Source organism: Triturus cristatus, chromosome 1_2 (genome assembly GCF_964204655.1).
Source record: "Triturus cristatus chromosome 1_2, aTriCri1.1, whole genome shotgun sequence".
Classification (NCBI taxonomy): domain Eukaryota; kingdom Metazoa; phylum Chordata; class Amphibia; order Caudata; family Salamandridae; genus Triturus; species Triturus cristatus.
Genome location: NC_140580.1, coordinates 1020437525 through 1020509613, shown reverse-complemented (window position 1 = coordinate 1020509613; position 72089 = coordinate 1020437525).

Genomic DNA, 72089 nt, shown 5'->3' with positions numbered 1-72089 from the left:
TGCCTTGTCAGTACTCACACAGGAACAAGCAGGATCACGCAAGCCATGTGCTTATTTTTCCAGTACATTAGATCCCGTAGCTCAGGCTTTGCCCGCATGCCTGAAATCAGTGGCAGCAACAGCTTTAGCAATCAGACAAAGCGATGCCATAGTGTTAGGACATCCATTGACAGTACAAGTACCACATGCAGTAGAAGTTCTTGTGAACCGAACACAAACACAACACTTGACCATAGCAAGACTTACCGGTTATGAACTGACATTGTTTCAGCCACACATAGAGATCCGACGGTGTAATACATTGAATCCTGCTACACTATTACCTGTAATTGGAACAGACCCACTAGCTCATGATTGTGTTGAAATTATTGAAATAAAGACGAAACCTAGACAAGACTTGACAGACGTTCCATTGTTAGATCCAGACCTGACGTTGTATGTAGATGGATCGTGCATGAGAGCAAGTACAGGAAACTTAGTGGCCGCATATGCAGTCACAACAGACACTGAAGTTATTGAGACAAATTGTATAGATACTTTGTCAGCCCAAGCAGCAGAACTTATTGCTCTAACACAAGCCTGTATTCAAGCCACAAATAAGAAAGTTAATGTATACACTGACTCACGTTATGCATTCGGAGTTGTACACGACTTCGGCGTGCTGTGGCGAGAGAGAGGTTATTTAACCTCCCATGGTGCCCACATTCAGCACGGAACCCTCATTCATGCCTTGTTAGACGCAATACATCTACCAACTGCCATATCGATTATGAAATGTAAAGCACACACGAAGGTTACTGATATCATTTCTCAAGGCAATGATTTAGCTGACAGAACAGCTAAACAGACTGCTCAGAATCGCACATTAGACATGACAAAGCCAATAGTTCAGACACCAACACAGTGTATGACAATTAAGGATCCCGCACTTGACGTAATTGACATACAGACACATGCTACTGCAGAGGAATTAAAGAAATGGACTGAACTAGGAGGGATCCAGACAGATCAGGGATGGATGACGAAGGAGAAATCTGTATGGTTTCTTCCTGACTCTATGGTCCAGGCCATTATAGCCACAATTCACAGCCCAGCGCATTTAGGAGAGAAAGCTATGCTAGATAGCATTCAACACATTTGGTTCAACAAACATTTACGAGCAGCAGCTAAACAAAAAGTCCGTACCTGTATGATATGTTGTCAGTTCAACCCAGGAAAAAGTGTTCCCGTAGAACAGGGTGGATTCCAGACTCCTGATCATCCTTTTGAAGTGCTCCAAATGGATTATATCCAGATGGAACGATGTCGAGGATTCAAATATGTTCTGGTAGTTGTCTGCGCTCTCTCCCGATGGACTGAGGCGTACCCAGTATCAGATTACACGGCCCCGACTACTGCCAAACAGTTAGTTCGAGAATTCTTCCCGCGGTACGGTTTACCACGTGTTGTATATTCAGATAACGGCCAGCCTTTCTCATCCGAATTAATGAAACATGTCTCACTTTTGTTGGGATATCAGTGGAAATTCCACTGTGTCCGACACCCCGAGGCAGCAGGTCTCGTGGAACGACATAATCAAATTTTGAAAATCAGATTGTCTAAAATATGTAAGGAGAAAGGTGTTGACTGGATAGTAGCATTACCAGTTGCACTATTTTACATAAGAATGGTAGCACACTCTCGAACAGGGCTATCCCCGTATGAGGTGATCTTCGGAAGACCACCAAATATGTGGGGGACGCCTATACCACGTAAAATAACTGATGTTAATTGTAATATGCTGACAGATTACTTGGCTTCCTTGATGTCTGCACTACAATCTTGTCGTTCACAGGTAACTGCAGCTTTTCCTGACAACACTGAGGTGAAACCCCATGACGTTGCTCCGGGGGATCTGGTGTTTGTGAGAAATTTTGATCGGAAGACCCAGTTGGAGCCCAGGTGGAAAGCACCGAAGCTAGTCCTGCTGACCACAAGAACAGCCGTGAAAGTTGAGGGCCGCAAGGGCTGGATACACTCCAGCCATATTAAGAAATTTCATGGACTATCCTCGGATATAGACACTGTGCCCTGCACTCCCTCACAGACTGATTCAAAACTTCCTTTTGTTGAACAGAATGACTCTCAGTGCTATAAATTAAAGCTTAGGCCCAAGCAGTCGAGCAATTTGATTGTTTAAGTCCTCTCCAAGGTGAAGCGGTTGAATTGTCTCCGACATGTATCCCTTGGACCTGAGTAGAGAAAATACCCGAGAAATGTTGAAACGACAGGCGTATTGTAAATCACTGCGTAGCTACTGTATAAGGACATTATTAATTTTGTTTTTATTGAGTGTTTTAATAATTATTACGAGTGTGATTTTGCACATATATCATCCTATTTCTAGACATGTTTATAATGTTGCTGCTGAACATTCTTTTAGCGACCTACCGCCACATGAATTATCTTATAGACTTGCGCTGCGCAATAACACTTTCATTAGTATGTTACATCATTCCCATCAGACTAGTAATGCCACCAATTGTTGGGTGTGTGGCCGACTCCCTCCCTATCAGAATAACAAAGAAGTTCTGCCTTTCTTTCCACATCCGTTCACACACAATGGCTCCTGTGGAGCATGGTTTAGTTTACTAAATTCCATAGACCCAGACACAGCAGTTTATCAACAACATTGGATATGGGGAAATCTGAATCTAGTTTTATTCAAAGTCTGTCATCCTAATAAGGAGGGTCGCCCCAGTAGAACAGGAACTGATCTAGAAAATGAAGTGTATAAATTAGGTAATTTTACACCTAATCTTATGATTCTGAATGTCAAATCCGAATTGAACTAATTCTGCCCACTATGTCAGTATTTTCAGTTAAGGGTGAATTATGTGTAAGAAAAGTTGGTTCCATACATATGGGCCATAGCCAATGCGTTACTACAGTAGAATATAGTGATCAAGGTAAATCTTCATTTAGAGCTTCTCGCCATTCTTACTTTATATGTGGTCAGACGGCATATATGCGTCTGCCTCTAGATTGGGATGGTACCTGTTACATAGCATTCCTTCTGCCACCTGTTTTCCTAGCTCCACCTGATTATTATCGGAATGTTCATTTAGTACACAATAGAGAGCGAAGAGATCTCCCAGTTGTCGATTATACTGAGACGGCATGGGACAAGTATGTAGATTTCAATAAAGGTATCTTTCCCTATATAGGTACAATATCAAATAGTAAGCTGATACGTAAACTAACCAAGACTCTCGAAGCTGTAGTAAACGAGACTATAGCCGCCCTAGGCAATTTGACAGAGGAACAATCAGTAATGAGAATTGTTGTTCTCCAGAATCGTCTTGTCCTTGACGTCATCCTGGCCGATAGGGGCGGAGCTTGCAGGGTCATCGGATCCAGCTGCTGCATATTCATACCAGAAAATTCGCCATCTGTATATAAAGCTATAACACGCCTTCATAAGATTGTGAGCCAGATACACGAAAATCCAGGCACTTGGACGTGGTCCGGGTGGTTTTGGAGTGTGATATCAGCCTGGGGATGGAGAGTTCTATCCTTCCTAGGTATTGGCCTTCTTATGCTCTTCAGTTGTTGTTTATGCCTGCAATGTGGACCAGCGATTTGTGGTCTGTGTGCCACCTCATGCATTCCATATCAAGGTTCTCGTTCAAAATGCCGAAAGAAGAAGGAAGAAGAAATGATGCTCCATGAGCAAATCGATGGAATGATGAAGATTGATATCTCTTGAAGGGCAAGTAGGGGACAAGGAGGGAATGTGGAAATGTGGATTTTCCTGATCAGTTATGTCCCCTATCTTGGACCCCAACGGTTCTATGTGCATGTCACAAGTACATGTATGTTCCCTCCAGTTCCAGTTTCCAAAACGCAAACATATGTGCGTCCACCGTCAACATGTTCTCTGTCAGATCCGCCATCAATGGGCTGGATATTCGATTCCGAAGTATGAAAGGCCACCGACTTTATATGGCTCAGTTACTCCATTTTTACAGTTCAGGCAAGTAGGCCCGATCCTGTCCTTAAAGCCTTCCCTGCTCTCTGTCTCTGACAGCTTCAGCTTGAGCTCGCATCTGTATCCATGAACTTTGTCCTACTCCCTGTGCAGCTAACGGTGCCTGCCTCGGCCAGTTTTGCCTGCCTGCCAAGAAGCTGTATTTCACCTTCGAATTATCTACTTTGCTCTTCAGCCGATGCATTCCTGTCCAGTGATTTAGGTAAACATTTCCTCTAAGCTCACAAGCAAAGGACTCGGCCTTTCCGTCCTCCTGCAAGTAATTCATTGCCCTGTTGCCATGGAAAGTTTTCTGCCCCTCGCATCTCATATAGACACTTAGACGCTTGTACACGCACACACAGTCAGTATAGAATAGATTCTGTCCGAGAGTCTTTTTTTGTGGATAACATAGTTCTCTAAACATAGGATGTTAGATATGATTTGGGATTAGGTTGACTTGACCCCCCAGACTTCTCGTCTCCACATGTAGAGCTAAATGTCAAGTCCCCTTCACCCCCTAGTTGCACGTCAATCACACGTCATGCTGCTGCGCGCGCATCTATGTTAAGTATTATCTTATAGATCCACCTATGCATGATAATCAGAGCCAATCATGTTTCTTTCTGCTCCTTATTACGCCTAGTTTCGATTACGTACCACTATGTCATCTTTCTTATCAATTGTTACGCCTCTTGCATTCATTTCATTGTAATGTATGAACTATAAAAGTTACTTCTTGTCAATAAAGTATTGTACTTCACTTCCTGAACCCTCGTGGTGACGGAACCTGAAGGCCGCCACTCGAGTCGGCCATTTTGGAATAAAGCCCATTCAGAAAATCTCTTATACCACGGATTCTGCCTCTTGTTATTCTGAGCTATTTTACTTTATTTTAGATTCCGCATGAAATTCAGTCAAGGTAAAAAAGAATATTTACCACACAAGTCAGCAGGACTTCAGGGATTCAGGCTCTCGGACAGGGACAAGTTGGGTATCTCTAAATTGGGAGACATCTGGCAGACAAATCATATGATGTCATATGAACAGCTATCCACTTGATATGACCTATAAAAGTTGCAGTTTTTCCTTTTCCCACAGCTCAGCCATGCACTGGAAAGGAATAAATCTTGCACCGTGGTACTCCTGGAGTTCAGTTCCTTAGAAGTCTATCTCACTGTGTATGACATTGGTTTCCAGCCTGTACAGAACTTTGGTGTTAAATGTCCAGAACCCAATGATTAAACTAAGGGAACATTGGCATTCTGATCTAGTACCTTTGGAGGAGGATGGGTGGACTATGGCTAAAAAGGTGGTCTGTGGATTGGTAATACCTGTCTGCCTCAGACTAATCCAGTTTCAATACTTTCATTGAGTATATCATACTACCAACAGGCTGTGGAGGATGGGACTGGGCAGTGGCCTCAAATGCCTCAGCTATGATCAGTCTCAAGGATCCTTCATGCACATGGTATGGGAGTTCCGAGTGATGCAAAGTTATTGAGACTCGAAATTACACAAACTAGATATGGTAATCGCTATTCCAAAAGCTTGCGATCCCAAACTGGCTATCATGGGTATCTTCCTGGGATGGGATGGGACCAGAGCACAACAGCTGTTGGTCGAGATAAGCTGCACACTGGCAAAACATGAAATGGCCGGCCATTGGAAATCTAGGGAGGCCCCCTCAATTTTGGCTAAGGGGTATAGATTATTGTTCAGTCGCTGAGGAGGCAGTATATAGGTCTAAAGCTTGCCCACAAAAATATCACAAAATCTGGGGACAGAGAAAAGAGTGACCTGGCCATCTATCAGAAACCGCAGGGGAGGATGTGCACAATTGTCTACCTGGGGCGCTGTGTCACTGGTGGAGCTTGGGTGGTTGGCACATTGGTAATGTATAATGATCTTAAAACTGTTGCAAAACCCATTAAAAAGTATTTAAAAGTAATATTCCTCAGTAAAAAACAGCGCTGATGCTGCAAAGCACTGCAAACAAACAATATATGATTGATATCCTGTATACCATTATTACAGTGATCACATACTCTTTCCCTAACCTATATCCCTGACCAGTTAGCAGTTAAGCATTTAAGGGGAGTAAATTTAGTCATCACAACATCAAACAAGCATTGGAATAGCCAATAGGTCTCGCCTTTGGGACCTTATAAGTGTTTTGCCAGACCTATTGGCTTTGCCAATGTGTTTAGGCTATGTCGTAGAGTAGTGTACCTGCCGTGCAGCATGTTGAAAAGTTATAATAAAGTAATAAGCATTTTTGTTACCTAATATGGCCATCCTGTGAATGATGTCACAATAGGTTTCAGACCCATGTCAGACATAATCAAGCATTGTTGGCGATTGCTGGCTATGTAGTGCCAGTACTAGGTAAAGAGAACTATGTTTCCCTTCCCTGGATGGCCCCTTTTAAGTGCTAATGAGGTTAATCTTTTCCCAGCCAGTAGTTATTGTCGCAGACATTGTTCTTAGTAAAGCACTGTCACCCACCCCCTGGGGCTTTTATGTGCATTTAAAAAAAACTCTTAAATATAAACATAGATGCACAGATAGACACACACAAACGTGCAAGCACAGAAATATAGAAACATGCATGCACAGACCGACATGCACACATTTGGAAACAGTCACCTGCAGCCGCATACACTGATAGATGCAAGCACACAAGGATACATATACACACTCATGCACAGATACGCATGCAAGCAGGATCACATACGAACACAGACACACACATGCACATAGAAATGCATATAGCAAGCATACACATACATATACAGCACTACCAAGAGCAGACACATTTACACACACACGCATGCAGATATATAAACACTCACAAACACAGGCACTCCTACATACTTATTGCAAATGTTCACACTCAGACTCACATGCATGAAGGCATGCACACGCACATATACACGCACACATTCTTGAGTCTCTTGTCTCACACGTGAGGTGGCTTCAATGAAATATTTATTTTACACCTTTGCAAAATGCAAGCATTTGAAGTGATCTGACTGGGCGGGTGGAAGTGGTGTGAGAGGCGGGTGCAAGTAAGGACAGGGAGGACGGAAGATGCCCTTCTAGAACATGCAATCTAATGGAGCATGGCAACAATAAAAATGTCAATTAGTTAATGAGAGTCTGCAGTGAAGCAAAATGTCCTTTTTTTTCCATTGCGTCACGTATTTTGTATGAGCACTAAACTAACATAACACAGCGGGCGCTACACAATTGTGTGATTGGTTAAAGTATGGTCGGGGTGAGGAGGGCGAAGATGGTGGCTGGGCTGACGGTAGAGCGCAGTGGCCAGGGTTTTTAGGAGAAGGCTGCGAGTGTTACAGGACCCTCTTCACGTAAGGTATGTGGAGGTGTTTCCTATTTCCTGAGGCACAGCTGCGAAGGTTCAGAAGACCCCTACCATTCACTGGTTTGTAATGGGAGGCATGAAGCGTCCAGATGTGTGAAACGAGAGATTTTAAGGACACAGAGCGAGATGGGGCACCATAGGTGGATGGGTAAGGAGAGAGAGCAAGAGAGAAAGGGGGGGGGAGAGATGAAGACTTAGAGGTAAGTAGGTAAGGTGAGAGAGAAAGAGAGAAGGAGGGAGAGAGATGGGGCGACGGGTGAAGGAGTAAGACAAAGGATAAAGAGAGAGGGGGGAGATATAAGACAACAGCGTGAATAAGATGAAAGATAAATAGAGAGGGAGGGAGATATTGTTTGAGAAGAATGGGTGGGTTAAATAAGAGAGATAGAGAGAGGGCGAGAGTGGGATGAAAAGACAAGGGGATGGGTAAGGTAAGAGAGACAGAAAGAGGAGAGAGATAATGAGAGAGATTTGAAGTGAGAGCGAAAGACACTTAGAAAGAGAGCACGAGAAAGTGAATGAGAGACAGGAACATGGGCTGTACTGAGAGATAGAGACACGGATCAACTAGAATAAAATATCTGCACATAGCATGGGAGGTAGAGTGGGGAGCTGGAAATGAGGTTTGACAAGTGAGAGTCAAAGGCGCAGAGCTACTGCACAATTCTCCCAAATACTGCACCGAGGCAGGATTTGAATCTACGGCAGAGTTTTTATTTCTCTTTTAGGTTTATAACTGGCACGTACAGCCAACGATATAGAAGTTTACCACCTTTGTTTTGATAGGGAATTTGTTTAAACTAATTGGTGCATTGGAATTTTATCGATGCAGTTCTCTGTTTGGTGTTCCTGCCCCTGTAGAAGCACTGTCACGCATTATTCCATGCACACAGAATATGATTAACAGCACATACAAACACACACCAACAAGATACACACTACTTCCAGCACAAATGCAAGCGCAGTCAGGCATCACATGCTCCACACAGACGGGCACACACACAAACACACAGAGGCGCACTCACATAACCCAAATATACACACTGACTGAAGGCAATAATACAGGCGCTCACATACAGAATTCAATAAATGCGTACATATGGACCCAGGCCGGAAAGGCGAAGCTGGACCAATGAGGGCCTGGGTAGCATGCCCTCTGGAGGCTGGAGCCCGCCCCCGGCCCACACTAACATGCCAGCTAGGACGGCGGGGGGCCAGGATTGGATTGGCCCCCTTTAAACAAAGCAAGCTCCCCTCCCAAATCAGGGGGCGAGGGAGGAAACGCGAGGGGGAGGATAAGAAGGGACAACGGCCCAAAGGAGACACATTTCCAGGGCAGGTCCAGATGGACACCCTCCAAATCGGTAGCAAGCTGAAGCCTAGACCCGCGAATCGGAAGCCCAGAAAAAAGGGTCCCCTCCCCTCCCAGGAAATAGAGGAGGCTGGGTCCATAATGCAAGAGAAAGAATTTCAAAGGACAATAGATGAAAAGATACAACATGGGCATTAAATGACGCGATGACCATGAACGTTTGAAATGGAGAAATTTTTTTATGTAAGAAATTAAATTTTGATGTGATAAATAAACTGCAACCTTTTCAGGCACCAAAGAAAGTTGTCAGTGGTGATTGTACGGTAAAAACACGCAGTGATGGTAACAAGGGAGCGGGACGACTTGACGCCGGGAGGGGTTCAAAGAGACGCACATGTGCAGATTGTTTTGCAAAGGTGAGAAAGGCATACACACGAAGGGGGTGAAGTGGAAGTGGCGAAAGACGCCCTAGAAAGCCAGCCCATTGTATACCTTGGAAGCTATTATCTTTTCGCAGGCATTGCAAGAGCAACTCTGGGAAGCACGTCACAATGTGAGGGAAGCAGAGGGGAGCAGAGGAAGAGGGGCCGGGCATTGAGCAGAGGCGAGCTATGGATAGCTGAGTAATGAATATCGAACGTTGCTGGGACCCATAACTAAACTAAGAAGTTCCTACTAGAATAGAAAGCCTACTAACAGCCTCTCTGCTCCCCGAGACTTATAAGCTTTTTCTGTTTACCCTTTGGCACCCTACAGATGGAGGAGCGCACACTGCAGCCACCGCCTCTGCAGTCCACAGCTTTGTTACATATACTCTGTGCCTCTGCTCTGTTAGCGGGTGATAAGTAATGCAATTTGTAGAGATCGAGACTCCAGGGCCCAGAGGATGAGTTTCATTGAACTTTGATGTGCCTTTGAACCCCATGAGGATTTCGGCAAACCCCACAGTCTCACAAGAATCCCGGCTACCACTGATTACCCCCACCTCATCCCCACAAGATTATTTGCTTTCTCCACCTGTCCATCCTCTCAAGAATTCTGATAACCCCGTCCCTCCTCGCCAAGTTCTTCAGTGCTCTGTTGAAATATTTGTAAATGTACAATGTGGGAGCAAAGGGAAGCCAGGAGCAGGAGCTGGGCAAGTGCGTGCTTGTAACTGGTGTAGTGCTTAGTGAGGTGTGTGTCAACAGCAGCACTGTATGTGTGGGGGAATGCAGCGTGTGCTCTAGTGAAGTGAATCCAAGCACAGGTTTTGCATGTAAACAGTGCCTGTGATTAACAAAAACAAGTGCGGCCGCGAAAATGAAAATGGCGCGCACTCTTGTGGAGGTGGGGTGGGGTGGAGGGGACGCACCTTCTTATGAAAGCGGCAAGGTCTGGAAATGAAACCTGACCCAAAACAGATGGCCCCTGCGTGCCGCTGCTGGCTACTGAGAGCAAACGCTCTGGGAGTAAACATTTACCGAAAAGCTGGGACATCCACATGCCTTTGGCCAATTGCATGCTAAAGCCAGACGCAAAGGCCATTATCGTGTGAGCACCACACTCACAAGCTGATAGGAGCTTGTAGAAAAGTTGAAGTGATTCCAAGTGGCTGATTTCCTAGACAGCGCATGCACACTGCGCTAGTCTCGACCTAAAAATGACGGGTTCCATGATCAAGGTTCCAGGTCAGATATTTTTGTTGTTTCTTCACAATACATGATGCTGTTATGTCGAAATTTCCCTTTTTTATACACAGTTTCGAATACAAACTTAAAGTTAAAATACAGTAAGACTGCATTAAAATGCTTCTTAACTGATAAACTGAGGAGCATCGCCCCACTGGCTCAGAGCCAGCAGCTGAAAAATAAAACAATGTTACTGTTGTTTTATTTCTCAGCTGCTGGCTCTGAGCCAGTGTATGCAGGGAGGGGCAGGCTAGGCCATGGGAGGGGGAAGGAGGAGTGGTAAATGTGCATTTATTTTTAAGTGAGTATATCAGTTTGGCTGGCAGTCTCAGGCCGGCCAAACTGACATGCGCACTTAAGTTTCTCCAACCCGGCTGCATTGTACAGCTGGGTTGAAGAAGCAGCACAGACTCCCTGTGCCTGAGTGAGCATTGATCCAGCCAGCTCAGGCCAATCCACATGCTGCTCTCATCTTTGAGAGCAGCGCAGGAATTGGATGGGTAGTTCGATTCTGTCCCAGGGACTGCTGGGATCAGAAACAGAGGAGCGAGAGAAGGCTGACAGCACCAGGTAAGTCTTGTTTTTTTATTTGTCATTAAGCCCAATCCCCCCACCGCACTCTCCCTCCCACGGTTTCCGACGCCCACCTCTACCTTCCTGCACCACCTCCAGCAGTCTTTGCCTCTGTCGGCTGCCACTGAACAAGAGTTTCCTGATTTCACTTACATTTAGAGCATAAATATATTCCTATTAAACACACACTGTTCTTTCTGCATTTCAAAACTTTCTGTGCGCATAAAACACCTTAAAGTGTTATTTTTGCTCCTCCACTACCTGATTCCCCATCGTACAACCACAGCCAGGCCTTGGATATATGCACTAATAAGATCAAATTTGAATCTAATTGCTTGTACTGCAGCATGCATATTCGGATTACATAATTTCTGTAGTATTTGACCTTCAACTTTGTTTAAAAACTCCCATTTTAGACTGTCAATGGTTTCTACATCATACAGCAGAGTCAAAGGGATTTTTGTTTGATAGATAGATATTAAAGTGTGGGGGACAAAGTCATATGCCCGGGAATGATAGCAGATCCCTAAATGAGGTTCCCTTATACTACTGAAGGCTAGATGCTGTTTATTCAGGTGGGACCTCCTCACTGACTCGCCCAGGTGGCAGACAGGATTACGCCAGATCTATGGGGATCAGCAATACATACCTCTGATTTCAGATGAGCAACTGCCTCGGCTCCTTAGGCCGCTTCCTCCACAGCAAAAGACACACAATTGATGGACGGAATGCAGAACAAATCAGGGAGGACCTGGCTTGGCAGTTCGGGCTGGACTGTTCCCATGAGGCACAGGGTCAAGACTGATTTGCATATGGACAGGTCTAAACTGGGGTGGCATGGTGAGCAAAAGAATGATGGATTTAACCCAGATCTCTTGACTGGGGGTGAATGTTTTGATTTGTTCTGCATTCCGTCCATCAATTGTGTGTCTTTTGCTTCATCCACAGCAGCGTGATCTGCGAGCGACCCAGATATTGGTAGTAGGTGGTGCGACATGCCTGCTGGACCACTTCCCTCCTGTTTGTCGGCTCCTGCTGGGTATGGCGTTAGTTCTGGTGACTGGCCCAAGCCCAGCTCAGGTGTAGACCCGCACCACCATCTGACTATCTCGATGGCCTGGATTGAGGGCACCACCCTCTGGATACGAGACCTGCTGCCTGTGGCCTGGAGGTCTGGACTGCCGCTCGCCAGTGCCCCGTGCAGGAGACTGTTAATGGGTGAGAGCATCAAGCGCCCGCAGAAGAACACCTGGTCCTGTTGGTAGTTGAGGAGGCGGTAATTTTTGGGGGCATCAACTTGGGGCACTGTACAGTGAGCTGACGGCCCACTTTTCTCTGTGCCTGGCACTTCGATGGGCCCACTGCTGGAGTCGGTAATGCGGGTGTAGTAGAATATTTGGCTGTAAGTGCATGGATCTCTTGCTTCAGTGTGCTTTGCGCATGGAGGATATCCAACTTTTTGTGGTCCCCATCCCGCATTATATCACCTCTTATTGTCACCTTCCCTCACTGGCGTAACAAAACCTGAGGGGGCCTCCCTGCAAGGCATGTGAAGGGGCCTCCTCCGGGCTCAGTCATGACCTCTGCAGCCAGAGTGCTGTGCTGAGGGGGCCCCCTGGAGCTTGCCACCCCCCGCACCGCAGGGCCTGTGGGAGCCTGTGTTATGCCCCTGCCTTCCCTACCACCCAGAGCATCCCAGGGAAGGATACTGTTTCACGCTTGTGATCCAGATATGTTTGAAGGTGGCCACCGAGAACCAGGATGTTGTACACTGACAATCCGGACTGCCTCTTCTTCTCTCACCCAGTCCTGACCACTATGATTTACACCTAGAAACAGCTCACACGCTTCTGAAAGTCCACTTCACTGTCAAGCGCCTCTATGGTGCATGCATCACTGCTAATAGATGACAAAGAACCCTTGCGGAATTGCCAACAGCTACAACACTGTCTCTGACACAAGCTAGGCAACTACCCCTGCCCCCCATAGTATTGACTTTGTCCTCTATCATAGAATACTTGCACAAGTAGGGCATGTACAATGGTAAGGTGTCAGGCTAGAACCGAGTTATGGCGAACCGTCGATACTCCGCACCAGTGGCCTGCTCACTGAAGACCTGGTAGACTGAGCGTCTGGCCCCGCAATATATGGATGAGGACTGGGCAGACTTATTGGCCTCCCACAACAGCTTACTTGGGGAAGCCCAGCTAAAGTTCAGCTGTTTAAAAATACTTTTCGAGATGGCTTTGGCCAGCCCTTCAACTCTGATGCTCCTTTCTGCTTCCCACAGTTACCTGTTGATGTTGCGGCTCCAGGAGCAGCCTGTGCAGATAAGTGTGGGGGGGGCAGGGAGTCACCAGACGACTGAAAATAAAGATTAAAAAAAAGAAAAACACAACTTGCGCTTGCCGCATCGCCAAGTGGGTGATGGGGTGAGTGCATCGGTCGAATCCCCACCCCGCCCCACCTGCCCACCATCCCACCGCTCTTACCTGCACGGGCCTCTCCTGTGCGGCTCTCAGGACGGAGATATTGCAAACTCTATTGGGAGTGCCCCTCGCTGGCCCAGTATTGGGCATTTGTGACACTGTTGCCCTCAGAGGATTCATTGCACCCCAGCTGACTCTTCTGCATGACATTGTACAATGCCCCGACATCACAAACCAACAGTCCAGGTGGTTGGCCATGTCTCTGACTAAGGCAAATATATGCATTCTCCTGCGGTGGCGCACAGCTGATAGCCATCGTATGAGTCTTGGCTTCGGGACATATACAAGATAGCGCCTTATGAACAAATCATATCAAGACTGAATGACCGCCAGGTGTGGTGGGGGGGTGTCCTCAAAGCTCCCTGACCCTGCCTGGCACCAGTGGCAACTCTGGGGTGATCCCAGATTTGGTGACAATAATGGCCTGTATGGGTGCATACTTGATCTAGTCCTTTACCTCAAATGTCAGCAAGGTTTCCCTCCCCACCGTAGGCATGTATTTCCAGAATCTCGACTCCCTATCCTTCTCGGAGACCCTAAGCATCCTTAGAGCTTCCCCATAGGCTGAAACACATATATCAATGCCATCCCCCACCACATAGCTAGACACTAGATCTTAAAGGATGTGGACACTATGCTGTCACTGCCACCATTGCTGTTGCACTCTGCGCATTGCCTGGCTCGCATGTCCAGCTCCTTTAGACTCACCTCATGAGCCAACAATAGTTTCTTCTCCTCCAATTCCCTGTCAGACTCAGCTTTCATCTCCTCTGCAGCCAATTTGGCCAGCTGCATCTGAAACTCTCTCAGCTTTCCTGTCCTCCAGCTCCTCAGTGGGCAGCTTGTGGGAGGCCATAATTCTTTCTGCCTTCACACCATCTGGGCTCACCCCAGAGAAGTACTGCTTAAGATTTAGGGACACCTGGAAACTGGCAAACCAGTCTTGGGTACCTTTCCTTCATTACTCCAGTAAGGCACTGAGTGGTTGGGTGAAAGGCAGTAAGATGAGTAATTTCAATGGGATTTTAAGGCCCTCTGCATTGTTCACAAAAACCTCCATGGCAGAGGCCCCCCTATCCATGCCAAACTGATTAGACCATATAAAGCACCCAGAAACCTGCGTTCCAACGACCTCAATCTGGCAGTAGTTCCCAGAATCAGCAGGTCCCGTTCATGCGGACGCCTCTTCTCCTATAACGCCTCCAGACTCTGGAACTCTTTGCCCCCGCCCCTTCGCCAGGAACCCAATCTCCTCGCATTTCGCAAAAGATTAAAGACCTGGCTGTTCCCTTGGACTTAACTATCTGCCACGCAGAGGCCTTATGCTCTCCGCTTCAACTCACCGTTGGTCCTAAGCGCTGGGATGCTTACGGGTAGCCATGCGCTATATAAGAGCCTTTTTCATTTCATTTCATGTATGACCTGATTTTGAGTGAGAACATGCTTAGCACTTAATTTACACAGTTGTACAAACACCTGATTGATAGCCAGCTTAATGACCCCAGGGAGCCTGCATACTTGATCTGGTCCTTTACCTCAAATGTCAGCAAGGTTTCCCTCCCCACCGTAGGCATGTATTTCCAGAATCTCGACTCTCTATCCTTCTCGGAGACCCTAAGCATCCTTAGAGCTTCCCCATAGGCTGAAACACATTTATCAATGCCATCCTTCACCACATAGCTAGACACTAGATCTTAAAGGATGTGGACACTATGCTGTCACTGCCACCATTGCTGTTGCACTCTGCGCATTGCCTGGCTCGCATGTCCAGCTCCTTTAGACTCACCTCATGAGCCAACAATAGATTCTTCTCCTCCAATTCCCTGTCAGACTCAGCTTTCATCTCCTCTGCAGCCCATTTGGCCAGCTGCATCTGAAACTCTCTCTCAGCTTTCCTGTCCTCCAGCTCCTCAGTGGGCAGCTTGTGGGAGGCCATAGTGCTTTCTGCCTTCACACCATCTGGGCTCACCCCAGAGAAGTACTGCTTAAGATTTAGGGACACCTGGAAACTGGCAAACCAGTCTTGGGTACATTTCCTTCATTACTCCAGTAAGGCACTGAGTGGTTGGGTGAAAGGCAGTAAGATGAGTAATTTCAATGGGATGTATGACCTGATTTTGAGTGAGAACATGCTTAGCACTTACTTTACACAGTTGTACAAACATCTGATTGATAGCCAGCTTAATGACCCCAGGGAGCCTGCAAAGAAGGATTAGTACCAAAGTGTCTAAGAAGGGACTTGAGAGTGACCTCAAGATGGGTGGTTCAGGTCCCCACTAGCGGAGTGGGAAGGAGGTCCAGAATGACACAGACATGTCCCATAGTGAGGTGGGGGGAAAGGGTTCTGATGCCCTTTCTGAAACAGGAGGGATGTTCTGGTGGGCGCCCCATTTACAACCCCATTGCTTTGAGTGTTCCTATTTAGGACACAAACAGGGGCCCTCTGTCTGTCCCAAGAAACCCCCCACTTGTGGGAACTTCACAGGGTTGGCCACTGTGGCCTTAGGAGGAGGTAGTTGCCCAGAGGAAACAGTAGAACATGCTCTGGTGTCCCTTAGTTGGGAGGTGGATTCCAAGGGTAAAACTGTGATCCCTGAGGGTGGGAATCATCACTTTCATCAGATAACTATGAAGGGGATCCCTGTCACTGCTCTAAGAGATACCTGTGCAAGCCAGACTATCATAATTGAAAGGCTAGTTTCACCAGAGGTGTGTAGGGTCAACTAGAAACTTGGTCAGGACTTTGTCCACCCTATGACTGATACCCCTGGATTGGGGGGAAAGTGGCCCTGAGGACGGTGAAGTTAGTCCCCCAGATGCCCATTGACTGCATTCTAGGAAAATAATTACCACTGATGTTAGAAGAGCTGGGAGGGATGACCACCTAGGGTGCCCTGAAAGCTCAGGTTTCTGAGGTACTGCTCTCAAAACGAGAGTACTGAGGCTGAGATGGACTGGCAGGAGATGGAAACAGTCCCTGTAGAAAAACCAGTGGATAAGGGGTTGCCAACTCTGTGAACAACCACTGAGTCAAAGGGCTGATGATGCACGGTGGAGAGGTTCCTGAACCTGATCAGTTACCTCCAGAACCTCAGGCAAGGGCAAGATTTGTCTGGCTCTCGGTCACTTTCAAGAGTAGATATAGTGCTGCGAATGCCATTTACTGTGGCCTTCCCCTTCCTACATCTGGCAGTGCCACCACCAAGAGGTGCTTTCTATCTAAATCTGTGCGTCTGTGGCTATGACTGTGCATTAGTGGACCTGTTTGCTTGTGCCCCCTTTAATGAGCTTGTACTGAGGGAGCATGTTTGTATTATTAGATATAATGACTTCATTTCTACGCCCATCTGCCCTTATATTCTGATCTAAGAAGTTAGTGGTCATTATGTTTTACGAGACTGAAATTCAGGACAGGGCTTTAGGAATATCTTGCTACCACATTTCTCTGCAGATATGTAAATAGGCGTCACTCAATCAATCAATTAGGCAGTATTTGCATAGCGCGGCGTAGCACCCTGGGGGGTATCCAGGTCCTGAGATTTGAAGGCTATTCGTGGAAGAGCCAGGTCTTCTTAAGTCCCTTCCTGCAGTTAGAGAGCGATCGTGCGGTTTGGAGCTGTAGGTGGAGGTCATTCCAAGACTTGACTGCAAGTTAGGGGAAGGGACGACCTCCACTGTGGCTTCAACAAATGCAGGGGACTTGTGCAAAGGGGGAGGGAGGTAGAGCGCAGATGTCTGGTGGGTTGGTGGAAAGTAAGGCGGTGGTTGATGTAGGCTGCTCCAAGGTTTTGGAGGGCTCTGTAGGTGTGGGTGAGTAGTTTGAACTGGCATCTCTTCTGGACGGGGAGCAAGTGTAGACTTCTGAGGTAGGGGGTGATGCTAGTCTATTTGGGGAGATTGAGGATGAGTCTGGCTGCGATGTTCTGTATAGTCTGTAGTCTTTTGAGGAGTTGGGTGGTGGTTCCTGCGTAGAGAGCATTTCCATAGTCCAGTCGGCTGCTAATGGGGGCTTGAGTAATTGTTTTCCTGGTGTTGATTGGGTTCCATCTGAAGATCTTTTGAAGCATGTAGAGGGTGTGGTAGCAGGATGAGGATTCTGCGTTGACCTGGTGCTTCATTGTGAGTTTGGTGTCGAGGATGATGGAGAGGCTGCGGGCGTGGTTCAAGGGGGTTGGTGTGGGTCAGAGTTTGGTGGGCCACCAGGTGTCGTTCCACGTGAAGTGTTCCTACGGAAGATCAGCACTTCAGTCTTGTCTGAGATCAGCTTTAGGCAGTTGGACGTCATCCAATCGGCGATGTTGGTCATGGCGTTCTGGAAGTTAGATCTTTTATCTTCGGTGAGGGAGAGGATGAATTGTGTGTCGTCAGCAAAGGAGATAAAATTGAGTCCATGTATGCAGGCGATATTGGTTAGCGGAGTCCTGTAGGCGTTGAACAAGGTTGGGCTGAGGGAGGAGCCTTGTGGGATGCCGCAGATGATGTTCTTTCTCTCCGAGGTGAATGGTGATAGGCGGACTCTCTGACTTCATCCGGAGAGGAAAGAGGTGATTCACTTGAGGGTGTTTCACTGGAAGCCAATGTGGTGGAGTATTGTCATGAGGGTTTGGTGAGAAACGGTGTTTAAAGTGCCCGATGGGTTAAGGAGGATCAAGGCAGCTGTCTCACCTCAGTCGAGGAGGGTTCTGATGTCATCGGTCGTGGCAATCAAGGCAGTCTCAGTGCTCTGTTTGGCGTGGAAACGTAACTGAGAGGTGTTGAGCAGGTTGTTTACTTCCAGGTTTTTGGTGAGAGGGTGATTGATGGTTTTTTCCAGGACCTTGGCAAGGAAGAAGGGCAAGGAGATGGAGCGGTAGTTTCTGAGTTCGTTGGGCTCAGCGGAGGGCTTCTTTACGAGGGGTTCAACCTTGGCGTGTTTCCATGTGTCCCGGAAGGTGGCAGTGGTGATGGATGCGTTGAGGATGTCGGTGAGTGCAAAGTTGATTTCCTTCTGCCCCAGCTTGAAGATATGGTGGGTACAGGGGTCCGTCAGTGCTCCAGAGAAGATCGAGGTCATGATGGCTGATGCGCTCGATGTCATGAGTGGTTTCGAGGTGGTGGTGGGTGACGTCTGTGGGTGTTAGGACGTGGCTGAAGGCAGTGGGTTGTGGGTTGAAGTTGCAGTAGATGTCAATATCTTGTTGTAGAAGTAGTCCGCCAGGGTGTCGCAAAAGGCTTGGGAAGGGCTGATAGTGTTCTCGGTGGCTGAAGGCAGTTGCGGTTGCTCCCTTGGGGCGAATAAGCGTTGCGCCTCCCCTTACTACCCAAACCCATTCCCCAACAGCAGTGAGGCACCAGTGAATAATAAAAAATAATACAGAGCTGGCGGTGGATGCTGTTTGCTTACTCAGTGTGGGCTGCGGAGAGGAATCAACATTAAGGCAGTGCATTGCCAATCCTAGTGACTGGCAATGCAGCTTTGACTTCGTCCACTACACATGTCGGGTTGGATGGGTCTTGGACAGCGGCCAACCCGACATGCGCACTTTAGGCCTCAAATACATATTCTGTTAAGGAGCAGGGTGGGATACAGCACAGCCTCCCTGTTCTCCTTTGGAGCATTGGATTTACTTGACCCAACAAATCCTTGCTTTGCTCTCATGCAGTTTTTAATATAAAACGTATGAGAGCAAACCTGGATTGGTGCAGAGAAGGGGTGCTTACAAGACACCACAGGGTGGGACTATTAAAGGGCATTACCAATCACAGTGCTTTTTAGGTTTGGCCTGCACAGCGCTTGGGCTGTGCTTGTTAAATCTCTTGTATTTAATATATCTTAAAACGGGGCTCTTATCAGCTCCCATAGCCAAATTACTTCCACATATTTAAGATACTTCTACTAAAGCTGTTCACACTGTTTAAGCCCCATTCACTGTCAAGATAAGATCTCTTCCCAGACAGCTTCTAACAGTATGCTGGAATACTTGCTTTGTATTACCCGGTTGTGTGAAGCAGATGCTTTAGTCTTAGAACGTTTGTGGCATTTCCTATTCATGCCTCAGTACCTTTGTTTGGACTTTGTAGACATTATCAGATTGATTTTTTCATCTTAATCTATTTGGTCATTATCATCAAATTCTAAATATTGTAATAATCATTGCATGTTAAACACCTAATATTGCTATATTGTACAAATAAACAGGAAGTCATAATTGCAGTTATCTAGTAAGCACTCAGGGCATGATTTTAATACTGCAGCAGGTGTAGTGGCGTAGGGATTAAAAGCTCCAGGCATCTCACTAAACACCTAATATTGCTATATTTTATTCCTAATCTGACAACCACAAGTGCAGTTACCTTGCAGACAACAAGGTTATGATTTGAATGGTGCAGCAGGTGCAGTAGCACTAGGCCCAAAAGTTATCAGAACTCCTCTAATCACCTAAAATTGCTCTATTTGACTACCAAAGAAGCAGTCACAATTGCAGTTACCTTGAAGTTAAAAGGGACTCAATTTGAATAGTGCAGCAGGTGCAGTAGCACGGGGGCCAAAAGTTCTAGGGACCCCGCTGAACCCAGATTATTACAAAAATGTAAAACTATACAGGCCATCACAAGTGCACTTACCGTGCAGGCAACATGGTCATGATTTCAATGGTGCAGCAGGTGCAGTGACACGAGGACCAAAAGCTCAAGGCACCGCAATAAACACCTAAAATTGCTATATTATACTACCAAACAGGCAGTCACAAGTGCAGCTGTTTTTCAGGCACTAGGGTCAGGATTTGAATGGTGCAGCAGGTGCAGTGTCAACTGGCCAAATAATTATCAGACCTCCTCTAGACACCTAATATTGCTATATTTTACTAATAAACAGGCAGTCACAATTGCAATTACCTTGCAATTGAACAGGGCCTGATTTAAATTGTGTAGCAGGTGCAGTGGCACCGGTGCCACACGTTGTCATAACACCTCTAAACCCCAAATATTGGTATATTTTATTACTAAACAGGCAATCACAAGTACAGTTATCCTGATGGCAACAGGGTGATTATTTGAAAGGTGCAGCAGGTGCACTGGCACTAGATAAAAAAGTTATTTCTAAACCCCTAATATTGCTATATTTTACAGCTAAAGAGGCAGTCATAAGTACAGTTATCTAGCAAGCACTAGGGTCATGATTTCTATAGGTAAGCAGGTGCCGGGGGACCGGGATCAAAAGCTTCAGGCACCCCACTAAACACCTAATATTGATATATTTGATTCCTAAACAAGTGCAGTTACCTTGCAGACAACAGGGTCATAATTTGAATCGTGCAGCAGGTGCAGTAGCACCAGGCCCCAAAGTTCTCCGAACTCTTCTAGACACATAATGTTACTATATTTGACTGGTAAACAGGCAGTCACAATTGCCGCTACCTTGCAGTTAAAAGAATTTGATTTGAATGGTGCAGCAGGTGCAGTGCTCTGGGGCTAAAAGCCTTAGAGACCCCACTAAACCCAGATTATTACTAAATGTTAATACTAAACAAGGCAGTCATAAGTGCTTTTATCTAGCAGGCAATAGGGTCATAATTTGAATAGTGCAGTGGCACCAGGACCAAAAGCTCCAGGCTCCCCACTGATCAACTGATATTGCTATATTTTACCACCAAACAGGCAGTCACAGGTGCAGTTACAGATACAGGTACAGGGTCATGTTTTTAATAGCGCAGCAGGTGCAGTGGCACTGGGTCCAAACGTTTTCAGAACTCCTCTAAACACCTAGGGGCTTATTTACAAGGCCCTTGCGCCACTTTTGCGCCATTTTTAAAATGGGAAAAGTGACACAAAAGTGGCGCAAGGGGCTTGTAAATCCGCCCCCTAATATTGCTATCTTTTACTACTATACAGGCAGACACACTTGCAGTTAACAAGCAGGCACTAGAGTCATGATTTCAATGGTGCTGCAGGTGCAGTGGCACCGGGGCCAAAAGTTGTCAGAACTCCTCTAAACACCAAATATTGCTACATGTAACTACTAAATAAGTAGTCACAAGTGCAGTTACCTTACAGACACTAGGGTCATGATTTTAATGGTGGAGCTGGTACCGTGGCACAAAGCTCTAGGAACCCCTCTAAACACCAAATATTGCAATATTTTACTACTAAGCAGGCAGTCACAAGTGCAGCTACCTTACAGGTAAGCAATAGGGTCATGATTTGAATGGTGCAGCAGGTGCAGGGACACTGGGCCCAAAAGTTGTCAGAACTCCTCTTAACACATAATATTGCTATTTCATCAACTTGTTCCCGGCAGCAGGAGGCGGGGCTGGGCAAAAGCTGCAGGAATTGGGTGGCGAAGCAGCCGGCTAACTAAAAAGAGGGAATGAAAAGTTAACCTGGCTGCATTCATGCAGAGAGATGGGTTTGCCAATTTTATAGCTTGGACCAGCTTTTTAAAAGAAGGAAGGAAGGCCTCAAATCAATGTTTTCGAGACCATCAACGTTTTATGAACTCTGTTGACTACTAGTTGAGAGATACTGGGCACAGTGAATATGGAGTGAGCCAAGGTTCACTTTTTAAAGCAGGAGATGACAAGAATGCTTGTTGAGCTATTCTGAGATCAAATATGTGTTACAGTAAAGAATTGTTAGTAACCCAGGAAGAAACCTCAGGTGGTTGGTGGGCCTTCTGCTGAAATGTCTGTGTAATTAGCAGACTACATTTTTCAATCCCATCAAGACCATCTCATCCTTTCATTTTTCTAAAGTCGACAAGAAAGTTGTCTTTAAAACGTGTCCTTTTTTCACACCTTTTAGTATGCTTTGCATACATTTTTCTCTTAATGTTCTAAGCCTCCCAAATCCTGCTGTGAAGCTGTGTTTAAGTAATTTTCCAGTTTTCAGAAGTGTAACAGCAACTGAGGTTTAAGTTAGGCCTGGGCGAAGCACTACGCTACGCTCGCGTAGTTTGCGAAGTTCGCGCTACTTCGCACTACGCGAACTGCACGTAGCACAGTGCGAACACGCGTAGCGTAGTTTTGCGTAGTGCTGCGGTCATTTTTTGCTTGCACGCGGTCCTCAACGTCAAGTTGGCGACCGCGAGCAAGCAAAATGACATCCCGGCGAGACTTTTTCCTTGTTCGCGATCAGCAACATCAAGTTGGCGATCGCGAGCATGGAAAATAAACCTCCCGGCGAGATTCCCAACGCGAGGTTTCTCATTGCGAGGGGTCGCGTATGCTCGCGACCGCTCGCGATGAGAAACTACCAGTTCGCGTTGAGAAAGCTGCCGCTCGAGTAAAAATCTACTCGAGCAGCAGAAAACTACAGCTCGCACTGTGCAAGATGCCATTTTCAATGATTGCACAGTGCCGGTTGCTTGTCCGCACTGTGCAATCATTGAAAACAACATCTTGCACAGTGCAAACATGTTACTACGCAGTTCGCGAAGTGCTACGCGTAGCTCGCGTAGTGCGAACTTCACTTTGCGTAGCTTCGCGAAGTGCTACTTCGCGAACTACGCCCACCCTTAGTTTAAGTGAATCTCTTAATCGTAATTCTTGGGTAATTGTTTTGGAATAGAATATGTAACTCCACTGTACAAAATCTCTAAATGCTGTCCAGTTTTAATCAGTGTCACAGTGCCAGTGTTCTTTCTTGCACACAGTAAGCCATTCATTAAATAAATGTTTATTATAGAAAAGGATGCACGTTTAATCCTTCCCGGTTTTCAACCATGATTTGTATTCACTGTTCTTCAAAATGTACCACTTATTATCCCAGGGGAGGAGGTTTTAGGTTCACACTAATTTTCGCCCCTAATTCATGAGTAAAAGCCATTTAAACATGTTGTAAAATGCTTCACGTGTCACTCATATTCCACAGTATTCCTCTGGGGAGAACAATATCATAACACAATAAGTAGTAACAAAGCCAATAGATCTGACACTGGCTGACAGCCTCTTCGCTCTGTCAGTTATTGTTTTTTTGTTTTGTCTTCGGACGAAGAAAAAGGGGGAGTCCCAAAAGTGTGATTTTTCATGTTTATTCCACTAGGAATAGTTGCTCTGCAATACAGAACAAGCATTTGCAATGCAATAGGTCTCGCATTTATAAGAGTTTGAGCTATTGGCATTGTAAAATTACAATGCCTTTTATTTATGTTTTGGTTTTAAAACAAATAAAAGGCATTGTCATTTACAATGTCAGTAGCATAAACTCGCATAAAAGCAGTGTGTGGAGTGCAGCAGTGTGCGGCGTGCAGCAGTGTGAGGTGTGCAGCAGTGTGAGGCGTGCAGCAGTGTGAGGTGTGCAGCAGTGTGTGGCGTGCAGCAGTGTGTGGCGTGCAGCAGTGTGTGGCGTGCAGCAGTGTGAGGCATGCAGCAGTGTGAGGCGTGCAGCAGTGTTTCGTGTAGCAGTGTGAGGTGTGAAGCAGTGTGCGGCGTGCAGCAGTGTGCGGCGTGCAGCAGTGTGTAATGCAGCAGTGCGCACAGCAGTGTGTGGCGTGCGGTAGTGTGCGGCGTGCAGCAGTGTGCGGCGTGCAGCAGTGTGTGGCGTGCAGCAGTGTGTGGCGTGCAGCAGTGTGTGGCGTGGTTTTTAAACAACAAGAAAAGCGGACATCAAAGGAAGGGTGGGAGGGAGCGAGCATATGGGGTGTGAGTTATAACGAAAGTTAATTGTTATAAGAGGGGATGCAGGAAGTGAGGCCGAGCGCGCCCTGGGGAAAGCAGTCTGCTGCTTTCAAGTCCGATGCCAGATGCCAGCTTCGCGCTTGAATGCCTCACATGCACTGGCCATAAACTGCATTCCTAAGGTCTTGTGCCCCTTAATAAATCTCTCTGAATGCGTGAGGCGGCGCACGCGCAGGAAGTAGCTGGTGGCAAATGGAATGCGCGTGGTTGTGCGCGTAACCACCACCCGATCCGCCTGGGAAGCCTTTGGGAGCATTTTCTGAAGCCCCTACATAAGTCTCGCTGTGCGATCGCTTACGCGATAGCCAGGCGAGACCTAAAAATGGCTGAGTGAAATTACACCAAATTTGGAAGAAAGTTAAAACTTTACTCAGAAAGCATGCCTTTTGTGATTTGGTACAAATATGTTCAACCATTTTAGAGAAATTATCATTTAACAAAGGTCTTATGTTGGACATGAAGAGATTAATGCTCAGAAAAAGTATTAGCTAAAAGCAACAATGTAAATATTTGTGTAACGTTTTATATTAATTTGACACATTGTTAGTAACATATTAATAAAAATAGTGCGCACACATCTTTACCACACTGTGTTTTCCTCATTACATCTTGAAATGGTATTGATTTATTACTGCATCTCTGGTCCAACATCAGCTTTCACATAGTATCTCAGATGTGAAGGCCTGTAATCTACAACTCGAGGAAACCATATATGGCTTTTTGAGAGTGGTCAATCTGTCCATAATTTAGCAGATTTAACTCTGGTTACATTGGGACTCGTAGCTGTATAATTTATGCTAGGCTTTGTGTTATGGATGTCCAATACCTATGTAAAGCCAGGCATACCCAAGTCTTGGGGAGGAAGTTTGCTGTCATTGTTTGGCTTCACATGTGGCTTCTCATGTGCAGTGAGAGAGCCGAGAACCTATCTTCCAGAGTCTTTCTGGCATGTAATATACTCTGTGCATTTAATTAAGCTGGATAAGTGCCATATTCTGAGTTTGCGCCTTAACATCGCGCCAGTCATCTTCATACAATGGTCTATTATCTGCCTCCTACTCTATTTTAATTGCGTCCATTTTGTCTGTGGTGCTATTTATCGAAGGTGGCTCTATTTGTAGAATATACTGCCCTCTTTCGATAGAGACTAATTTGATTTTAGCTTCCTGTGGACCATAGCTCAGTGATTTTCCGCAAGCAAGCTAATATGGGAGGACAAGAGAGTAGCCAGAAAATGTAACTACCCCACAATTTAAACCAAAGCTCTTATGCCACCAAGCAAGTGAAGCACGCCACTGTGACGCCCCTTCCAGAAGAGGTGGCTTGTCTCTTCCATTCAAGAATCTATCCATTTATCCTTTCATCCTTCAATCAAATTTCTGATATCCTCCATTTCACCTGTTCTGTTATTTATTTAGCTTTTCGTCCACCATTCAGTCTGTCACCACTCCATTCATGCACCTACCCACTAATATCCAAACCTATCCATCCATCTTGAAATCTATCCATCAAACATATCCCTCCATCCATTTTTTCACTCGTCATACATCCTTTCACTTATCCATCTCCCCTTTTATCCATTCATTTATCCATCTATCCTTTCAGTCATATATCTTTTGCTCATCCAATCATCCTTTCACTTATCAATCCAACCACCCTTTAACTTCATCCATCTATTCCCCCTTTCACACATCCATCCATCCACCCTTTCACTTAGCCATACAACCTTTCACTCATCCATCCTCCCTTCAACCCATCCATCCACTCATCCATCCAACCACTCAGCCATCCATCCATTTACCCTTTCAATCACTCGTTCACCCATGCTTTCCCTCATCACCGTCCATTCTCCCTTTCACTCTTCCATCCATCCTCCGTTTTATCCAGCCACCCATATACCCTCCCTTTCACTGAACCATCGATTCTTTCACTCATCCATCCCTCCACCCTGTCACTCATCCATCCATCCTTTCACTCCGTCAAACCATTCACCCTTTTAACCCATCCAACCATTTACCCTTTCACTCACTAATCCATCCATGTTTTCACTCACCTGCCCCTCAATTCACCCTTTCACTCCTCCATCTATCCACCTTTTCCTCCAGCTACCCGTCTACCCTCCCTTTCACTCATTCATCGATTCTTTCACTCAACCATCCTTCTAAAACATCCTTCCAAACATCCATCCATCCTTTCACTCCATCCATCCATCATCCAGCCATCCGCTCATTGATCCATTTACCCTCTCACTCATCCATCCATCTTTTCAATCACACATCCTCAATCCATCCACTCTTCCACTAATCCATCCATCCATTCACACTTTCATTCATCCATCCATTCTTCCTCCCTTTCACTCATCCATCCTTACATTCATCTGTTCACTCATCCATCCATCATTTTACACACTCATCCATCCATCAACCCTTTCATGCATCCATTAATCAATTCACCCTTTCACTCATTCATCTGTCCATCTTTCATTCGGCTACCCATCTATCCTCCCTTTCACTCATCAGACCATTCTTTCACTCATCCATCTTTTGAGTCAACCATCCATCTACCCATCCGCCTTTCAACTGACCTATCCATCCACCCGTCCTTTCACTCTATCCATACATCCAACTTTTACTCCGTCCATTCGTCCAGCTTTTTACTCCAACTATCCATGCATCCATCCATTCATCCGTCCACTCATCGGCCCATCCATATACCCTTTCACACATCCATCCATCCTTTCTCTCATTTTCCATCCATCCACCCTTTCACTTATCCATCCATCCATTCACCCTTCCACTCATCCATCCATTGTTCCTCCCTTTAACTCATTTATCCTTACATCCATCATTTCACTCATCTATCCATCCTTTCACTTATTCACTCATCTATCCATCCTTTCACTTATTCATCCATGCATCTATCCATCCATCCAGCCTTTCAGTCCCTCTTTCACTCATCCATCAGTACACCCTTTCATCCAGCCATCCCTCTACACTCCCTTTCACTCATCCATTTATTCCTTCACTCATCCATCCTTACATATATCTGTTACTCATCCACCAATCCATCCTTTCAAACATCCACCCTTTCAACCATCAACCCAGCCATTCCTTCATCCATCCATCCATTCATTCACCCACCCATCCATTCATTTACCCTTTCATCATCATCCATCCTCTCATCATCTTTCCACCCTTTCACTTATCCATCCATTCACCCTTTCACTCCTCCATCCAGCCATCATGTCATTCATCCTTCCTCCCTCTTACTCACCCATCCTTACACCATCTATACTTTCACTCCTTCATCCATGGACCTATCAATCCAACCTTCCATACATCCACCCACCCACCCTTTCACCTTAATTATAACTGTTTGTTTGTCCAGTTGCAGACATAAGAGGCCCATCAAGATCCCCACCCCTGCTGAAGATACTAAAGAGGGTGGGAGAGGGGATGTGGGGGTTTGACGAAGCCACTGAGGACATGGCAAATCTCAGGTAAAGAAATCTATACAATTGTGAACTGTGCTATTCAAAATCTTTTGCCAATTCTTCGAAGGACCTCATTTGATCTAGGTTGGTATACACCCATCTCTGGAGAGGTATACAGTATCCCATTACATGAATCCTGCAAGGTTGTCAAGATGCTTTAATACGTTCCCTGACATAACGGTGTTTCCAGCATAATCCTTCCTTTCCACCTGACCCTCTTCAAAGCCCTATTCCAGCAGTCAAATGCCACTCTAGTGACTGGTGGTAAGCAGCCACTCACCTTCTCTCCATATATAGTGCATTTACCATAGATGTGTCCATCAACTCCTCTCTTTCCAGTAGATTATCATGGCGCTTTCCTCCCGAACACAATGTATTTTGGGAGGCCCAATATGTATATATTGTTTATTAGTCAATTAAAACCATAAACATATCACAATGCACAATACCAAACAATAAGAAGAAAACATACTAAGACATCATAGATCTATTTCAGCCATAAAACCTCATTTTTATGGGCCTTTACATTTTCCTTCAGCTCTTCCTATCAATTAAAATGAAAAGTGGCCAATACAGGAAATAAAAAGTCTTGTAATGACTTGATCACGCCACAACAAATTTGTAGTACTGGCAATTAACGTTCTCCTAAAAACACCACTATAGGAGTTAAAGAGCTTAAGTGCAAATTCAAGCAGCGGTAGTAGATGCTATGCCTAGTGGACAAGGGTTTTCAATCAAATATGGTACCCAAGTATGAGACTGTGCTTTGAAAAGAGCCAATGAGCAAGATGAAAGTGCCAAGTTAAGTAAAATTATTGCCTTAACAAGAAGAGGTAGGGAGCAGCCACTATAGGGGACCCTAGCAGCAACAAATTTGAAGCACTGCCATTTATCGTTCTCATAAAAACACTACTATGGGTGTTAAAGTGCTTGTGTGCAAATCCAAGCAGCGAGAATAGCTATTATGCTAAGTGGACAATGGTTTTCAGTCAAATATGGTACCAATATACAAGACTATGCTTTAATACTGAGCCAATCTGCGAGACAAAGGTGAAAGGTTGAGTAAAGTATTACCTTAACATGATGGGATAGGGACTAAAGAGAACCCTTGCAGTTTACCAGCTCGTATACCTTTGCCTAAAAAATACCAGAATTAACACAGCCTAGAAGAATCAAGTAAATGCAAATTTGATACTTGTATAGCGCACTACTCACCCGCAAGGGTCTTAAGGCGCTTGTACGAATACCGCTGTGGAACCCATCCTGGCTTTCCCTGTGAGGCATCCACTCCTGGGCACCCCCAAGGTGGAGGCCAGGCATCCTTAGCGTTGTGGGGGCCGTTGTGGAGATTAAGCAAGCTATTGCCCAGAGTTGCAGAGTGGGACTCCATGACTGGAATAGGCACCGAGGCGAGAATTATCAGGTCCGTGGAATTTTTGAGCCCAAGACCCACCGAGGCGGGGAATTGAACCCTGGTCCCGGGCTAGACCTCTGCATCAGGGTCTGCCGCTCTAATCATTGAGCCACACTTCTCCACAGTGCCAGGGTCCTCTCCCCCCAAGTTCAGTTATTACACTATATTAATCAATTACAAGAAGGAGTCCCAATAGTAAAGCTTTGGGTCTGCCATTGCCAACCCTCATTCGTAACATTGTGCCACGAGTGTATGCATTGAACAAATGCTACACTGGGTGTTTTGGGGATCCACATAAAAGTAAACAACCTTGCTCCTCCCGTATTTGCTAGAAAACGTTCCTGGATTTGGAAAGCTTAGTTTACATCACATAGAGTAATTTAGGCATAATAACTTTTTTAAAGAACACAACACACCCCATAAAAGAGGAAGTGAGTTCCATATGTCCATCATTATCGGTGCTAAGGTCAGTTCCCACTAATTATGTGGGTCTTGTGTAATGTGCAAGCCCTAGTTCGTGAAACTATTAGATGTGCTGGCTAGGCAATACTGTTAATACAACACTTGCTAATGGATATATAATCGCGATTTAGGCAGCAGCCTTGTAAATAGCAGAAGAAATTCACTATTTACCCAGTGGTCTGGTACATGATGTCATGGTTCAATCTCTGAGCAGCTCCCGAAGGGTCCGTTATCCTGTTGGCGTTTTCCCCTGTTCCCATCTTTACCCTAGTCAGTATATATTCTATTGCTAGGGAAAGGTGGGAGAAGGTGGAGGTTGTTCACGTCCTCCCTGCGTGATTACTTCCCAAGCAGAAGGTAAGACTTGTGGGGTACTGACAGAATTCGAATCCCACGATATATATCTCACCTGGACGACATGAGAAACCCCGATATCGGCCTGCAGGATATAGCAGCAATGCTGACCTCCATACAGGCAGATAACCTGAGTTTACGTCAGGATATAACGGCCTTGCAAGGTCAAGTGGCCATTGGTCAGACGGGAGCTTGGGGTCAGACCCTTACTGTCAGGGTCAGACAGGAAGGAATACTACGGACTCCCTTGTTTAATCCCGGGGGATCCTTGCCCGCCTCTCACGGCCCTACACATCTCATACAGGTAATAGCCTCTCACACTGTTCAGCTTGCTGTCCCGGAAGACTTTTATGGCGAGAGCTCCAAGTACAGCATATTCCTCATCCAATGCCATCTACACTTCATGGTGCGAGTTTCTGCCTTCACGGATGATGCCTCCAAGGTGGCTTTCATCCTTTCTTATCGCGGAGGAAACGACGCCCAGTGGTCAAGATCATTGGTTGAGAACGACGATCCCATGCTGTATAGTCTCCCTGTCTTCAAAGAAACCCTGCAAAGAAAGTTCGCCCGTCACACCTTCGTACAAGCTGCAGATAACGAACTCCTCAACCTTAAACAAGGTAACTCTGATCTGTTGCACTACATCACCACCTTCAACCGATTAGTCATCGAAGCTAAATGGCCTTATCCAAAAAGGTTGACATATTCTATGGGGGCTTATGAGATGAGATAAAGGATCTTATTTCTCAGATGTCCGAACCTCCGGAGGAAATCGGATCGTTCATTGACTTGGTGTTCAAACTGTACTACAGGATGCAAGAACGGAAAACCGAGAAGACCAAGGGCAACGATTCTAGGTTTCTTGCGTTCAAGACAAACCCAGGAACGAGTCGGCAAACACCCATGATGCTTCCGAACCCATGCAAATAGGTGGAATTCGTGGTCCTCTGTCTCAGGAAGATAGAGAAAAAAGATGAAGACAGAACCTATGTCTGTACTGTGGCAAGAGTGGACACTTTGTCAAGGAATGTCCAGTGAAACCAGTCAAACCAAGATCGAACAAGCCGTATGCACTTCCAATAACCTGAGGAGACTGGGCAGGAAACAATATAACCCAGTAGAATATGGGGTCAGTCTACTGGGTTCTTCGTCCATCCGGACTCCTACCTTTGCCCTCTTTGACAGCAACCAACATGTGGGTATAGCTGTAACGTTAAAGTCACAGACCTGCCAGATATGGCAGGTCACAGATCCCATCGATTCAGGTCGTACAGGGAACTTCATAAGCACCTAGTATATGGATGGCATGGGTACAACCACCGTGACCAAAGAAAAACCGGAAACGGTGAAAGCAGTGGACGGCACTGATCTAACCTCTGGACTAATCCGTTACCAGATAGAAACCATGAGGATGACGTGTAGGAATGAACACACAGAGTCTATCACCTTTGACGTGATTAATGCACCTCAGTTCAAACTCATTCTGGGCCTTCTGTGGCTGGTAACCCATAACCCACACATCGATTGGGTATCCAGGATCATGACATTGAAGTCCTCACATTGCAACTCCACCTGCTATCCGCAGAAGAGCACCTCCGGTGGATGGGAGATACAAGCCCACAAACTACCCCTGACTGGGATGGGTACAGTCACACAGGGGTTATACCTGAGGCATATGTGGATTTGACTACAGTGTTTGATGAAAAGGGTGCCAATACCTTATCTCCTCATCGTTGTTTCGATTATAGGATAGACCTCATTCCAGGATCCAAACTCCTATGTAGTCGTGTCTACTTCCTTACAGAAAAAGAAAACAACCACCTACGCCTCTCTCTGGATGATTAGCTGAAGAACTGATTCATATGCCACTCCAAATCACCTGTTTCGTCTTCCCTCTTTTTCAAAGCAAAAAAGGAGGGGGACCTGAGAGTGTGTATCGATTACAGGGCCATTAACACCATAACCATCAAAAATCGATATTGCTTGCCACTGATATCTAACCTTTTGGATCAGGTAAAAGATGCAGCCATCTATACCAAACTAGACCTACGTGGGGCCTATCATCTCGCCAGGGTCCGGGAGGGAGACGAGTGAAAGACGGCATTCCGAAATTTGGTCTGGTTGAGTATCAGGTTATGCCTTTCGGACTGTGTAAGGCCCCTGCTGCTTTCCAATACTTTATCGATGAAGTACTGAGGAAATATATCGATCACTTCTGCATAGTCTACGTTGACGATATCCTGATTTTTTCCAAGGATGTCCCAGAACACATCAGATATGTCCGTACTATTCTCCAGCAACTACAACAACACGCCTATACGTCAAGCTGGAAACAATTGTGTTCTACACCACCATGGTTGAATTTCTGGGACACATCCTGACCCCTGCAGGAATCGAAATGAACACAAAAAAGATCAAAACAATACTGCAATGGCCATCACCTTGCTCTGTGAAACAAGTACAGAGATTCCTGGGGTTTGCGAACTACTATCGACGCTTTATCGCTGACTTCCCTACCATCATTACTCCCCTCATGTGTTTGCTACACAAAGGTGTGAAGTTCTTATGGGACCCCAAGGCTGAAAAAGCCTTTCAGGAGCTGAAAAACAGGTTTACAAGCGCTCCCATCCTAATACACCCCAACCCAGATCAGCCCTTCATAGTAGAAGCCAATGCCTCGCAGAGCACCTTGGGGGGTGTGTTGTCACAACGGGACTCTAAAACGGGCCTACTGCATCCCATGGCCTTTATTCCCGGACATTACAACCAGCAGAACACAACTACACGGTTTCCGGCCAAGAACTCCTAGCCATCAAAACAGCGTTTGAAGAATGGCGTCATTACCTAAAGGATGCCCGACACCCAGTGACCATATAGACTGACCAAAGGAATCTACAATTCCTCCACTCAGCTGGGGCTCTTACTTCCAGATAGTTGTGGTGGACCCTATTCTTCAAAGAATACGACTTCCTGATCCCATTTCGACCTGGAAAGGAGAACGCCAAAGCAGACGCCCTGTCCAGAGTAAAAGACACAGAAGAAGAGGCAACCAAAGCAGACCTGTGGCCATCCTCCTGGAACGCCGTTTTCAAGGAGTAGTCCTTTCTTCCTCCTTCTTGTCCCGGTTACATCGAACGAAAAGATCCGGGGGAATGGATTGGTGACCTCAAGGGGATTACTGCACGAGATGGTGGACCACCTGAACAAGATGACGCACTTCGTACCATTGAGAAAGCTACCATCTGCGATTGAACTGGCTGTGATCTTCATGTACAGTGCAGTACGGCTACACAGGGTGCCATCTGTGGTGATCACTGATAGGGGTTCCCAGTTCATATCCAGGTTTAGGGGTGAGGTGTGCAAGGCTATGGGATTGGAAGTATGTCTGTCCTCGGCGTATCTGCAAACCGATGGACCTGCGGAAAGGACTAATCAGACCATGGAACAATACATCCATTGTTTGCTGCTGTCCGTAGAGAAAGAATGGTCAGAGGTACTATGGGTGGTGGAGTATGCCTACAACAATAACAAGCACACATCCATAGGAATGTCGCCTCTTTACTGCCTCCAAGGACAGCATCAATGATCAGTGCCATGGGAAGAACTACAGATGAGTCGAATGGCTACGGTGCAGGAGTATCATACCCTACTTCGCGACCTCTGGCAGCAAACCCGGTTTGAGATAGCCAAAGCCAAGGAACTGACTGAACCCGACTACAAAGCAGGGTATATAATGTGTGTATCCATTAAAAACCTTAATGTGCACGGTACCAAAAAACTGTTGCCACGTTATGTTGGCCCTTACGCCATTGATAAAGTCATCAACCGAGTATCCATGAGACTCTCCTTGCCACCTCAGATGAGAATACACCCAGTGTTCCACGTCTCCCTTCTACGACAGGCTCATCCGGAAGGCCACACAGTTTCCCCTCCACCTCCTGTACTCAGGGATGACCACGAGGAATACGAGGTGATAGCTATCCTCGATTTCCCGAGGACTAGTGGGAGGCTCTTTTACCTGGTGGTCTGGACAGATATGGTCCGGAGGAGAGGTCTTGGGAACCCTTGTCCCATGTGCGCCATCCCCCTCAGTTAGTTTGTGCTTTCCATGCTCGACATACCATTAAACCACTTCTTGCCACCTCTGTTTAGGAGGAGGGGGTTCTGTCTTGAGGGAGGGTACTGTCATGGTTCCATGTTTGAGCAGCTCCCGGAGGGTCCGTTATCCTGTGGGCATTTTTCCCATGGCAAGGAATGCTGGACCGGTTAGCGGTCCAGCTTCCCTACAGAGCAAGTCACATACAGGCCATCTGACATTGCACTACTGGGTAAGACCGCATAAAAGCCCGTGGTACTCAACTCGACAGTGCTTCGAATACAGATCATCGCCCCGACTGCTCTCCGCTGACTTCCGTATTTAGGCAGCAGTCCCTCATTCCACAGCAATCAGGAAAACCCTTGTTCGGACTCAGCGCAGAAGCGCAGGAATCATTTTTGCAGGAGCGGCAGCCACAACTCTTAGGAACACACTCGCGCAGGAAAGCTGGTGTGTCTTTGGCACTTGCAGCATGCGCAGGAGCGCGTAGCCGCCTAATCTTGTTTCCACACACTCACACCGGAGCGCTGGTGTGTCTGTGGCACTTGTGGCATGCATAGAAGCGCGTAGCTGTCTAATCTTGTTTCCACACACTCGCACCGGAGCGCTGGTGTGTCTGGCTCTTGTGGCACGCACAAGAGTGCATGGCCACAGCACTTAAATCCCCCCTCGCGCAGGAGCGCTGGTGTCTTTTTCACTTGCGACACGCGCAGGAGCACATAGCCAAGTGATTCTCCTTGTTACATAGTGCAGGAACGCTCATGTTACCTTTTAATCATTTGGTACACGTAGGAGCACGTGGCGACAAGTCTCATTCTCTAACTCGCGCAGGATCGCCCACAGGCTTGTTTTCTTTTCCTATTCCAGTGTGTGTGAGGACTTCTCGTTCCTGTTCTTCGATATACTTTGTACAGGTGATTATATTCCCCTAACAGTACATCTAGTAATCATGTGGAGACTGTATGTGTATGTCCCAGGGGTACAGAAGTAATTCCCACACGGTTTATCCCTACAGACGGTGATTCCCAGAGGGGTTCCCTCAACATTGGTGGACGTACCCAACCAGGTCTTCACGGTAAAGACACTACTCCACACTCCTGGGATTACTTTCCCCGGTCCCCATCTTTACCCTGATCAGTGTATATTCCATTGCTAGGGAAAGGTGGGAGAAGGTGGAGGTTGTTCACGTCCTCCCTGCGGGATTACTCTGCAAGCAGAAGGTAAGATTTGTGGGGTCCTGACACATAGCCTCCACCAAATTATATATATAATAACCTTACAGGGGTCTTCAGCCACACCTCTTCATTCATTTGTCTGCTATTGTGTCATTCACCTTGCTCTTCTGCCCAAAACAGCATACAGCATGGGGCAATGCGTGAGTCCACTTCAGCCATTGTTTAACTTCATTGTGAGTGACAACATTTGGCTCTTTCACAAAGAGCACTTCCCCACACAAAGTAGTCCCCTTGAGTGCTAGGTACTACTATGGCAATATGTGTTTTTTGAGTCCAAACATATTTTTATTGGAGAAATTTCGGGCTTACTGATTAACTGAAGCAAATTGATTATGTACTATTTTACAGGCGGCCGTGTAAATAGGTAGCAAAGTTCCTTATTCACCCATCTGCCGACATGTACTATTTGGTCATTAGGCTAGATAGCAGGGAATATGTTCTATATGGCCAGTGACCATGCAAACAAAAAAGAGACTTTACTATTTATTCAGCTGTTGACTAAAATAGCAGAGATCATAGACTATTTCACCAGCGGCCATGCAAAGAGCTGTGAAATTTATATATAAATATCACAGATTTATACTATTTGCCCTCAGTTGTGCTAATAGTAGGAAACATCACTATATAGCAGGTCGTTGATTACATAGCAGATTTCATGTACTATTTGGCTGGCAGCCGTGCAAACAGCAAAGAAGGTTCACTAAATGCCCAGACACTGCAAACTAGCAGAGGTTAAGAACACTTACAATTTGTCTGTCGCCAATTAAATAGCAGACATTCTGAACCAATAAGCCTGTTGCTAGATAACAAATGAAGTTTCACTATATATTAGTTGTATTTGGTGCCTACGCTATTAGTAAGTGGGCGGGGAGGAAGGATGTTATAGAAGTCACACTGAGATTGTTCTTCACATGCTGAGGCATGAGGAACATAACTTGCGGCCTTGGGTTCTTTGTTCCTGTTTGAGTTTCTGTTCTTCCTCTGCAGGCCTTTGTCTGCCTCTGCTTCCACGAGCCTCTGGCCATCCCTGTACATCTTTGTGATGTCCCAATCTCTTTATGACAGTCAGTAATGCTCCTCTAGATTTGGCCTTCTCTGGCTCCTTACTATCTCAAGCTGTCCCTAGCATCTCTGCATATGATGCCTTTTTTTGCAACCACAGACCACCTTTGATTCTATTCTGGCTCGTGATTGTTCCAGATTGTACCTGCTCCCCTACCTCATATTTGAACTCCCAGTCTATGTTATGAGGGTGGGTGAGTGACGCAGGATATGACTATCACAGCAGGCCACTTAATGGTCAACAGAGCTGTCTGTCATTCTTCCCAAACTGTTCAATTGAGCTTTGTAGTAACATCAGTTATGAAAAACATTCGGTAGTTGCTATTCAGCCAACCACCTGGTAAATACAGGTAAATTGTGAGTTTTCTCTGTTATGTACTTGGCCGCTAGTTAAATAGAAATTGTTTACTATTTGCCTAGCAGCCATAAAAATAGCAAGGACATTTTGCGATTTACCCTGCCACAGGCTAAATAATAGATATTATGCACTGTTTGGTGGGGGCTATGCAAATTGCTGAACAGTTTTTCTATTTACAAGCCATTGGCTAAATGGAAGAGATTCTTCTCTGTCTATCCAGCAACCATGAAAATAAGATGGGAATCCACCATTCACCAGTCCACTCATTGGCTGACTAGCCGAGGTTATCTACTGTTTGGCCAGCAGTCAAACAAACAGCAAAAAAACTTCACTCATTACTCTGCTGAAGACATTGTTTAAAATCTGGTCAGCAGCCAAGCAAATAGCAAATAAACACAATTATTTTCCTGGCTACTGTTTAAATAGCAGAAATTATATACTATTTCAGCCTGGCAAATAGCCAGAAAATGCAAATAGTTACCTGGCTGTTGCCTAAATAGAAGACATAGGGCCATATGTAGGTAGCCTAATACCGGTCGGTAACGGCCGATTTTCGGTAAAAATCCCGTTACCGACCGCTATTCAGGCTTTTGGTATGTAGGGGGGACATTTCAGGATTCGGTAATTTACCGAATCGGTAAAATTACCGATTCGGTAATTTTACCGATTCGGTAAATACCGAATCCTGAAATGAGATGTAGAGGGAGTGTGTGGGTGTTGTGTGGATTCGTTATTTACCACCAACTAAAAGTTGGTGGTAAATGACGAATGGCTTTGAAAAAGCATTTTTTGGCACTTAGAAGTGTGCAATGTGGCAGACATACATGCCCTTAGGGCATGTATGTGTGCCACATGTGCACACATGCAGGAATCAGGGGTGCAACAGGGTGTCACTGTGACACCCTGCCACCCTTGATTGTGCTCCCCCCATTACCGAATCGGTATTTACCGATTCGGTAATGGTAACTGGCTTCCCATTGATTCCTATGGGCCTTCTTGCCCATAGAAATCAATGGGAAGCCAGTTACCATTACCGAATCGGTAAATACCGATTCTAAAATACCGACCCATTCCGAATCGGTAAATATTACCGATGGATTACCTACATAGCATTTACCACTTCATAAATACCGAATCGGTAAAATTCGGTATTTATGAAGTGGTAAATGTTAGGCCACCTACATATGGCCCATAATGTACTGCTTGGCCAGTGGCTGTGCAAGTAAAAAAGGAAAATCATTATTCAACTGGTGGCTTGCTAAATAACAGGCAGTATGCACAACTTTGCCAGTAGCTGCGCAGATATCAGATGCACTCCACTATTTACCCAGCTGGTGTCTACACCACTTAAATATAACTATTCCTTTGGAGTCTAGAGAATCTGCATGCCTGAATTCATGGGTTGAACCCACGGAAGATAGCTCAGGAATGCAGTACTTCAAATCCATCAGCCCTGCTGTTAGCCTCGGAATCCATATGCCAAATTTTGGACGCAGGTGGCACTGCCACTCTCCTGATACTAGATCTCAGTGCGGCGTTCAACACCATATCACAAAGGGTGCTCATTGAGCATCTGTGGAGATGAAGGGTCGGCCATATGGCCTTACGATGGGTGGCTTCGTTTTCACAGGGACGCACTTTCCAGATGTGTCAAATACCACACTATTCTAAAGTGTTTAATCTGCAGAAGGACGTATCTCAGGGTTCCTCCCAGAGTCCAACCTTATTTAACATTTATATGCTCCCCCTGGCCAAGATCATTGAATGTCATGGGTTCACAGTAATCATCTACGCTGATGATTCTCAGCTGATCATTACCCTCTCGCAGGTTGCTGCAAACATGGCTATCACACTAAGATGGTGCCTGGAGGAGGTTGCCAGGGGGATGGAGAAAAATTGCTTAAAGTTGAACACAGAGAAGACAGTGGTCTTAATCTTGGGCAAACAACCTGATATCCGGTTGGCCTCTTGGTGGCCTGACACTCTGGGCACTTTAACCAGCCCACGGTTAAAAACCTGGGTATCTGGTTTGATCAGAAGCTGTCCTTTGACAGCCAAATCACAGCGATGGCTGGGATATGTTTTGGAATCCTTTAGACTCTAAAAAAGATCTTGGATTTTCTCCCTTAGACTGCAAGGAAAGCGATGTTCCAGGCCTTAATAATCTCAAGGCTGGACTACTGAATGTGTCGTATCTGGGAGTGTCCCAGTCGCTTAAGATGGTGACTATAGCGAGTTCAGAACTCAGCGGCTCACCTCCTACTCATTCTCCCGAAACTCATCTCTATAGGATCTTCACTAGTAAAGCTACATTGTCTTCCTGTGAAGCAGAGGATCTTGATCAAAGCTCTGTGCTATTGTTACAAAGCCTTGAAAAATAATGGCCCTCGGTACACACAGCCTTTCATTCAACCCGTTACTCCTCAGAGGAATTTCAGATTCTCAGGGACTAGTACTGTTTGTATTCCAAAAGTGAGAAGAGTGTGCCTTGTTGACAGCTCTTTTGGTTTCCTGGCTTCAAAGCTTTGGAATTCAGTTTGTCTTTCTGTCCGACAGGCCCCCACAGAACTCCTTTTAAAAAATAAATTAAAAACATTGCTGTTTAGATAGAATTGAGCTGTTATTTTCTGCAAGGATGTAGCACGGGGGATCTTGGTTTCCAGCGCTGGGACACTTTGTTCGAAGTAACTATGAGGTTGACAAGTGTCATTAGTATTATTATTATTCATATTATTCAATATTGTGTTAATACACCTAATGCAGATTTCAACAGGAGCATAACACCAGGTAGAAATGCAAACAAGGAGTCAATCTAATTGACATCCATCTCCTTATTATAGTTAGGGTCCTAATGTATAATTTCATTCATAAAAAGTGCTCTTAAAAGGACATCTTCCCCTTTGCACATTAGTTACCACCCCAACTTGGGGGTCGTCAGTTCATCAATAGGTTGTGACAACAATTGCAGTCTTAAACTGTCAATAAATTAATTTCCTTAATTGGTAAGGGGACGTGGAATCCCTTTCATGACTCCTCCTATTTGCAATTCAGAAACAATCACAAAACGCTTTTTGTGAGTCTAACGAATGTTCCAATTTGCAAAAGGGTATTTGTGCATAACAATAAACACTTTTGTGTTTACCAACCTTGTGATTTTGCGACAAGAGTAGTGCATTTTGGGCAATAAAAATAGCTCTAAATGCTGAGGTACACTGCTCTCATAATTCCACATGATTTTGCTGCAATTCTGTGTATTTACAATACAACATATTATGTAATACTGACAATGCCGGAGCAGTGTCTAGAGAACACCGCTGTAGCAGTCTCCAGCTTCGGTATTTGTTCTCTCTGTAGTGTCGCGGTCTAGTTGACGCGCACTAGGTCAGGGCAGAAAAGCGCGTAGCGGCCATATCGGACGCTACTGCGCATGCACGTGAGTCAGCGTGGCGCGAGAGAAGCGAACGGAGCTTGTTGCCTGGCGCTCTCTCGGTGTGAAGCTTTATTGTGAAATAAAGGCAACTACTTATATTTATACAGTCTCCTGCACATCCTTGGGGGCACCAGCACCATACAGAGGGAAAAGCAACTTTACAGTGGCGACGAGGCTCGGACAGAGCGGACCCGGTGATCCCCAGTGAGGGAGGTGCCCCTAACCTGCACATAAGAGGAGGACCTACACAGGGGGACGTCACCCCACGCGGAAAGCAGATCCGGGAGGTCAAGGACAGACACCAACGCACCGGGAGAGCGCGGCAGTGGCAGACGGACACCAGAGGGAGGCACGAGAGCAGTAAGTGTGCCGACCACGAGGTAGAAGAACGTCAGGGGCGAACCGTAGGGCGGCAGCAGAGACCCTGGCGGAATCGGGTGGAGACGGCGCAGGCAGCTCCGATGAGATCCCAGTGACCCGAAGAAGGGGGGAGAGGACAGAAGCGCCAGGTAGCCCGAGGAAACAGGCGGACGTCAAGATGAGTGCGCAGGCATCAGCATTAACGACGCCGGTCCCGTTCCTTCCAAGGCCAGGAGAACCCCAAATGAAATGGGAAGACTGGAGGGAGTACTTCAAAAATTACCTAGAAGCGCTGGAAGACGAGAACGAGGAGGCGTTCTCCAGCGCCAGGAGGAAGAGGATAATCTTGCATAATCTGGGACCAGAAGGCATACGGGTTTTCCAAAACCTAACACCGGTCGCCAGACAGGCAGCGGACACCGACGTGTTCAAACACGCCCTCGAAGATTTAGACAACCACTATCGTCCTGCAGTGTGCACCTCCATCGACCGCTACAATTTCCAGCAGAGGAAGCAAGAAGCGGGGGGAAACGATAGACGACTACGTGGCGGCACTGAGGAAACTTGCGATAACATGCAAATATGGGGCATTACAGGACGAATTCATTAAAGACCAAATCGTAATGCATACGACAAGTAAATCAGTGCAAGATAAATTGTGGGCGAGTGGAGATGCGACGCTGAAAGACGTGATCGCCATAGTAAAGAGGGCAGAACTGACCAAGCGCTGCGCAGAAGCAGTGAAGAGAGATCAAGCCCCGAGACTCACGATAAATACGGACCAGTATGGAAGAGGAAAACCAGCGCCAGGAGAATACAAAGGATCATACAAGGCGAAAGGGAAACTGGGACAACCGTGGAAGCAAGACAAGGGAGAAACGGCGAGGTGCTACAGATGTGGAAGCCCGGGCCACGCGGCGCATGACAAACGGTGCCCCGCCTTCAGAGCCAAGTGTGCATTTTGCGGCCTGGTCGGCCACTATGAGAAGGTGTGTAGAAGGAAAGGGAAACAACGCGCGGTGAAATTCGTGGCGCAGGACATAGGAGAAGAAGAAGATGGCCAGGAGGAAGACGACGAAGTCCTGTGTGTGGAAGACCAAGTACTGGGCATCGACGGGCGGAGAGCGCGCAAGCCCCAGTGCGACATGCTCATCGGAGGAGTAGGAATCACCATAGTGGCGGATTCGGGGTCCCCTTACACGATCGTCCAGAGATCGGTGTGGAACGAGAGGTTCAAACACACACTTGGCTCACGTCTAGAACCACCCGACATACGACCAGTCACCTACACAGGGGAACCCATTCCGATGGTAGGATTCAGGAGACTGCTGTTCCAGTTCAAAGAACGCAGCGCCCACTGTAAACTATACGTTGCGGAGAAGGGACTATCAGTCCTTGGGTGGATGGACCAAGGAGAGTTGGGCATACAGCTGAATCCAGGAGGGGACACCCAAGTGCTGGTGACTTTGGACGGAGGAGAGTCGACGGCAGAGTAATGGCGGAGCGGACACCCGAAAGTGTTCGGCGGCAAGATCGGTAAACTTGAGAAGTTTACCCACAAGATCGTCCTCAAGGAGAACGTCAGCCCTGTGGCGCACAGAGTAAGGAACATACTGATCGCAGTGAGGGAGGCAGTGCAACAGGAACTACACCGACTGGAGGACGGGGGAATCATCAAACCGATCGACAGCGCGGAGTGGTTGGCGCCACTGGTAGTGGCCATGAAACCGTCAGGCAAGGTGCGCTTATGCGTGGATCTCCGAGAATTAAACAAGTGCATCGTGGTAGAGAAATTCCCATTACCACGCATAGAGGAAATGTTGGCCCGCACGAAAGGAGTGAAATGGTTCTCCACCATCGACCTACAATCGGCATACCACCAGGTGGTGCTGCATCCCACGAGCAAGAAACTGACGTCATTCATAATGCCGTTTGGATGCTATCAGTTCTGTCGCATGCCCTTCGGTCTAGCTTCCACAGCAGCAGTGTTCCAAAAGCTGATGGCCCGCCTATTCAAGGGTATAGAGGGAGTGCAATACTTCCAGGATGATATCCTAGTAATGGGGAAGGAGCTAGAAGACCACGACGAGAAGCTGGAAGCGGTATTAAAGATCTTGGAGGAAAACGGTCTGACGGCGGAGTGGGAGAAGTGTCATTTCGGAAGGACATCAGTCACATACCTGGGGCACGAGATAGGAGAACACAGGATAACACCGAAGAAAGGGAACGTGAAGGCCATCTGTGACGCGCCCCCGCCCACATCCAAGGAAGAAGTAAGGTCCTTTCTAGGGATGGCGGAATACTACAGCAAGTTTGTCCACCATTTCGCCACGAAAACACACAACATGAGACAACTCACGAGGGACAAGACTGCGTTTGCATGGACGGAAGAGGCGCAAGAAGAGTTTGACACGGTGAAACGTGAAATCAGCCAGGCGATCCCGCTGCACGGGTACGATCCCCTGGGGAGATCCATATTGATGACGGACGCAAGTGAAAAGGGGTTAGGAGCGGTGCTCCTGCAAGAAAGACCAGAAGGCGGGACGGAGACGATCAGCTTCGCGTCCAGGACATTGACGTCACCTGAACAAAAGTTCAGCGTGATCGAAAAAGAGATGCGAGCCGTGGTCTGGGCCATGGGAAAGTACCGCCAGTCCCTGTGGGGCACACGATTTCAAGTGAAGACGGACCACAAACCCCTAGTGAAGGTGTTGACGTCCTGCGGCCATGCTAGCGCCACACCCCGGATTGCAAAAATTACGCTGAAACTCCTGGAGTTTCGGTACGACGTGGAGTACATACCGGGCTCGAGAAACAAGATAGCGGATTACCTCAGCAGGGCGTCAGCAATGGAGAGCGCCACCAGCGACGCTGAGGAAGAAGACGAGATGTTAGCCCTGACGGACGATCCGGAAAAGGCCATCAGTAGACAGGAGTGGAAAGACGCGTACGCAGCAGATGGAGATCTGGGCGACATCAAGAAGTACATCGTACAAGGGTGGCCGGAGAGGAGACGACAGAGGCCCAAGGTCCGGCAGTTCTACGACGTTCGAGAGGAGCTGTCGGTGGGGAACGACGGGGTGTTTGTATACAGAGGAAACAGAGTGGTACCACCGGAGAACATAATACCGGATCTGCTATCCATATTACACGAAGGACATCTGGGAATCGTGAAGACAAAGGCCAGGACCAAACAAACGTATTGGTGGCCGGGGATGGATACGCAAGTAGAAAGGCACGTGAGAGACTGCGCGCAGTGCCAAGGAGCGGACAAGATACTAAAGCCAATGAGGCCGGCTCTAGGGAAATTCACGAATCCCAGCAACCCATGGGAAGAGGTGGCAGTGGACATTTTAGGACCTATACTGGACGATCAGGGGATACCCAAATACCTATGCGTATTAGTGGACAAGTACTCAAAGTGGCCAGAGGTACACATCCAAGAGGTCATGGACACAGACGCAATATTGAGCTTCCTCAAGGAGGTATTCCTCAGGGAAGGCATCCCCAGAACTATAATCAGTGACAATGGTCCCCAATTCACCTCGGCCAAATGGTCCAAATTCGCAGAAAGGAACGGCATTCTACTCAGACACACGTCGATATATCATCCGGCCAGTAACGGACAAGTAGAAAGGTTTAATAGGGTGCTCATGGGCTCCATACAGGCTGCCATCACGAGGGGCAAAGACTGAGAAAAAGAAGTGCAAAGCACAATCTGGGCATACCGCATCACCCCCACCGGTACGGGGTACAGCCCCTTCCAAATCCTACGAGGAAGGCAACCCTTCACCAGAGACAATGTTGCTTGGCAAGAGAAGACAATCACCAGCAAGTGGTCTCCAGCGGTGGTACAACACAACCTGGAGAAGGCACAACGCATTTACACTGAACACTACAACCGCAACAGAAAGGTGAAGGAGACAGTGTTGGAAAAAGGGGAGTGGGTCAGAGTCAAGCTGGCAGTTCTAAAGCGAAAGGGAGAAAGCAAGTACTCCCCACCCCTAAGAGTGGAAGAAGTGTACGACCGAGCAGCGTTGCTCAGTGATGGAAATGTGTGGTCCCACGACTGCATGGCCAAGTGCAACAAAATCTCACAATGCCCCGGGAGGACACGGAAGGGGCAACACCACCAGAAGGGGCGACAAGGGAAGCAGGAGCTCCTAAGGGAGAGAGCGGAGAGAACATGGGTGAAGAACAAGACGGAGAGAGAGACATACCGGAAGGATGGGCCACGGAGGAAAGAGCCCGGGAAGACGGGGAGAATGGAGAGAGAGATGGCCAGGGCCCTCTGGAAGGTAGAAGGGGAAGCCCTGTCGCAGAAGGAGGTCAAGAAGGACATACCACCCCGGTAAGACACACCCGGGTTGGGCGAGCAGTGGTGAGCAGTGCGAGCAGTGGTGAGACCAGCCAAGTTCAGAGACTATGAAATGGACTGACTGCCTGGTTGGGTACATTGTATTGTATGGTATATATGTAGATATGTAGTGTCGTGGTCTAGTTGACGCGCACTACGTCAGGGCAGAAATGCGCGTAGCGGCCATATCGGACGCTACTGCGCATGCGTGTGAGTCAGCACGGCGCGAGAGAACCGAACGGAGTTTGTTGCCCGGCGCTCTCTCGGTGTTGTTTGGGTCTACAGAGATGGCAGACCAGTAATGCCAAACTCAATTTTGTCGTCAATGGCAAGGATGTATCATGGCCAGGGACATCTGGGGAGGGACGCGATGGTAAGGTCCTTTAAACAAACCTGGTACAATGCAAAGTTTAGGACAATTGCGGAAAGCATCTGTCAAAGGTGTTTAATTTGTCAGCAATTTAACACTGGGAAAAAGACAGTGGTGAGTTTGGGAACAATAGGCAGAGAAGGAGGTCCTTTTACAAGAATGCAGATTGATTTCATTGAAATGCCCCAAGTGAACAGACTGAGGTATGTTCTAGTGGTAGTCTGTTTGTTTTCAAGGTGGGTGGAAGCTTACCCGACTAGAAGAAATGATGGATTAACAGTGGCAAAATTACTGTTGAGGGAATTGATTCCTAGGTACGGGTTTCCAGTTACAGTTGAGTCTGACAGAGGTAGGCACTTTCAAAATGAACTCATTGGTTTAATTTGTGAAGCATTGAAAATACAGCAGAAGTTACATTGTGCATACCGACCAGAGGCTTCTGGTGTGGTTGAGCAGATCAATGGCACAATCAAGAATAGAATTGGAAAGATGTGTTTAGCCACTGGCATGAAATGGCCAGATGTGTTACCTCTAGTCCTGATGACAATGAGATCTACTCCAGATAGAACTACAGGTTTGAGCCCGCATGAAATAATCATGGGACGTGCTATGCGCCATGCATTCGTGCCTGTGAATAAGTTGGTGTCAATAACTGATGACATGATTTTGGATTACTGTAAAGGCCTGGCTGACGCAGTTCATTCTGTGTTTCACCAGATTGGAGAAGAAGCTACCACACTTGAGAAGAAGCAAGCCCATGATCTGAGTCCAGGTGACTGGGTGAGGATTAAGGTGCACAGAAGAAGAAATTGCTTGATTCCAAGGTGGGGAAGGCCAAGACAAGTTATTCTGACTACAACGACTGCAGTAAAGTGTGCTGGAGTGAAGCACTGGGTACATGCAAGTCATACTCTGAGAGTTCCAAGCCCGAGAGAGGGAACTGGTGAAGAGTATTATGAAGAGTCAGATTCCAGTGATGGTGAAGATCCTGAAGATACGGAATCAGTGAGAAAAGAAGCAGAGAGAGCTTCAAGAGATTCACTGCGAGTATCAGAGGGAAAATCAAATTCTGTTACAGAGCCTGAAGTTTCGAGTAGCAGTGGAGAAAAAAGAAAAGAAAAGAGAAATCACACAGAGATTAATCCTGAATCAGAAGAGGAGGAGATTGAAGAACCACTTGAGATTATTCTTGAAGAAACAGGATCAGAAGAAGATAGAGAGGGACAGATTGCGGAAGACCCCCGAGGAGGTGTAGGGAACATTGATGAGGAGCTAGGTGAAGGGACAAGTAGACAGCAAGAAGATTGCGTGTCGGAGACCCGAGGAGGGACAGAAGTAGGGAAGTCTCAAACAGTGGTGAAAAAATCTGTGGAGAAAAGAAAAGCTACTGGGAAACGGAAACAAGAGGCACTTGAAACAGATGATGAAAATGAACAAACAGAAGGTCGAGTTCTGAGAAAGAGAACTTCGATTGGAGAGAAGAGTGTTAAAGAATTGAGGCCGAAAAAGGTTGTGAAAGGAGATTGTTGGCCTAACAACCGAGTGAAAAGGGTGAGATACAGAGTAATAAGAGCAAATTCATCAAAGGCTGAACAAGTGAATGAAGTATCAAGCCAAACTTCGAGAGCTGAAGAAGAAGAATCAAAGAAATCAAAAGAACCAGTAGAAATAAGAAGAGTTAAAAGACCCAACCAAAAGTACAGATCACCGGAATGGTCTTATGTGACACTGTCTGAAGAAGGGAAAGAAGAAACAGTGACTCGAGATAATCCGGAAGTGGTCTTGAGAAAAGTGGTTGAGGAGGATACTGGTGAAATTCTGAAAGTACTCTTGACTGACATTGGAGAAGAGTCGAGTACTGAGGATTCCGACGTTGGAGATCTGATACAATTTGATGTTGAAGAAATTGAAGTGAAGAATGACAAGTATCCAAACTGAGTGAAAGAAGGATTCACTTGGATCAAGTGAACGAGGAAATCATTTGGATAAACTGAAAGCTGAAGAATTGCTGAAGAATTGAAGAAGTTCAAACAGTAGTGGAGTAGTAGAGGCTAAACTAAAATGGCTAACATAGAGGATAATAGAAATAGATGTGCCTTTTTTAAGAGGTGGTGCAGAATGTGCTGCTGTTGTACTGGATTATTAATGCTTCTATGGGGTGTTTTAATTTTATTAGTTACTTTTAGAGTAGAATTTGGAATGAATATAGAGAATGTGACAAATGTAGAGAAGAATTCACAAAAAGTAGTTCCAATTAGAAGTAGTAGTTACATACACAAAGATAGGTCAATTAATAATTTTTCTAGTAATGTTTTTTCTAAACTGTTATATGAATATGTGAAGACAATGGAAGTAAGGGATTGCTATGTCTGCATGCAATTACCTGCATCCGTCTCAGAGGGTGTTACTTATCACCATTTGCCAGCTACATATGGTATTTCTTGTAGTATTTTAAGCAGTGTTTTTTATTTGTTAGGGAAAATAGATTATAAGATGTCTAACAGAGATAGTATTTTTGGGAACTTGCAAATGAACAAAGAGCTGAATCCAGCTAAAGAAGCTAACACTTTTGGTGAGATTTTTATTGAAGAAAAAGGACTAACATTAGATTACATTTGTAAGAATAATTTAACTTGCAGTTTGAAAGAAGAGGAGAGAGCTTTCCTGGATATGGTAGAAGAAAGGAGAGTGAACACGCATGAGAAAGGGAGAAAATATGAAGAGAGTGAAACAATTTGGGACATTGAGATGGGAAAAAAGTTGAGGAATGGGGCTAGTCCAACTTTGGCTCTAGATGCACCGCAGAAGGGTAAACTATGCATTACCAGAAGGAAATCCCAATATGATACATATTTTGTGGGAACTAGTGAGTGCCATGATACTTACTTCATTGCGACAGGTTGGGGTTTCAGAGGTGGAGAAGATACAATTTTTCCAGGAGTGTACTATGTGTGTGGGAACAAGGCTTATTACAAGTTGCCTGACCATTGGTATGGCACATGTTATGTGGGCCTGGTTTTTCCTAAGATTTTTCATACAGATAAAGTAAAAGATGTAGAAGACATTAACTTATTAACACGTTTTAAGAGAGAAACTTGGTCTGAAATTGTGGGTGATATTTTTGGGGTTTTGATTCCAGCAGTGGGAATTTCTTTAAATGCTTATGGAATTCGGAAACTGTCCACAGTGGTTGTTCGCTTATCGACAAATACCGCAGGAGGGTTTCTTTTGGTGAATACGGAATTAAGTGCCGTACGTGCCATGTCAATGCAAAATCGACTTGCCCTTGATATTCTTTTGGCCAAGGAGGGTGGAGTCTGTGGAATTTTGAAAGTTCAACATTGTTGCACTTACATTCCTGACAAAAGTAAAGACCTGAAGGTCTATATCAAAAATATTACTGATTTGCATGAAGAATTAGTACCACTTGAGACTGGGAGTTTATGGACTAAACTAGCTAATAAGATGATAGCTGTTAAGGATTTTATTGCAAAAATAGGTAGTACTATTATAGGTAGAATATTGTTTCCTTTGTCTTGTATAATTGTTGCTTTACTGATACTAAGATTGGTGTGTGTGTGTTGTAAAAACAGGAGAGGGAAAGAGAAATTGAAAAATGAAAAGAAAAACAAGAATTCGAAAATTTCGAAAAGAGAACCAGAAGAGATTGAACTAGAAGAATTGAGGGAGAGTGTTTATTTAGAGACAAAGAGAGATGATGAAAGAGTGACTAGTGTTTAATGTTGTCTAAAGGGAAAAGACATTTCTGATTTCCTAAAATGGGACTACATTTTCACTAATTTTTTTTTTTTGGGGTTTATTTGGTGATAAAATCACCAAAGGGGGGATTGCTGGAGCAGAGTTTTCTTTTAGAAAATTCTGGGGCTTTTTAAGCTCTGGCATGTCTATGTGTTTTATTAATTTATTAATAATTAACAATTAATTATTTGTCTTGTGCAAGTGTGTTTTACTAATCAACCCGTTTGTCCTAACACAAGAGAAAGTTACATGAGGGTTAGCTTATTTGTGCTGTTCTTGTATTTACAATAACGTGCAAGTTTTCATGTTTAAACGTTGCTGTGTGCTATTTATTTTGAGCACAAAACGCTGTCTGAATTAATGCTTTTTATGTCACAAAGCTAGATAAATGTGTACACATAAGGGTATTAGTGGGGTTAACACTGTTTAATCATTATGCTGTAGTAACGTTGTTTTTATTTCTTTTAATTGAGATGGTCTATTGTGGCCTATGGAGGCCTAATCCATGATGGCTAATTTTGAGAGCCTGGCCTCGAGTGAATATGTGAAAGACGTGACGAGAGAGACCCCTGCTGGAAAAAGGTCGAAGACAACTGACCATGGTCCTTCTATGAAATTTTCCATGAGGACGGCAGCAGCTTTGGGTGTTCTCCAAGAAAAGTGAAAGTGTCCTTGGCAATCTCGAAGGACAAAGAAGCCTTAGAGGGAAACTCTGAACTGTGGCTCGATGGCCGAGGAGAAATCGGATTAAATGTGTTACATGTTTTATTTCCTTGGTTCCTGTTCCGTAGTTCACGTCTTGTGACTTTTCCTGAGCGGAGATTTCCAGATGTAGCAATGTTACATTTCTTCCTTCTCGTTCTGCTCAGTGATACAGTTTATTCAGCCAACTTTATGTGTGTTTCTATTGTATTTTTCACTATAAAAACTGTTAGTTTAGGGAGGGCTCTCCCCACTCTTTTGGCCACCTTCACGCGTTGCTGAGGATTGATGCTGAGGACTCTGTCTTGACAGACTTTACCGAGAGACTGGTCCTGACCCGTTCTGACACTTAGTTAGAATAGGTAACTATGAGAAATGATTTATTCTGATTTACTTTGACTAATTTTAGATAAAGCAATATAACTTTTAAACATGGTGTTGAATATTCTTTCTTGTCAATTATTGAGTACATTTTGATCATTGTTGTATAGATTGTATAGAGTATGATTAAGGATAACCACTATAATTAGGTCCTATCGTCCTAGATATAGATGCAGGGTTTTCTTCCCACAGGTCTTATGCTGATAGAGTATTGGAGCGTATGTTAGTGAAATGGGCCCTAGCGTATGATGAATGTATGTGCGTGTAACTGTGAAATTACTCTATCCGTGGTAGTGGGTTTATTTAGGTACCCTGATCTCTATCAATAGCTTTATTGTGAAATAAAGGCAACTACTTATATCTATACAGTCTCCTGCACATCCTTGGGGGCACCAGCACCATACAGAGGGAAAAGCAACTTTACACTCTCTACTGAGCTGTGCCTGGAGCCGAGGCCAGAGGTGGGAGGCCGGTGGATGACTGCAGTTCGCGCAGTCTCGGTGTACGCCAACGCAGCTGTTTCCGGCATCGCTTTGTTCGTCCCCGCTACCACCACTGATGCGGCTGGTATCGGCTGGTTGCATTCTGCTTGAGTTCTATTTCCCCACTTCAGGCCCTAGGTGCAGAGTAGAGCGTTATTGGATACGCTGTTGGCTGTGGGAGCATGTGCCCTGAGTCCCTCGCGGAAGTGGCCTGGCTAGCGCCTGGTGTGGCTTGCGGGGTTGTACCCAGAAGGCCCCGCCCATGCCCAGTGCCACCTACAAATTTTTACCATAAGGCGGGTATCATCAGCTGGTAGCAGTCTACAGGTCTGGAGGATCCTAAGGAGACGGTGTAGAAGAGGTGAAACATTATCATGCCTTTTCACCCCAAATCTCAAAATCCGTCAGGGACTTTATTTGGACAGTGGTTGTAGGCCAATGGTAAGGCTGCCCGCCTCCCATTTGAGTGGCCCTGACTGCCTGGAGTGAACTTCAGCACCATTTTCTCTCCTGTGACATATGGCATGGTACTCTTAAAAGACCATTATCACATCTATGTTTGCATTGGCGATATTAACTTCTCACAATTAGCTGGACAGTTATATGTGACCCCCACCTAGGGAATTTAACCAGTGCACTATCGCTGGTGTGCCTCGGAGGAAGTAAGTGACTTTAATTGGAGATCTCCAGTGTTTCAGTGTTTTTATCACCAAAAGCAATTATCAGCCATAGCTAGTGGAGTCAGAATTCAAAAAGCAGCTAAAATGACTTTTAAAAAGTTTAGAAATTGCACAGTGTATATGAAAAAAGAGGGACTGCTCAAACACTGCGAAAGAGTAAAATAAGATCGCCAAATTTAAGTATCCCTGTAAGGATACCCCCATAACTGAGTTTTTTCCTGCAAAATCTGCGCCTGGAAATATAAGTCAAGGCCTCAAGCTGGATGTCACAGCAGCACAAAAAGAGAGAATGGATTCAAACAGGCAGCTAGTTGCTCCTGTACAAGACTGCAAGGATGAATTACATTTAGTATTCTTAGCAGATCAGCAACAATCTTTACTACAAGTCCCTTTGAAAGATACTGCAAAAACGGATTTTACACTACCAGGCATAAGTCTCAGTTATCTGCCACACCTAGCTACGGCCAAGGAACCAAATGAGCCCCGCAGTTACTAAACAGCACTCCTAGTCATTCTCAAGGATCAAAAAATAATTTATCTCATTTACCCGATTTTCCTCTAGTCGTATCCCAACAATTTAGAATTCATCAAGACATTTTTCCGAGTCGCTTCTCTCTTTACAGAGATGTTAGAATCGATTCTCTTTCCCTTGGAAAAATCTACATCAATTTCTGATCAATCTTTAGAAACAGTAACTCAATTCATGCAATTTCTGGTTACTCGTGAAAGTAAACAACTCAGTTCTTCACCACAGATCACTAAAGAAAAACATTATGGAGGGCTGGATGAAAAACTTGAACACAAAGAAACACAGGAGCGAAAAAGATTCCCTTGGAAAGGAAAAAGTTAAAATGCAACACAAACTTGTAATATAAATAAAAAGAAAGCGGGAAAAATTAAATGAAAGGGTAATAATATATATTCGCGCCGTAAACTCTTTCAGGATTCTGAAGATGAGAGTGATCCAAATCCATCTCTTCCAAACTTTCCCATATTTACCCAAAGAAAGGAGCAACATCAACCTATCTCTTCTGTTTCATCCTCTACAAATAAAAGTCCGAAGTCGATAGTGTGTATTACATCTCAAATAAGTTTTGCGGTCATATGCACCAGCGAAGAAAGGTAAAGGAAATAAACAAAGATTCTTGAAATTGAGATTCCGGAAAATAAAGTTCCCACAATTAGATCCCCAGGAAATCATTCCGCTAGAGGAAAATGAATCCTCAGAAACTGTCAAATACTTAAAACAAAACTCTTTCCAGGAATAAGGTTTACAACATAAACCCTTCGAGGAGAAAGTATCGCAACATTTGAACCCTTGCATCGAAAATGTTATACGTCAAAAATTCCCAAATAGCAATCCTTCAACGACTTAACAAATCTTAGCCGCAAATTCTACAGATCTACTAATAGAAAACATAGTTTTTCAGAATATTTCTTGCACTCTAGAGTTTACGGATCTATTTGCTACAGACACTGATCCTTTGAATCGCCGACGGATCCTGAACCTTCTACAGAACCTCACTTCTCTCCATTCCTTTTCATCACCTGAAATAAAACTAGTCTCTTTTCTTGATATATCTAATGTGGCAACAGCAAGGGTGGAATTCTGGTCTAACGTGATGCCATCGATAGTGTTAAAAGAAAGTGAAATGCTACATAAAAAAGGACTTGATGTCTTTGGAGTAAATTCCCCAAAAATCAGTTCAAGTATCACAGTGGGATCCAGGCAGAGGCCATCTCAGCCTCAAAGACATCACCAGATGCCATCCTCACATGCCGCATCTGACAATCTATCTTGAAAATTGTGACAGACAATATGGAATAACAGATATTCGCAGTTAGAGGATTGAAGAAGTAATAATTGCAGGGCCTGGGTCGTGAGTTCCTTAAAGAAAGAGCGAAGGGGTTTTAAACTCCCTTTTTAGTAATACAAATAACATAGTTTCCTGAAATATAGCAGGGCTTGAACCAAATAAATGACCTAAATTACTAGAAACATCACCAGCAATTGCCTGTCTGCAAGAGACTTGGGCTGTAAACATTTTACCAAGCAGGCTATTTTATTTTCGAGATGCTGCAAGAGTGAGTTGAGGTCACGCAAAGGGAGGTTTAGTCATTTTGTTATCTGCAAAAATTAAGTGGGACTATGAAATTATTCAGTTCCAGAGTAAAATTGTTCAGTGCCTTAAGTTGAAAATGCCAAAGGGGAATTCCACCTCTGTACAAATACTTCTCCTATTTAATATCTATGTCCCCCCGGGCACAGAACACATTACAATGTAGGTTCAGATCTTTGATTTAATTGATTCTGCCTTAGATTCAACTTAATCCACAATTCCTCCTATTAGGAGATTTCAATGCGGAAATTTCCATTAGCCTGATAACAGCTTCTAGCAAAAATTACTTCGATGACTATTGGTCTCTCCCAAATCCAGTCTTGCCGGAGTGTATAATAGGCAATAAACTTGGGAAGATATTATTATCTCTGGTTGGAGGTATCATTGGTGTAATCCTAAATGGCAGGACAGAAGGAGATGTCCCTGTGCAATTTACAAGAAGGAGAGTTACTGGACAATCCATTTTAGATTACATCGTCTGCAGTTATGGTTTATTTCAGAGAATACAGCACTAAAGTATGCATTCTACTCAAAGTAGTGACCCCGTGATTCTGATATTAAAAATGTTGCTATTTCTCACTTCTTCCTGAGGAAATTTGATTACGGCTCCACCCTGCGTATTGACACCATTGTGATGTTGCCCTCACTCAGGCACCGACGACCTTCGTAGCGTTTCTTCGTACTCTGAACTGTAACATGTTAAATGACCTTTTTCCTGTCTCTCTGAGCAAAGTACATTCTGGGACCCGGCTCGAAGCAACTACTTTCTGTGATAACCATCTATTGACCCTTGGTGATCCTTCTCTGCCTTCCCTTTGTTTTATGAATCCCCACCTGCATCACGCAAACACGTCCTGTTGTAAATTAATTAAACTTAGGAATGCTCATGCCACCTGGCCTATAGGGTCAGGTAGAGAACACGACCCTAGGGAAGGAATTTCTATTACCTGTTATCCTGTATCTTGTAAAAGGAATGTTTGCTAGTGTATGACATGTTTTTGCACATTGAGGGCGTTGTTGCTTTAGGGGATTTAAGCGCTATAAAGGACTGTGAGCCACGGATTGAAGTGGCAGTCTCCTGAGAACCTACCACTGATGTACTTCTAGGACAACTGTACCTAGCTGCAGCTAATACATTGAAGTTCCTATGCCAACAGAGTGTTCCGTGTCTCTGTACAATTAAGCAGGCGAACTCAGAAGATTTCAGGCGTACCCTGCGCCGCCAGGCCTAATTCAGCCTGGTTCTTTAAATGGTGCCCTCTGTGAGGCGGCTTCAGAGGTCGTGGGTCCAGCCCGAGGATCGTGAGGAGCCCCGCAAGGAAATTTCGGAGGACGCGCACCACGTGATCGACCCCTGCATGTCGTAAGTGGACCGAAGGTTTTTACAGTGTGGCTTCTCCTTTCCAACGGCTGCGAAGACCTGCTGCCCTGACTGCCGCCATGCTTTGGCTCCTTCAATGATGATTGGTATCACGAGACATTAGACGGACCTCTGTTGGCGTAAGAAAACATCTGGTTAAGTTAAGTATAGTGGCCACTCCTTTGTCTTTGTTTTGTCTTTGTTCAACTTTTGCAAAAGCCGAAACCGAGGGGTGAGTGCAGTTTTTGTACTATAAAGTGACTAATTAACCCCTTGAAGTTTGTGAGGAAACTAGTGTAATAGCGATGCCTGGTTTCAGTAAGTTTAGAAGATGGTGTTGTTGTCAGTCAGTCAGTCAGAAAGCTTTATTTCGATAAAAAATTGTATCATAAAAGCATAAACATACAGACATAAAAGATACAATTCATCAGAAGAGCGACATTTATAACAAATAGCAATGATTGTAAAAGCGCTCTCAATCTAATAACTTAGTGACTTATCTAAAAAGGTTATAATATCAAAAAGTTAAAAATTTAAGATATAGTTAAAAGATCGTTTCACATGTGAGAAAAGACAGGAGAAAAACGTTGTACAGAATCATGTGATGGAACAAGGGAGTTTACTTCTAATAATCCATGACCACCCCAGAAATTTGGCCACGGCACAGACTAGCACTAGGCTGGTGTCTGATCGTAGTATGCGTAGTGCCACACGGTAGTTTGATATGCCCAGGAGACGGCAAGCAGGGCCTAGCCATCTTCTTCTAGGGTTTTTATACGCTGGGCATTCGAACATGATGTGGGCCGTGCTTTCAACCTTCCCCACGCAATTCAAACAAGTGTCCGGGGTCTGGTGGGGAGGCTTCCATTTACTAGTAAACTCTCGAGTTGGGAGTGTCTCGAGTCTGAACTGTAGGTACAATGATCTATCCCTTGGTTTCTGCACAAATTCAAGATAGGGCTCAAAGCTAACAATCTGTTTATGAATGTAAAAGACTTCGGTTAGCCTGCCCATGTTAGGATTACTGAGATCCTGATGGTCAATCCATGCCCAGTAAGCTCTTTTGAGGTCTGCCTTGCTCACGGGGGCTCCATGCTCCCAGGCTTCATTAAGACCGAGCTGGTTAAGAGACTTTTTGATGTTGCGGAGCCAGCTTACTTTGTGAGAGCCCAGGGAATTCATAATTTCTTTTAGGCCCTCGGTATATTTAGCTAGCTCCGGAGTGCGCCAGAGGCGAGCCCAGAATAACAAAGGGCGTAGCCTTGCCATATCCTTGATCGAGCGCCTGCCCAGATCACTAAAGAGTGGTTTCAATGGAGTACCCCTTGGCAGAGAGACCAAATCTCTAAAAAATTTATTCTCGGACAAGGTCATTTCATCGAGATTATCGTATCCCCATAGTTCGGCTCCATACAGCGCCGAACAGACTGCTTTAGCCTGATAGATCACTAATGCAGGAGTGATTGGCTTGCTCTTCGAAGAGCGATGTTCTTTAGCAATGGCCCCTGTGGCTAGTTTGTGATTAAGCAGCATCTTGTTAATATGGGGTCTCCAGCTTAAGCTGTCAGAGATTCTAATTCCGAGATAATCGAATAGTTTGACATATTCTAAAGGGGCTCCATCGAACATGATGGCGACGCTGGGTGATCTGTGTGATTTAAAAGAAAGAAGCTTGGTCTTTAGTGTATTAATGGTCAGACCTCTCAATGTGCAGAACAAATGGAATCTGTCCAGAAGCTTCTGTAGCCCTGCTGGTGTCTTAGAGATCAGGAGGGTATCATCCGCAAAGAGGAGGGTGGTGACTCTTTCGCCCGCCAGGGCAGGGGCATCAGCTGGTATATCTTGCAGAAACTTCACCACTCCGTTCACAAATAGGGAAAAGAGGGTGGGTGCCAATACACAGCCTTGGCGGACTCCTCTATTAACTGAGATCTTTTCAGTTTTCTGGGCCTGGGATCCCCAGCTCACCTGTGCAAAATTACCCTCATGAAGTCGGACCAAAAGGTCGAGGACGGGGGCTGGCACTCCCATGTCCTGCAGAACGGACCAAAGACGATCGCGAGGGACCAGGTCGAAGGCAGACTTGAGGTCTATAAAGGCCAGATGGAGACTACCCCTACCGATCAAGACAACCTTCCAGTATAGCAATAACAACCTGAAGACCTGGTCGATCGTGCCCATGTTTGGTCTGAACCCAGCCTGATAGTGCGACAAAATATTGTTCTCATTGGCCCACAATAAGATACGCTCCAACAGGACCCTGCCAACCACCTTCTGGCTAACGTCAATAAGACTTATTGGTCGGTAGTTGGCAGGGTCCTCTCTGGAACCCTTTTTAAATATTGGTATTACCTCTGCTCCTTTCCATGACTCAGGGATGGGTGATCCCTTGAGAAATGCATTGATCAAGATGGTAAAGTACGCTGCCCAGTGTTTGGAGTCGGAACGAAACAAATCGCCAGGAAGGCCATCAGGGCCTGGGGCTTTAGCTGGAACTAGTTTGTTGATAGCAGTCATGGCTTCCACCTCCGTAAAAGGATCATAGCTCTCATAAATAGGGTCTGTTGTGATGATATGAGAAGAGGCCCTAGAGCTTTGGGTGTCCTCGCCAAAATAAAGATTTGAAAAATGAACAAACCATTCCTGGCTTGTAATATGATTCAAAATTGTGTCAGGGTCAGAATCTCTTGAATATCTGCAAAGATTCCAGAATACAGTCCCATCTCTGGCTAAACTAGCGGTTTTCAGGGCCAACCCGTGGGATTCCTCCCAGGCACACTTAGCTTTAATCACGGCCTTTCTATAATCCGATCTTGCAGATTGGATTAGGCAGCAATTCCTGGTTTTGACAGCGGTTACAAGCTTTTTCTTGCTGATCCTGCATTCAGAATTATACGAAGAACCAGGCGATTTGCGTTTGTTAGGTTTACCGATAGAAGATGATGCCATAAAGAGTGACCCTATCGACTCGGCTGTAGCTGTGTGGATGGTCCCGGCACTTAAACTCCCATCGGGTTCATCGCAAGCTCTCTTAAATTCTGCGATTTTTGATAGCAATCTCTCTTTTATGGATATAAGTTTTTGCTCATCTAATGCGATTTTGGGCCATTTAAGGTATCTTTTACAGTTCGATGGAGCAACTTCTTTAGTAGACATGACAGGGCTGGGGTCAGAAGTTGGTCGATCAAGGGGCCAAGGTCTCTTCAGTAACAAGCACAGGGGATTGTGGTCGCTATCGATGGTAGGGGTTATGGCCAAATCCACTGCGTATCGCCATAATCTGCGATCGATCAAAATATAATCGATTCGAAATGGACTGGAAATTCTGTTGAAAGTAAATGCTCCATGAAGATCAGAGGGGAGCCGACCATTGGCAGCTCTCAGCCCAAATTCCAAAGTTAAAGCGTTCAATTGAATTGCCACCTGCGTCCACCTCTTGACTGGAGGGACCGTCAGAGGGGGTATACCCCATCTGGCATCTTCCTCTTCAACCTCTAGTATGTCTTCAGAGGCGAGAGGCTCGTAGGTGCAATTCAAATCTCCGGCCAGCAGAATAAATGAATTTGGAGGACAAGAAAGAAGCTCCTCTTCCAAGGTAGTAACAATGGATGACTTGGTTCCTCCTTTGGTGCCTCTAATATATACATTAAAAAGCTCAATAGTGGGCCCCCCTTTTGGCCCTCTCAGAGTTACGTGCATCACATCTGGAGAGGGACATTGTATATGACAGACTCTACAGGCAAGGGCAATATTTACCCATATCATGAGGCCTCCCGAGGGGCGTCCTCGGCCGGTAGATACTGCAGGGACACAATAGCAAGTAAAGTCAGATTTATATAAGGGTGTTAGACTCCAAGTCTCTTGGAATATACAGATATCATGAGTTGCGATGAAGTTTTTCCAATCCGGCAATGTAAGCTTAGCTTTCAGGCCGGCAATATTCCATGAGATAATTTTAACATCAGTTTTTAAAACAGGAGGTACTAAAATATCAGGGTCCATAACAAGTGAGTTGGAAACTACAGGTTGAATCCCACCTTCCCCCTTTTCCTCACTAGGAATAACGATGATGGGTGTTAAGAGAGAAGATTCACTGGCAGTGTTAGAGGCAACATAAGACACTTTACAGAGGTTTGGTAGTGTAATTACAGCCGGGGTTAGTCAGTCAATAAGTTCCAAAGTAGATACGTCCTCATTTTGAAAATTCAACATCCCACCCCTCCTCCTCGCTGGGTCATGACTGGTTGAGGGAAAACGTCTAAATTGAATGGAAGATGAATCCGGAGAAGATGATCTGTATTCAAGGGCAATAAGGCCATCAGCTAAAGGGTAGTTAGCTAAGGTTAACTCAATGGTATCCTTAGGGTTGCCGTTTGATCTATGTCTGCGGACCCTTATTAGGTAATCTCTTATGAGGGATCGGCAACCTCTGACATTACGGATCCAGTGAGTGACCTTGTTTTTTAGGGATTCTTCATCCTCATACCCAACGGTCTTGGGGACACCCACCATATAAACAGTAGGCTCGATGGTAACCGGGGGTGTTTGAGCTTTGTGAGATGGAAGAGGTAGGGAGTGGACGGGAGTTCTTTGGAAAAAATTGGACTGGCTAGTCGTAAAGGGAAAGTTTGAGGTTGCACGGGGCTTTATATTAGGATTGACAGGGTTGTTCCCGGCTCTAATCGGGGGTAAGGACTTGAGTCTGGCTTGTGGGAGTAGAGATGACGGTGGAGTCGGAATGGATGTACAAATACCATTATTTGATGAAGATGGTACTAAAGGATTTGAAGGGCAAGAAGTAGCAGGTAGAGTGATTAGTGGTTGCGTGGAAGGTTTTTGGACAATTGTCAACAACTCCAATACCAATGTTTTTAGATCACTGATTTCTTGTCTCAAGGCCTTGATAGTTTCCGTTATTAGCCCCGAGTCAAATGCTGCTCCTCCTAACTGATCTCGATGTGTCCCAGCCCCTTCAGGCACAACCCCAGATCCAGATCCCAAATCAATACATGAATTAGATGTTACAGATGCGTCAATACTACCAATATTGTCATCATTATCGTTGTCAGCCAATACCTCAAAACGATTATTGCAAACGATGGCAATTGAGTCAAGGGGAGCCAAATTAACGGCAGCAACAGATAGACCTTGTTCCTCTAGATTTAACATAGAATTAACAATGATACTCTGACAATCGTCCCTTTCAGACAGTTGGTTTGAGATGGACTTTTTACTAAACATTTGAGGAATGGTGACAGAGCCTGAGCGATTTGTGCTTGGGAGCAGTGGGAGTGGGGGCGCAGCGTTTGAGTCCGGATCTAGGATGGATGTGCAGTCGTCAACCAAAGACTCTATAGGATCCAGAGCGATGGTGGACATAGGTTTCCTGCAGGACTTTCTAGCCTTCTTCCTTTTTGCCGCCCCACCAGTAAGACTAGCGGCGCCCCCATTGGCGTCCAACATTTTCCTTTTGCCCATCGCAGCCCACACTCATACAGAACAAACAATAGCGGGCCGGTAAGAGGGCTACAAAACGCAGTTAGATAACACAGGTCCCAACTATACGAACACAGTACCTTGGATTTGAACCAGCAGGGTTGTTGGCTGATGACGTGGCAAATGGGCATCAGGGGGGTGGCCCGACCTGGCCTCCTCCGGCCCCAGACGGCCCGCCCTCTGCCCGGGCTCAGCCCGGCGCCGCCCGCGCGCGTCCCGCGACGCGTAGGGAGCTGCTTGAATTTAGCACCTCCAGGCGCGGAAGTGATGGTAATTGGGGGCAGTGCCGCTGCCGAGAACCCTGGGAGCTGTAGTTCCGCTGTCAGGCACAGCAAGCACCGTCAGCAGCGCAAGCGGGAGGGAGGGAGAGCGTCCGCCTCTACTGCTGGTCTCCACGATACCGAACCCCAGGTAGGGGTACTCCGTGTCTATCTTGAATGTAAAGTCACCCGCTTCACCGAGGGAGCCGCTTGAATTTAGTGCCTCCAGGCGCGGAAGTGATGGTAATTGGGGGCGGTGCCGCTGCCGAGAAACCTGGGAGCTGTAGTTTCCGCTGTCAGGCACAGCAAGCACCGTCAGCAGCGCAAGCGGGAGGGAGGGAGAGCGTCCGCCTCTACAGCTGGTCTCCACGATACCGAACCCCAGGTAGGGGTACTCCGTGTCTCTCCTGAATGCAAACTTCCTTAAGACAAGATGGTAATCGACTCTCTCCTCGTGGTCCCTCTCTTCCCCTTCATCCGTGGTTGTTGTTGTTGCGATAGGGATTCCCGACTGGAGGACTCTTGTCCAATTCCTCCGGCCGGGACTCCCACTTATGAAGTATATTCTAAACATGGTATTGGTCCCATAGCCTTTAATGAGGCGTGGGTTCGCTATACTAGGAAAGATGGTGCTTTACGGTGGCAGCAGAATGGCAGTTTTGAGCTCAATATCTTAGATAATTTGGAGGGAACTTTGTGTGAATGAAAAGCCCGGCCGGCTATGTTTGACTCTTTGGCGTAAGGAGGCCAAACAGAAAGAAATAAAACAAGCTAAAAGAGATAGGAGGGATATGTCTGTTATACAAGCTGCCCAACAGATTAAAAATAATGAGACCGATCATGCGATTGAGGTTTCAGATAGACAACATCGTATGGCGGTAGATAAATGTTATCCAGTGTTGCCAATTTCCCCTACAGAGAAGAATGTGGACCCTGAGAAGGATCCCTTAATGTCCCATCTGTTGAGGTTACCCCCGCCCTATGCCCAGGGGGCTAATGTACCTTTTGCACTACAGCCTGTGCCAGGGGCAAATGCACCTTTATTATTACCACCTGTCCCACCTGTTGTTCCACCTGTCACTCCTCAATCGGTTCCTGCACCCTCATCACAGCCTCTTCCGGTATTACCGGGCTCTCCCTTACCTTCGTCTCCCTTTGTACTTATTACTCCCTCTTCTGCCCCGCCTAATATTCTGGCTCCTGTCCTAATGACGAATTCTCCCTCCCTCCGTTCGGAGGCGAATGGTTGATACTGTTTCTGGCCTTTTGTCCCCTCTCTTTGGGACACTTAAAATGACCCCTGTTCCTCCTCGTAGACAAACTCGTAGTCAGCTCCCAGGTCCAGATGAACGGGAAGTGTTAGATCTTCTTGCCCGAAGGTGGATCACGAATGGCTCCCAGTATAGTATGCAAGATATTATGGACACCTTTCAGCAGTGGGAGGCACCAACGCAGAGATATGTTTTTGATACTATGTGTAACATTTTAGGTCAAGAGTGGGAGGATATGGGATTGGGACCAGCCCCTCAGGGCCTGCTAGATGTTCAGGTCGAGTTTGGTAAAGGGCTGATTGTGGGCGCAGAGGTTGAGGATGCGGTAAGAACGCTTGTCACCTTTAGAATGATGTTTGTTTGCCGGTCTTTGCCAGAACGCGATTCCTCTGTTAGATGAAAATGAAAACACTATCCTATGAGAGAGGTTCCCCCAGTGTGGAGAGAGGAGGTTGCAGCTCAGGGTGGTAATCTTCTTATACCTGCTCACTTTCAACGCGTGTGGGTGCACGTTCCTTGGAAACGATCTGAGGTATTGGCCCTTAAACAGTCCTTACCGGACCCCCGTAAAAATCCTGCTGGGTACTACAAAGAGTTGTCCCAAACTGGTGATGCATGTATTATGAATTTGGCTGATATAGACATGCTAATGGGTAATGTGGTCCCACAACCATTACGGGCTAGGATTCGGAAGGAGGACCATCCCGGGGAATTGGGGGGTGATTGGGCTGCCATACTTGCCGCGGACAGACTCCAAGTGGGTGGTGCCAAACCTGAGGCTTTAATTACAGAACTCCCAGCTAGGATCATTGCCTTACTGAAAACTATGATGCCCCCTCTGCGAATTAAGTGGGATAAGTTAACAGCTTGTAAGCAGAAAGCGGATGAAAGCGTCTCTGATTTCTTCACTCGTTTTGAGGAGACGTTTATTGATCATAGTGGTCAGGATATGAGCACGGAAGGTGGCCAACGACTGTTTGTAGACAAATTTGTGTCTAATTTGGTTCTGGAAATATCTAATAAATTGAAGAATTCTGAAAGTGCGGGGGCAGTATCATCTTTTGCCCAGATATTGGCCACTGCTCAGTATTATGAAAACAGGGATAAAGAGGAAAGAGAGAAACTTGATAAAAAGACTAAAGAGCTGAAAACAAAAGTTCTTTTGCAACAAGCTTATCCCCCTCACCCTACCCAACGTGAATTTTAGCCACCTCAACAATTTCAGAGACAGTTGCAGAGGTCTGGGCCTTTTGTTCCCCGACCCCCACTGGGCCAAAATGAATGCGCTTACTGTAAAGAAGAAGGCCATTTAAAGTATAATTGCCCGGTTTTGTTACAGCGTACGGGCGGCATTCCCGGGTCACGAGGCCGGGGTGGTTATCAGTCAGCACCCAGAGGTAGAGGACGTGGTACATCGCCTAATAACCAACGTTCCATGCCCCCTGGAAACTCCACAAATTATTTTGATCAGCCAACTGTTCAGTATACCAACTATTACAATGATGATTATTATACCGAGGATGAGAGTCAGAATTTCCAATTTAGCTAGGACAGCCATGGACAAAGTGAGGGAGTAGTATCAGTTCCAGTGGACCAAAGCGGGCCTTATGTTGATGTTGTAGCACTAGGTGTTAAAGAGCCATTCCTATTAGACACTGGTGCGACGAAGAGTTCTATAATTCACTCTAAACTCCCTGGGGCACCTTTGTCTGGCTGTACAAATGTTTCTGTAGGTTTTTCTGGCACCCCAGTTCAAAACCCAGTTTCACGCCCTTTGCCCATTTCCATAGGTCCTTACAAATTGGAGGCCCCGCTCCTTTTAACAACTGGTTGTGGCGAAAATTTGCTGGGTTTGGATTTATTGAAGAAATTGTATGCAACATTACACTTTTCCCCTTCTGGTGTTCGTCTTACCTTAGGTAAGAAATTGACCTCACCGATGTATTTATCTAAAGACCAGCTTCCCCCTGAATTACACTCTCTTCCCGCCACCCTCTGGGCCACCGGACCCAATGATGTGGGCCTCCTGCGGATCCCGCCCTACATTGTTACCCTCAAGCCTAATGTTAAATTTCCTCGCATTCCACAGTATAGAATTTCCAGTGACGGCGAAAAAGCTCTTTTGACTATAGTTCATGATTTGGTACAAAATGGTGTGGTTGAAGAGACTAGGGGAAATGTATGCAATAGCCCTGTTCTGCCTGTTTTTAAACAAACCGACCCCTCTCAGCCACCTGTCTATCGTTTTGTGATTGATCTCAGAGAGGTCAACAAGATTGTAGTACCTCAATTCCCTGTTGTCCCGGATATCAATGCCCTATTGACAATGATACCTGCCTCAGCCTCCTGGTTTTATGTCATTGACCTCAAAAATGCTTTCTTTAGCATTCCCATTGCTGAGGAAAGTAGGGATATTTTTGGCTTCTCCTTAGCAGGCCGAAGCTTCCGGTTCAAACGGGTTCCTCAAGGGTATTGTGAGAGCCCCTCCATTTACAGTCAAGCATTAAAATCACAGCTCGATACTATGTCTTTACCACCAGGTGCCACTCTCATTCAATATGTGGATGACCTGTTGGTTGCAGCAGATTCTGAGGATACTTGTAAAAAGGCTACTATTTCACTGTTACGCCACTTATCTGACCACCACCACAAGGTTTCACCGTCTAAATTGCAATATTGCTGCCAAGAGGTTACCTATCTAGGTCATCTCTTGTCAAAGGAGGAACGGCGATTGACCCCAGAACGTATTCAAGCAATTGCCCAAATGCCTATTCCATGTACGCAAAAAGAGGTGCGTGCCTTCTTAGGTATTACCTCTTATTGTAGACAATGGATCCCCAATTTTTCCCTTCTGGCGAAACCTTTGTTGGCACTCACTCTTAAAGATACACCACACCCGTTTCCATGGACTGCGGAATGTCAGAAAAGTTTCACTGATTTACGTACTGCCTTGTGCTTTGCCCCTGTGTTAGGTACTCCTGATTACAGTAACCCTTTCACACTCTATGTTCATGAGAAAGAAGGTTGCGCATTATCAGTTTTAACGCAACGATTTGGGGACAAGCAACGTCCCTGTGCCTATTTTTCGGCCACGTTAGATCCAGTGGCCAAGGCGTTACCTAGCTGTTTGAGGGCTACAGCCTCCGCAGCCGTTTCCATTCGCCAGTCTGCTGGATTGGTATTAGATAATACCCTCATTGTCATGGTGCCGCATGCAGTAGACACCCTCCTAAATAGAACGAAGACTCAACACCTCACGAGTGCCCGCCTTTCGGGATACGAATTGACGCTCTTGGCTAGCCACATACACATTAAGCGATGTAATACCTTGAACCCGGCGACATTGCTGCCATTTCCAGTAGAAAACGGTACTCAGGAGCAGCATGATTGTTTCCTCCGCACGGAGGAAGAGACAAGAGGCAGAGTTGATTTAAAGGATACTCCACTCCCGGCCCCGGATGGGATCGTATGGGTGGACGGTTCTTGTTTTAAGCTTCCCAATGGTGAAACGACCTCAGCCTATGCAGTCACTACCTTGTACACCGTTGTGGAAACAGCGTGTATCATGCATAATTCAGCTCAGGCAGCTGAATTGATAGCACTGACTAGAGCTTGTGTGTTGGCTGAAAGGAAAAAGGTGAATGTGTATATTGATAGTCAGTATGCGTTTGGAGTGGCCCATAGTTTTGGCCGCCTGTGGAAGGAAAGAGGGTTTCTCACATCCCATGGCACTAAGATACAGCATGGCCAATTGGTAAATGACCTTCTTGAATCGCTCACCTTGCCCACTCAGATAGCGATTGTGAAGTGTAGTGCACATAAGCAGATTACTGATGATGTAGGTCAAGGAAATGCTTTCGCAGACCGGATAGCGAAAGAGACGGCTAGAGACACTACAAGCCGCATGTATGTTGCGGGCTCTGCTAGATGGGTTACACAAGGAGGGATGTGTGAGAATACTGTGGACAGTGTGAAAACGATCCAGGCAGAAGCCACAGAGAAAGAATTAAGTAAGTGGAAAGAGAGTATAGGAAGGTTGGATGTGACAGGGTGCTGGACAGACTTGTCAGAACATCAACGCAGGTTGTTACCAGAGGCTTATGTACTCCCAGTAGTTACCATGGCGCATGGTCCAGCCCACATTAGCGCTAAAGGTATATGCAAACTTCTGGCTCCGGTATGGCAGAATGTGGGGATCTCTAAATGTGTTTAAGCATTGTATTATATGCTTGATGCATAACCCGGGGAAGGGAACACCAACACCGGAAGGCCACTTTGCTCCCCCAATGTACCCTTTTGAGGTGTTGCAAATAGATTACATTCACATGGAACGATGTAACAATCTGAAGTATGTTCTTGTTGTGGTATGTGCCTTCTCCGAATGGATAGAGGCGTATCCCCTGAAAGATAATACTGCTCTATCCACGGCAAAAGTCCTTTTGAAGGAGTTTCTGCTGAGATTTGGGTTACCCAGAATTATTTGGAGTGACAACAGAAGTGAATTTGTGGGTCAGATCATGCAGAAAGTATGTGCAGGCCTTGGCATCAAAAGTTCCACGCAGCAAACCATCCTCAGTCAGCGGGTTTGGTAGAATGCTATAATGGCACTCTTAAGCTTAAACTCGCGAAGATACAAGCCAGCACGGGTCTTGCTTGGCCTGATGCTCTGCCCTTGGCTCTTTTATCCACTAGAACAGCCACCCATTCCCGTATGGGGCTTAGTCCTTATGAGGTTGTATTTGGACGCCCTGCAAATGTTTGGGGAGTCCCAAGGCCGAAGAAATACTCCGAGATAGAGCATCCATTGTTAATTGACTATTTGCATGATCTCACCACTAAATTACGTGTCCTTCACCAACAGGTACAAGATACTTTGCCTCAGGCTTCAACTGATCCTGGTCATACCATACGACCCGGAGATTGGGTCTGCATTAAAAACTTCCAGAGGTCAAAGAACTTGGAACCTCGCTGGAGAGAACCTCGTCAAGTACTGTTAACGACGCGTACTGCAGTGAAGGTGGTGGGAAAAAAGAACTGGGTACATGGGGTACATTGCAAGAAAGTGCCCCTACCATTGCCTTATGATCAGTGGGTTCGTAAATAAATTGGCGATTCTGAAAGCGAAAGGATACCAAGATATGGACTGTTTAGCGATTCACACCTAGACTTTGCCAGATCAGAGGGAAAAGACGACGAGGTCGCCCAAGCAGCAATACCACCGGCATTGGAGTTGAACCCTACTGAACCACATCTCCTTTTCCTAGAACAAACTGTACCTGATTCCCGGAGGTACGATTTGAGGCCCAGACTGAACAAGAATACCTCAATAGTACCTCATTGACTTTGTCTTTATCCCGATTTCCACATGTTGCAGGGCCGTGATCGTAGTCTCAGAATTGTGACCCAAGGTGTGGCTCTAGGCCTGTGGGACTTGTAGGAAAATAAAACGAACTACAGACAATCACAGCTGAGTGAAGCAGCCTCCCGTCACGGGCAATATTTAGAGATGGAAATGACTGTTCGAAAGGGAATGGACAAAATACAAACAATAAGCACGTAACATTGTAAATTATTGCATAATCGTTTTGTGGTGGCTTTAATAATATTGATTTTAATGTGTATTATATTGTCTTGCATAGGATGGGGACTACATGTAGTTTATATGCAGCCTATTCCCAAAGTTACCGTTGAAATGCATACACATGTCACTCTACCCCCTCATGGTGAGTAGAGAAGGAGTGAATTCCGTAACAACACATTTGTTTCTATGCTACACTAACATCAATTGGCTACTAATGCGACGAACTGTTGGGTTTGTGGTCTTCTGCCAAGTTCGGTGAATACTGGAATACCATACATTACCCTTCCTTTTTCATTTAATGGTTCTTGCAGTGCATGGTGGAATTGAGTGCCAGTTGGGTATTTTCTGGAGATGGTGATACCCGAGACGTAAGGAGCTTGGGTACATCTAGACCATTTATGTTGGCGGGACAGAAAAAGGATATATGGGACGAATAGTGAGAAGTCAGAATATGCTGATCGCCAAACCAGATCTACGGATTTGTATTTCTTGCCCTCTAATAAAACCTCTCGAAGAGGACAAACTTTTCTAGTGGTACCTGGACAAGCACCATTCTGTATTAGGAAAGGAGAGTTAGAATATAAAGGTACAAGCAAATGGCAGCATATTGTGACCTTGAATGGGACAGATTGGCCTCGCATGGTTCCCTCACGTAATACATACTTCGTGTGTGGAAATAAGGCTTACACTTCTCTACCTGGTAATTGGAGAGGCACTTGTTATATCGCTTGGTTTTTGCCCCCTTCATATATAGCGGATGCCAAGCATCATTTGCAGAAAAGAAGGGTCATGTCTGACCAGGATACGTCAGGACAAGAAGTCGGGGATGTCTTGAAAGGACTCCTTCCATTCTGGGGCCCAATAGCCAACAGTAGAGACATAAGACAACTAATTTGAGTTGTAGAAGCCACTGTCAATGAGACAGCTGGAGCTTTGAGTAATCTCACTGCAGAACTCATTGCTGACCGCCTTGTCACGCTTCAGAACAGGATGGTATTAGAGATTATTCTTGCTGACCGTGGGGGCGTATGCAAATTGATCGGATCTAGCTGTTGCATTTATATTCCAGACAACGCCCCTACAGTATACCAAGCCATCTCTAAACTACATAAGATCGCTGAGTCCGTTCACCAGGATGAAGGGAATTGGTCTCTGATAGGATGGTTTTGGGGACTACTGTCTACATGGGGATGGAAGATTCTTACCTTTGTCGGATTGACTTTGGCTATTCTCTTCTCATGTTGCCTTTGCCTACAATGTGGTCCCGCTATATGCGGGCTCTGCGCCACCCTGTGTGTTCCAAATCCTGTATCCCAGAAAGCAGAAAACACGAAAATTATGCTGCAACAACAGCTTGTAGATTTCATGACTATTGAAGTCGATTCTGATTAACAACAGCCTGTATGTTTTGTTGCCTGAGTAATGGCAAAAGGAGGGTCTGAGGAAATTTGATTACGGCTCCATCCTGCGTATTGACACCATTGTGATGTTGCCCTCACTCAGGCGCCGACGACCTTCGTAGTGTTTCTTCGTACTCTGAACTGTAACATGTTAAATGAACTTTTTCCTGTCTCTCTGAGCAAAGTACATTCTGGGACCCGGCTCTAAGCAACTAATTTCCTTGATAACCATCTATTGACCCTTGCTGATCCTTCTCTGCCTTCCCTTTGTTTTATGAATCACCACCTGCATCACGCAAACACGTCCTGTTGTAAATTAATTAAACTTAGGAATGCTCATGCCACCTGGCCTATAGGGTCAGGTAGAGAACACGACCCTAGGGAAGGAATTTCTATTACCTGTTATCCTGTATCTTGTAAAAGGAATGTTTGCTAGTGGATGACAAGTTTTTGCACATTGAGGGCGTTGTTGCTTTAGGGGATTTAAGCGCTATAAAAGACTGTGAGCCACGGATTGAAGTGGCAGTCTCCTGAGAACCTACCACTGATGTACTTCTAGGACAACTGTACCTAGCTGCAGCTAATAAGTTGAAGTTCCTATGCCAACAGAGTGTTCCGTGTCTCTGTACAATTAAGCAGGCGAACTCAGAAGATTTCAGGCGTACCCTGCGCCGCCAGGCCTAATTCAGCCTGGTTCTTCATTCCTCTTCTTGGACCTTAGTACAAATGAATGGATATTCCCTCATAGCTCAAAGAAGGGCAGAGGTATCTGCAACACTGCATGCCTGAAGAAGCTGAATAGTTTGATAATCTCATAATAGCTGCTCCAATACAAAAAGGAAAATAATCCAGTTTTAAATTTTGAACTGATACTTTTGGTGGTAGTACAAGCCCATCACAATTCGCTGGCACCCGATATACAATCAAAACCATCGAGTAAACCACGCAATTCTACAGATAACCTTGTAAGAGAGTTAAACAGTTTAATAAGACAGCAATTTCTAAGTTTCTCTGATTTCAGGAAAAAAAAAATTTCAAGTTACAGAAAAAAAGAAAGAAAATGGATAGCACTTGAAAAAGAGAACCTATTGATAAAAACTGGGTTGATTTGCAGTTATAAATCTCTCAAAAAATAAACAACAGTTTTGGCATTTAATAGCAACAGCAACCAGAGCCCAAAAACCTCCTACGGCAAACCCGGTCTCTCAGAATGACTGAGAAAAGTATCTCCTAGAGCTCTATAAGGCAAATTCAGAAGAACCTTGCCAAAGAACTCTGTAGAAATTAATGAATGGTCGGAGGAAGCAAGATGGCGGCCGAGTGAGTCGACCGAAGGTGGCGGCTTTTAGCTACTACAGTTGGCGGATGTAGCGAATATGCAGAACCCCCAATGTTTAAAAGAAGCTTTTGAAACTGTTGGAATCCTACCTTGGATTGTAGTACTAGTGTAGCAAGCGGAGTACCTCATTGTTGGGTGCGAGTGTCTGGAACGAGCTGTCGCCTATTTCCCTGGGCAGCACGTCACGAGCAGCTCCTCGGCTGTGATGGGGCCAAAACCAGGCACGCGAGGGAGAGGAGTCTCCCAGCATAATGGAGCCCAGGCATGCCCTAAGAGGGTCATGACGGTCATGACTGAGGCAGAGGCAGCCCCTCCAGCGGGACATGCCGGTCGGCGGCAAGGAATATGGACAGAGAATCCAGACGGGAAGGGGCGGGGTGTTGTCCCTCAGCCCCAGCCGCAGAAGACCGTCACATCAGTACTGGAAATGCTCAGAGGAACTGGGAGTATCTCCTCCTCGCAGGACTTGGAACTGCGAGCTGAGTCCTCGGATCTGGCATGTGTTCGCTGTCCTGTACAGACTGGTAAGTCTCTGAATGAGCTAAAAATCCCGGATGGCCCTGAGGAGGTTGAGAAAACAGGCATGGCATATTATAGAGCTCGGTTCCTAGGAAATCCCTTCTTCGGGGCAGATGATACAGAGTGAAGGGGGAGAAGACATTACTCAGGCCGCGTATGTGGATACGGATGCGGCACCGCACAAGGAAGGGCCTTGTGATGTAGGACTTGCCGGGCATGTGCATGCAAGGTTGGAACTAATCCCAAACAATTACCCACATGAGCAAATTGCTCGTACTTTGAAAGGGCAGAACACAGTAGCAAAAAAAAAAGGATGGAGATATGGCTGTAAATAAGGATGTTAATAAGGGGCAAGATGTGTCATCAGGATCGCAAAGTTCGAATTCCATAAAGACTAATAGTCACAAGAGTGGGGAAAATATAAGAAATTTTAAGACTCCACATAATAGAAGTGCAAAGGAAATCGACTCAGAAACTAATGACTTCTCTCTGTCAGACGTTACCTGGTCAGATGAAGGGTCAGGGATTGGGTCTAATTCAGAGTTGAGTGAGACGGATAGTGCTCCTGGAATCAGTGGTAAAGACTCAGTTGCTACAACCAGGAAGATCCCTATGAGTGCGGGTAGAAAAGAAAAACAGAAGCAAAGAGAGCCGAGGTGGGATTACTCTCTGGGAGGGCAACTGCTTGGGGACACCAATGAGACGCTTGGCGATGATCAATCCGTAATACCCCCCACGCTAGAATCTATCTTGCAATGTGTTGTAGCTCATCGTGCAGAAGCCCGATAGGAATGTAGACGTCCCAGACCGCAAATTGCAGGGGGCAAAAAGGAAAATTGCTAAAACGTAACACAATTAGTGATCGAATGTCAGATCTGGAAACAAGAACTACCTCCCTAGAAATGGACATAGCAGGCTCAAGGGGTCAAGTGGAAGCTCATGAAAATCAGTTAGTAGATATCCAGTGGAAGTTGGAAGAAAACAAAAATCGTCAGAGACGCAATAATTTGCGATTTCTTGGAATTCCCGAAGGCAAGGAAAGCTCAAACCCTCAAATGTATATAGTTCAATTATTGCAGAAGGCATTCCCAGAAACAGATTGGGACAGGCCCCATGAAATTCAAAGGGCACATCGAGTCCCGTTTACCCTCCGGCAGCCAGTTAGCCCAAATAGTAAGCCTAGAGCCTTCTTGGCATATTTTTGAAATTTTTTGTTGAGGCAGATGGTGTTTGAAAAGGGAAGACCAGAAGCCCAACCCGTAGTGGAAGGGTTCTCTTTTTTTTCAAGGCCAGACTTTTGTCACTTTACAGTCGAGCGGCGCTGGGGCCTGCGTCAATTGATTAAACCTTTTCAAGAGAAGGGGGCGCAGGCCTTCCTCCTAAATCCGGCAAGGTTGAAAGTGATTTGGAACGAGCGCACCAATTTTTTCACATCAGTGATCAAAGCCAAAGAATGTCTAAACGCAGGAAGTGTCTGAGTCCGTGACTTTGATTCTGCATTTGTCTGGTTTCTGGCATTAATTAGGTCCCAGTCAGAATTTAATCTTCCTTCCCATATCTCTATTCCCTTCTCTCTTCTATCCTAACTCGTCTACTTTTTTTTTACTGGTTGATAGCACGGTGCATAGGATTTATAGAGGCGCATCAAGGTCTCA